Raw genomic sequence first — 69,927 nt, forward strand, 5'->3', positions numbered from 1 at the left:
CAGGTGTGGATGGATTTGCATTTTGGTCGGGAAATTACTGGACCAGGCCAGCTTTAGTCAGCTCCACTTCCCCCTGGGTGGGGCAGCAAGCCCCAATAAAAAGGTCCTCTGCGCCACAGCTGCCATCCTCCTGGTGCTCCAGTCCCCGTCGACCTTGGAGAAACTGGTGAGTCTGACTCTTAAGTTCAGCTGTGTTCTTGTGCTCCTAAATGTTGAGTTCGATCTGAAGACAGCAAATTTGGTGGGTCCAAGGTCATGATCATGGGTTTGCTGCTACTTGGTTGATGGAAAACTGGAATCTGGGCACAGTGCTATGACTGGGATTCTGGTACAGAGTTCAACTTCCTTTATGGAAAAAAGAAGTTAGTAGGAAATCTTTGACATGATGAAGAGGTGAGAAAAAAACCCAAAGTATTTTTCTTCTATTTAATACCCCTCTGCTGTGATTTCAAAGGCTTATGCTGTAGAAGGTGTGAGGCCCGTGTATTCGTCCTGCTGGCCCTTTGCTCTGTGTGTGAGTCAGTCTGGTGGGACCTCAGGAGAGACAAGGATGACAGGAACTGCCTGTGGCTTGCCCAGGATTTCAGAACTTGTGATGGCCTTTCTTGAAGATTTTGTTTCATACAAATAATATTGCTTAACATTCTTTCACACAGAGGTATTTTCTTTGGAAAAATTGTGTGAGAAAAGAGAATGTTTTCTCTGGGCAGGTGAAACAATTTGCTAAAGAGGGAAAAGCCAGAAATTCACTAAAAGGGATTGAAGAGATTCAAGGAGAGTCTTAGAGAGTCGAGAGGAACTACCTCGGGGTGCTGATGAGCCTTAGCTTTGCTCTCCGTAGCAGTTCCTTCTGGTGAACACTGTCGTATAATTTCTTTCAGATTGGAAGACTCCAGAAAGATGTCTTACCAACAGCAGCAGTGCAAGCAGCCCTGCCAGCCACCTCCTGTGTGCCCGCCACCTAAGTGCCCAGAGCCCTGCCCGCCACCTAAGTGCCCAGAGCCCTGCCCGCCACCTAAGTGCCCTGAGCCCCGCCCGCCCCAGCCCTGCCAGCAGAAGTGCCCCCCGGTGCCGCCGCCCCAGCCCTGCCAGCAGAAGTGCCCACCCAAGAGCAAGTAGCGGCTTCAGCACTCACGGGATCAGGAAAGGAGAAGGCCGACCGGCCCATCCGGGTCCTTCCGCAGCTCCACCTTCGTCTTCCCTTCAAGGCCCATCGTGGATACAGAAGCAGCTTCTCCACCCTTCCCCTGGAATATGCCCGTGGTGATGCCTGACGGACGGAGGCGTCCCTCCGGGGCCTGCTGTCCTGCCGCCCCCCGGGAGGCAGCCGAGAGGGCGTCACAGCGCTGCAGGAGCAAGAGCGGCGGCTCCCTCCCGGGCGCCGGCAGAGGGTCCCGGCTGCCTCCTGTGTCCCTGCGTCCCCTGGGCCGTTGTTCCTTATCCTCCACTTCCTGAATAAAGCACAGCTCTTTTCTGCGGTGGAATGAATGGTTCCTTCTTTTAAGACCTGCATTGAGCAATGTCATATCGTCATTTTGCTTTATTTCTATTTTTCTTTGATCCCAAGTTTCAGGCTCTCACGATCAGTGTTATCTGAATTTTGAATCATGTCAAAGATTATTTCTATGTAATTTTAAATCCATGTTGTTTTCCTTCATTACTGTCTGATTGATTAGAGGAAGAAATAATTTACCTCCTCAGGATTTCAGCCCTTCATGGCAATGGCGAAAACTGTATTACATTGAAAAATTGTCCTAGGAAAAAAAAATTAAATGAATGTGTGTAAGGTAGTTGGCACGATGCCGCACACAAAATTGGCACTTGGTGAGACAGCAGACCATCACTGTCTCCACCCTCACCCCCGTCACCGCTACCACCATGGCTGCTCCGGCAGGAACCTGGCTCACACATAACCGTATAGGAAAGAAGACGATTCTTAAACTCTATGACCTTTTCATATCTCTTTCTTCTTTTTCTTTTCTAATTAACCTAGTTCTTAATGTGACGTTTTAGATGAAGAGCTTTTGGGAATTAGTGGAATACGCTGCATAAAATTGCAGTTGTTCTTAAAACGTGGATAGTAAGAAGGGAAATAAAATGGGTCCTTACAAGGCAAAGTGCTGCCTCCTCTCCATGTGAACCACCTGCTCTTCTTAAATCAGTCTTATTTTATTTTTCCACCTCTGAAGTTACTCTCTCGTTTGTTTTGGCCTCCTATGAAGAGCACTGGGGTTTACAGTGTTTATGCAGATTCGCAAACTTACTGTTGCTCTGCGGCTTGTTTTCTAAGTGCTTAACCTGCCAGTCAAGTAAGCTGCTTAAAGAGGGATGTGTCCTTTAGGTCTATCTTGTGGTCCCAGGTGTCCACAAACAAAATAGTTAATTCAGATTCTGCACATACACGCACATACATACATAGATAAATATAACATTATTTTTAAAAGCAAGAAAGTCTTCATGCTAAATTGTGCTACACCAGAACACACAGAAGATTAAGATCTTTCTCTCAACAGTCTTCGCTCACAAAGCTAGAAGTCAGGCTCTCCAAGATGATACAACTGCAGATGGAAAAATATTCCTTGATTACTGCTCAGCTTCTATCAGACTGTAACTCAAGTGAAAAATCATCTCTGATACTTGGGAGTTGCTTCTTAGTGTTATTCGAACTGATACAGAAATTAGTTCCTTGGGGCGGGGTGCTACTGTAACAAATCTTAAATACACAGGATTGGCTTAGGTGTCTGGAGGTGGTTGTCAAAAAAAAAAAAAAAAAAAAAACCAAAACCTGAAATTGGAAATTTTAAATGTGGAAATTCAATGGCAAAATTTTGCTATAACAGTAATTTGGGAGGCAGACCAAATGTTGGTTATTTGTTGTATTCAACAGGGTATTTCAATAGACATATGTTCAAGAAGTAACTGGTTTGCAGGCCAGAAGTGAAACAAAATTGAGAAAGAAAAATATAGCCCAGAAATTCAAAACCTCCCCAATTAGAAAACTCCCCACTTGTAAACCCCAAAGAGCAAGGCATGAGATTTGACATGGTTTTGAACGATATTGGCAGTGGAGCCATCCATGCCTTGGCCTTTCTCTGAGGGAAATTTTTGTATTATTAATGCTATCTCTTTATTTATGAGAGGTATGCAAATTTCCTACTTATTCATGAACCCATTCCCATAATTTCCGAATGGGGATTTATACATTTCATCTGTGTTATCTAATTCGTTACTGTACAGAGTTGATGTTCACAGTATTCACTTATAATCCTTTTCAGTTTCTGTAAAGAGAGCAGTGATATCTCCTCTTCTTTGCTGATTTCAATGATTCGAGTCTTCTTTCTTTTTGTCTCGGTCAGTCTAGCTATAGGGTTGTCAGTTTTGCTGAGCTTTTCCAAGAACCAACTCTTGTTATTTGTATTCCTTCATTTGTTTTTCTATTTTTCAATTTGTTTATTTCTGCTCTAATGTATAATATATCCATTTTTCTCCTTGCTTTTCTTTGTCTTAAACGTCAATAAGTTTACTGATTTTAAATCTTTGATTTTGGGTGGGGTGGAGCAAGGAATCATGTCTTTATTAGGAAAGTCAGCAGATTGAGAAGATGGGAGACTAATGTCCTGAAGACCCATCCTCTCATCTCTTTTGATATAGATGTTTCCAGCCATGACTTTCTTTCTATGCTCTGCATTGCCTGTATCTCATAAGTTTTTGTATGTTGTGTTTTCATTTTCATTCCTCCCACAGTGTTTTCTAATTTTACTCATTATTGCTTCTTTGAGCGACTGGTTATTTAGGAATGTGCTGTCAAACTCACAGAAACAGAGAGTAGAATGGTGGTTAGTAGGGGCTGAGGGCTGGGGCAAAGATGGAGATGCTGGTCAAAAGGGTACAAGCCTTCGGTTACAAGATGAATAAGCCCTGGGGGCCTAACGTACAGCGCAGTGACTCTGGTGAATAACACTGTGTTGTGCGCTTGAAACACACTAAGAGAGCAAAACACAAGCATCATCACCACACACTACATGGTAACGATGTGAGGTGACTGATGCATTAATTAACCCGATTGTGGTCATCATTTCAAAAAGTATCCATATGTCAAACCATCACATTATACACCTTAAATATGCACAATTTTATTTGTCAGTTATACCTCAATAAAGCTGGAGGGGAAGAGATGAAAGAGAATAACCATCATACAAAAGAGTGACAGGGTTTGAGAATCTCTGTATGTCTTCTCCTCCTTGCATTTACTAGCTTCTGGTACTATAACTCTGAGAGAGTCGCTTACCCGTTATTCTCTGTGTCCTTTGTATCCATCCCACAGAGGTTATTTCTTTTTAGTTACCTAGACTGACCACACTAAACTGATTAATGTGGAAAAGTGGGGAAATAAATCAGGAAAATTGTTTCTATTCTTGAAAACTCAGTAAGTCTTTTTAGTGTTGGTACATAGTTTATTGAGTCATCAACTTCCCCCAAACTTATGAGGTACCTGATATATTTCATTTATGTGCTAGTAACCACAGGTCCTTTCCCAGAAGTAATTTTCAGGACTGATTTATTTTGATGTCTTTCCCTCTTAACAAAATAGTGATACCTTCAGGACTCGGGCACCATAGGTGGAATGACTACAACTTCTGTCTCTTTTCTATGTTATTACAGTCAACTGAAAGTGGACTTAAAGTTCAAAACCACTCAAAATAACATCCCTTGCTCTTTGGGGTTTGCAAGTGGTGAGTTTTCTAACCCAGTAAGGTTTTGAATTTCTAGGCTATATATTTTCTTTTTTTTTTTTTTTTTAACATTTTTTATTGGTTTATAATCATTTTACAATGTTGTGTCAAATTCCAGTGTTCAGCACAATTTTTCAGTTATTCATGGACATATACACACTCATTGTCACATTTTTTCTCTGTGAGTTATCATAACATTTTGTGTATATTTCCCTGTGCTATACAGTGTAGTCTATTCTACAATTTTGAAATCCCAGTCTATCCCTTCCCACCCTCCACCCCCCTGGTAACCACAAGTCTGTATTCTCTGTCTGTGAGTCTATTTCTGTCCTGTATTTACGCTTTGTTTTTGTTTGTTTGTTTGTTTTTGTTTTTGTTTTTTAGATTCCACATATGAGTGATCTCATATGGTATTTTTCTTTCTCTTTCTGGCTTACTTCACTTAGAATGACATTCTCCAGGAGCATCCATGTTGCTGCAAATGGCATTATGTTGTTGGTTTTTATGGCTGAGTAGTATTCCATTGTATAAATATACCACATCTTCTTTATCCAGTCACCTGTTGATGGACATTTAGGCTGTTTCCATGTTTTGGCTATTATAAATAGTGCTGCTATGAACATTGGGGTGCAGGTGTCATCCTGAAGTAGATTTCCTTCTGGATACAAGCCCAGGAGTGGGATTCCTGGGTCATATGGTTAAGTCTATTCCTAGTCTTTTGAGGAATCTCCACACTGTTTTCCATAGTGGCTGCACCAAACTGCATTCCCACCAGCAGTGTAGGTGGGTTCCCCTTTCTCCACAGCCTCTCCAGCATTTGTCATTTGTGGATTTTTGAATGACGGCCATTCTGACTGTTGTGAGGTGATACCTCATTGTAGTTTTGATTTGCATTTCTCTGATAATTAGTGATATGGAGCATTTTTTCATGTGCTTTTTGATCATTTGTATGTCTTCCTTGGAGAATTGCTTGTTTAGGTCTTCTGCCCATTTTTGGATTGGGTTGTTTATTTTTTTCTTATTGAGTCGTATGTGCTGCTTATATATTCTGGAGATCAAGCCTTTGTCGGTTTCACTTGCAAAAATTTTCTCCCATTCCGTAGGTTTTCTTCTTGTTTTATTTCTGGTTTCCTTTGCTGTGCAGAAGCTTGTAAGTTTCATTAGGTCCCATTTGTTTATTCTTGCTTTTATTTCTTCTAGGAGAAAAATTTTTAAATGTATGCCAGATAATGTTTTGCCTATGTTTTCCTCTAGGAGGTTTATTGTATCTTGTCTTATGTTTAAGTCTTTAATCCATTTTGAGTTGATTTTTGTATATGGTGTAAGGGAGTGTTCTAGCTTCATTGTTTTACATGCTGCTGTCCAGTTTTCCCAACACCATTTGCTGAAGAGACTGTCTTTATTCCAATGTATATTCTTGCCTCCTTTGTCAAAGATAAGTTGACCAAAAGTTTGTGGGTTCATTTCTGGGCTCTCTATTCTGTTCCATTGGTCTATATGTCTGTTTTGGTACCAATACCATGCTGTCTTGATGACTGTAGCTCTATAGTATTGTCTGAAGTCTGGGAGAGTTATTCCTCCAGCCTCTTTCTTTCTCTTCAGTAATGCTTTGGCAATTCTAGGTCTTTGATGGTTCCATATGAATTTTATTATGATTTTTTCTAGTTCTGTGAAATATGTCCTGGGTAATTGGATAGGGATTGCATTAAATCTGTAGATTGCCTTGGGCAGTGTGACCATTTTAACAATATTGATTCTTCCAATCCAAGAGCATGGAATATCTTTCCATTTTTTAAATTCTTCTTTAATTTCCTTCATCAATGGTTTATAGTTTTCTGTGTATAATTCTTTCACCTCCTTGGTTAGATTTATTCCCAGATATTTTATTACTTTGGGTGCTATTTTAAAGGGGATTGTTTCTTTACTTTCTTCTTCTGTTGATTTATCGTTAGTGTAAAGAAATGCAACTGATTTTTGAACGTTAATTTTGTAACGTGCTACCTTGCTGAATTCTTCAATCAGCTCTAGTAGCTTTTGTGTGGACCTTTTAAGGTTTTCTATATATAGTAACATGTCATCAGCATATAATGACACTTTTACCTCTTCTTTCCCAATTTGGATCCCTTTTATTTCTTTCTCTTGCCTGACTGCTGTGGCTAGAACTTCCAGGACTATGTTGAATAGGAGTGGTGATAGTGGGCATCCTTGTTTTGTCCCAGATTTTAGTGGGAAGCTTTTGAGTTTTTCACCATTGAGTACTATGCTGGCTGTAGGTTTGTCATATATAGCTTTTATTATGTTGAGATATGTTCCCTCTATACCCACTTTGGCGAGAGTTTTTATCATAAATGGGTGTTGAATAGGCTATATATTTTCTCCTCATTTTTTTTTCATTTATGGCCTGCAAATCAGAAAATTATTTCCAGAATATATGTCTATTGAAATACTCTGTTGAACACAACAAACAGCCAACATTTGGTCTTCCTCCCAAATTTCCATTAGAGCAAATGTTTTGTCATTGAAAAACATGTATTACCATGCTTACGATTTCCAGTATCAGTTTTTTCCAACCACTTCAAGACTCCTAAGCCAATGCTGCATATTTAAGATTTGTTCAGTAGCACCTCCCCTCGAGGAACTAATTTCTATATCCGGGCAAATAGCTCCAGCCACAGTAAAAGGCTCCCGAATACCAGTGCTTGTTTCCACACATGTCACAGTCTGATAAAAGCTGAGCAGTAATGGAGGAGTCATTTTCCACCTGCAGTTCTATCACTTTGGAATCCTTTACTCCTAGCTTTGTGAGTGAAGTATGCGGAAAGAAAAAGATCCTCTTAATTTTAAGTGGGTTAAGTGTAGTATGATTTAACATGAAGACTTTGTTGTTTTTTAAAATAATCTTATATTTTTGGGTGTGTGCGTTTGTGTGCTTGTGTGTGTGTATGTGTGTGTCTGTGCGGGATCTGAATTAACTATTTTGTTTGTGGACACCTGGGACCACAAGATAGACCTAAAGGACACATCCCTCTTTAAGCAGCTTACTTGACTGGCAGGTTAAGCACTTAGAAAACAAGCCGCAGAGCAACAGTAAGTTTGCGAATCTGCATAAACACTGTAAACCCCAGTGCTCTTCATAGGAGGCCAAAACAAACGAGAGAGTAACTTCAGAGGTGGAAAAATAAAATAAGACTGATTTAAGAAGAGCAGGTGGTTCACATGGAGAGGAGGCAGCACTTTGCCTTGTAAGGACCCATTTTATTTCCCTTCTTACTATCCACGTTTTAAGAACAACTGCAATTTTATGCAGCGTATTCCACTAATTCCCAAAAGCTCTTCATCTAAAACGTCACATTAAGAACTAGGTTAATTAGAAAAGAAAAAGAAGAAAGAGATATGAAAAGGTCATAGAGTTTAAGAATCGTCTTCTTTCCTATACGGTTATGTGTGAGCCAGGTTCCTGCCGGAGCAGCCATGGTGGTAGCGGTGACGGGGGTGAGGGTGGAGACAGTGATGGTCTGCTGTCTCACCAAGTGCCAATTTTGTGTGCGGCATCGTGCCAACTACCTTACACACATTCATTTAATTTTTTTTTCCTAGGACAATTTTTCAATGTAATACAGTTTTCGCCATTGCCATGAAGGGCTGAAATCCTGAGGAGGTAAATTATTTCTTCCTCTAATCAATCAGACAGTAATGAAGGAAAACAACATGGATTTAAAATTACATAGAAATAATCTTTGACATGATTCAAAATTCAGATAACACTGATCGTGAGAGCCTGAAACTTGGGATCAAAGAAAAATAGAAATAAAGCAAAATGACGATATGACATTGCTCAATGCAGGTCTTAAAAGAAGGAACCATTCATTCCACCGCAGAAAAGAGCTGTGCTTTATTCAGGAAGTGGAGGATAAGGAACAACGGCCCAGGGGACGCAGGGACACAGGAGGCAGCCGGGACCCTCTGCCGGCGCCCGGGAGGGAGCCGCCGCTCTTGCTCCTGCAGCGCTGTGACGCCCTCTCGGCTGCCTCCCGGGGGGCGGCAGGACAGCAGGCCCCGGAGGGACGCCTCCGTCCGTCAGGCATCACCACGGGCATATTCCAGGGGAAGGGTGGAGAAGCTGCTTCTGTATCCACGATGGGCCTTGAAGGGAAGACGAAGGTGGAGCTGCGGAAGGACCCGGATGGGCCGGTCGGCCTTCTCCTTTCCTGATCCCGTGAGTGCTGAAGCCGCTACTTGCTCTTGGGTGGGCACTTCTGCTGGCAGGGCTGGGGCGGCGGCACCGGGGGGCACTTCTGCTGGCAGGGCTGGGGCGGGCGGGGCTCAGGGCACTTAGGTGGCGGGCAGGGCTCTGGGCACTTAGGTGGCGGGCAGGGCTCTGGGCACTTAGGTGGCGGGCACACAGGAGGTGGCTGGCAGGGCTGCTTGCACTGCTGCTGTTGGTAAGACATCTTTCTGGAGTCTTCCAATCTGAAAGAAATTATACGACAGTGTTCACCAGAAGGAACTGCTACGGAGAGCAAAGCTAAGGCTCATCAGCACCCCGAGGTAGTTCCTCTCGACTCTCTAAGACTCTCCTTGAATCTCTTCAATCCCTTTTAGTGAATTTCTGGCTTTTCCCTCTTTAGCAAATTGTTTCACCTGCCCAGAGAAAACATTCTCTTTTCTCACACAATTTTTCCAAAGAAAATACCTCTGTGTGAAAGAATGTTAAGCAATATTATTTGTATGAAACAAAATCTTCAAGAAAGGCCATCACAAGTTCTGAAATCCTGGGCAAGCCACAGGCAGTTCCTGTCATCCTTGTCTCTCCTGAGGTCCCACCAGACTGACTCACACACAGAGCAAAGGGCCAGCAGGACGAATACACGGGCCTCACACCTTCTACAGCATAAGCCTTTGAAATCACAGCAGAGGGGTATTAAATAGAAGAAAAATACTTTGGGTTTTTTTCTCACCTCTTCATCATGTCAAAGATTTCCTACTAACTTCTTTTTTCCATAAAGGAAGTTGAACTCTGTACCAGAATCCCAGTCATAGCACTGTGCCCAGATTCCAGTTTTCCATCAACCAAGTAGCAGCAAACCCATGATCATGACCTTGGACCCACCAAATTTGCTGTCTTCAGATCGAACTCAACATTTAGGAGCACAAGAACACAGCTGAACTTAAGAGTCAGACTCACCAGTTTCTCCAAAGTCGACGGGGACTGGAGCACCAGGAGGATGGCAGCTGTGGCGCAGAGGACCTTTTTATTGGGGCTTGCTGCCCCACCCAGGGGGAAGTGGAGCTGACTAAAGCTGGCCTGGTCCAGTAATTTCCCAACCAAAATGCAAATCCATCCACACCTGGCTTGACTGGGATTCTGAAAACAGGAAATGCCCTGCTCCAGGATCTCCCCACTGGATTAAGTTCTCCTGACTCACAGAGTCCTACCTTAGCCCTCAGTTTCAGTGACTTACGGCAGTGGGAGAATTGGGGTGGTGGGGGCTGTTATAAGTGGTGGTCAAAGTCTCTCTTTCTTGATTAAGGACAATGACTGCTTTTCTCACCTTCCTTGAATTGCCTACCTGCCCTGGTCCACGTGAGCTGATTGCCATTTTGTTGTACAGAATGGGTTGAAAAGAGCCTGGCTACCTGGTGACACCTTTCTCTTTATCGCGGATCCTTCTTATAATGCATTTCCCCTTGATCGGTGGCTTGCTAACCCAAGTCTGCTTTCTTCTTCTAAAATGGACTGAGGGAAAGTTTCAGGTCTTCTCACCTGCCTTTCCATCATGATACTTAGAAACATTCTGTAAAACAGTGACCTCTAGGGCCGTCCTTTCACTGCTTTGCTCCTTCAAGTAAAGTAGATCCTTGTGGCCTTTATAAATCTGCTCCACCTCAGGCCAAGGGGCTCCATAGGAGCACAGCCTCACCTAGTGTAATTCCAGCGTTCTGGGAGCTCAAACATAGACCTGTAACGGAAAGTAAGCTTCTTGTTCATAACTCCCCAACATGACAAACTCCCTGCTCCTGCATAATTTCTCCCAACTGACTTCTTTCTATTCCTTCACCTTTTAAGAAATGTCAAGTTAAGATTGTTCAAATTTTCTGTCTTCCTGCACTTTTCAAATTATTGAGAAATCCAGTCTAAATAGCAATACCATTCAAACAATTTTCTAGGTATTTAATATTCATAAATTACTTAAAAACATTTTGACATAGAATCTAATGGTAAATTCAAGAGAAAGCTAAAAGTACTTAATTATTAATTCAGTCTTTGGAGTTAATTACCATTCATTTACAACATCTTAAACATTAAGAATAATTTTTAATAATTTTAATTTATATTCAGGATTTTCCGTAATGGTCACAGAGGAATATAAGTCAAATAAACCTCTTTCTTATTTCACTTTCTTCATAAAATTTGTGGGTGTGCTGGCAGGAAGTTTTGATGGTTAACATGTGGGTCAACTTGACCGGCACATGTTGCCCAGATATTTGGTCAAACATTATTCTCGGGATTTATCTAAGGATGTTTTGGATGAGGTTAATATTGAAATCAGTAGACTGAGTAAAGGAGGTTGCTTTCTGTAAGGTGGATACACATCATCCTATCAGTTGAAGGCCTGGGTAGAACAAAAGGCTGGCTTTCCCCTTGGAAGAAATAATTGCCCTGCATGATGGCTTCCCAGCAGGATTTTAGCTCTGCAGATTTTGGACTTGCCAGCATTCACATTCTCTCTGTCTCTGTCTCTCTCTGTCTCTGTTTCTGTCTCTCTCTATGTATATATAATTTAAACATTTCACCTACCATTTCATGCCCATGATTGCTTATGGGCAATTAAATTAAAAATGGCAAAAGTTAGTATCAAGTGAATTTAAAGTAAAAAATATTAAGATTACATGATACAGGTGATGAGCAATTATGACAAATATAATGGGCCTTTTTGCAATAACTAAAGTTCAGGAAACAATGCCCTAGTATGTTCTCCAACCCTGGAGAAAGATTTTATTTCTGCCTTTTCAGAGATTCACCTTGCAAAATTTCTTCTACAGTTCCTCCATTCAGCCCTTGACCTGACCTATCCTCTTTTCTCTACTGTCCCCTTGGGCACTGAAGCTTTTCTTCATGGGCCCTGTCTGGTTTAGGAATAAAGCTAAAATGCTGGCTTTATGTGACTGTGGAACGTGGGGACACACTTTTAATGGAATCTGGATGTTGCATCTCATCTGACCCCAACACTCCCCTAAACTGCAGTTATGTGCTTGAAATTCCTTTATCAGGAAGTAAATCCTTTTTATTCATAAGTAAAAACCAGGTTTAAATTGCATGAAACCAAAAATAAATGTAAGATATCATTTAAGACTCACAGCATCACACATAAGTGATTGTGAGTAGTTTGGGGGAGGGGAGAGAGGATCAGAGCACTGAAGTTTTGGAATCTCGGTGAAAGATGAAGTTAGGGCTGATCTTATATATTTACTATCTTCTACTCTTTCCAAACATGCTTCGGTCTTTAAAAGACAGTAATTTTTAAAATTTATTTTCATGTTTATTCTCCATCTTCTCCTTCAGCTCCCACAATCTGCCATGTCGTCCTCTCACTCCCCAGTCTATATCTCTTAACTGTGCAGTTTGATTCATTGACATGATGCCAATACATTGAGTGACTAAGCCTTTCATATCTTGTCAAAGTCTTCGTGCAGCCAGTAGGGCTGATTAACTGTTATAAATTAAACCTTTAAAGTGATGTTATTAAAGCCTCCTCCCTTGTCTTGGCCCAATAATCAGGAAGCTTTCAAGATTGTGGTTTCATAAATGGGAAAGGAAGAGGAAGAGGAAAATGAGACGAGGAAGAGGAAGAGGGGACACTCAAAACCTCTGGAACAGTCACCAGCTCTGCTCCAGAGATGGAAGGATTACAGTGTCAACCTAGCATCACATTCTGCCAGTTAGACAAGCGGGGTTCCCAGCACTGTCATTGCCGCTGTCAGTAAGGAAGGGCTTTAGACCAGGATTACCACTTGCCTTGACCATCCCGGAACAGCCATCACTACAGCACCTCAGACCAGGTGTCTAAAGCAGTGTCATCACAAATGGCCCCTATAGACTATTTCAGTTGCCATTGTGTACTAATTATTTGAGTACGGTTAGAACACGTGTTTTGTACCCAGTACGTGAGGACCCATATGGTAGTTATGGGGTTAGACAAGTAGCAGTCACACCTAGACGTGGTATCTCCTGAGTATTCCATGAGGACTTGCATAGGCGCTCTCCTCTCAAGGCGGGACCACTCCTCAGCGTAATTTAGATCCACCATGATATGCCTATGTCTTTAATCCCATCAAACCCATCATCTTTTCCTATTCTGTTTATTTGCTTTGCATCCATAACAAAAAAGATGATATTTATACTGCTACATGTTGTCCATTACAACTGAACATAATAGTCCAACATAACTGAAATCTCTAAGCATTCAGTCATCAAGATTTATAGTTATGTAGTGATCAGTCTGCAGGGAATTATATGCTACATTGTTAGATGGCCCCATAGGAGTAGTTCCTGGTAATTCCACCCCCAATAATATCTTTGGCAGTACGTGTATCCTGGAAAACAAGCGTCAGAAAACACTGGCACATTACTACAGTTCTGCTCGGTCGTTAATAATTGGTACAGCTCACCATCATACTGTGTAGTCAAAATATCTTCCAGATGATGCCACTCAGGTTTTAAAAATTCTGTTTAATTTTATAAAGTTCCAAAAGCAGGGGTAGTCTCAGCTAACACATGGTCGTACCCTCTCGAGCATCTGGTATACTTGCTAAGAGAAAATCACCTGTTTTTTTTTTTTTTTTTGGTCTGAGCCTCTCTCAAGGAAGCAAGGTAATGTTGGATTTTCCTCTTTGCATAATATATTTATTCAGTCTTCTGTCCTCTGCTACTATTTCTCCTTCTGTCCTTCTGCCACTGATTTGAACCTAAACTTTTTCGCCTTTGGAAAGGGATATTAAGTTCAGCTGCTGTGCTGGTCCAGATTGCCAAGAGCAATACCAGTCTGGCAAGTGCCTTCCCCTCAGCCCATTCTCATTCACTCAGGGCAAGGTTACCTAGGTACAGGACGAGAGAACTAGTTCAAACAGCAGACAATGCAGCTGCACTCACTGTCAACCCCAGTTTTGCCAGATGGGTAGAGGCACAATCCATCTAAGACACTGGACAAAATATCTCTCCTGCGACAAACAATAGCTGTGAGTAGTCAGGCCAGAAGGATGCTGCTGCTTCCGGCAACTGTTACAGAACCCTGTACAACTCTGAATTTGGCCTTGGATAACATTACAAATGAAATGTCCCTTAATTCCTGGAACTCATTTGTGAAGCTTCAGCCCTAATGGAAAGTGAACATCCAAATGGCCAGTGTTCGGGTAGAATGCCCAAGGAGGAACTTTATGAAAGGCTGGAGAAATGGCTCAGCAGACAAGGTAGCATGCCACAATCAGCACCCTTCCTAAAGCTTTGGAAGCACCAGGAGAAAGAAACACAAAGGAGACAACTGGGCCCTAACTTATAGCCTCGGGCGTGTGTATGTATCAAGAACGCGGGTCAGGGAGCCTTGACTAAGTGCGTCAAAATAGAAGCGTCACTTCAGGACACTAGGACCCCTCTGATGATCACTGCTCTTTGTGGTTAGAAGTGGGAAGGCTAGGAAGGACTTGAGTAGAAGTGTTAATTATATGAGGCCCATGGGTCAAATCATGAGTGTGTGCCTGTTTACAATGGATATGTCTCCTTGTGTGCGGGTGTCTCTATGTGTTGGGTATCTGTAAGGTAAAAATGAGAGAATAAAACCAGAATAACGGGTTCAAGTATGTAGGAGTGATGTTTTCGCGTTTTTTTTTTTTTTTTTTTTTTTTGATGTTGTTGTTGAATAACAGGAGCCTTGGGGACAGGGTTCTCAGGATGAGAGGTGGCTTGGAGCAGGCATAACTGAGTCCAGGGCCAGAGAAGAGCCCTGCTCCAGGCATGGCTGCCCAAAGTGACAGGCTCTGGCCTCTACTGCACAACAGCTGCTGGCGTTCCAGGGGAGGCCCTAGATGCAATCACACGCTGATGGAAGCACAGGGTACCAGCAGGAGACAGAGGACATCTATACCAACTCCTCTCTGTCTCCAGGTCCCACTCATGAAGGGATAGCAGGGGATGGGGCACAGTCACCCAATGACACAAACAGCCAGGAGTGTGCTTAACAGTGTTTTAATAGTGGCAGAAAAGGAGACATACATTTCTTTCCATCCAGGTTCCCCCTTCAGATGAACCCTGAGCAACTGAGGACCAGCAAAGCTGCTAAGGTCTTCTGCATAATTCAGAGCTCAGAGGTCTCTTCAGAGTGTGTAAGGAAAACCTTATAGCACATATCTTTAGGATGCAGGTAAGAGAGAGGCTGTGACTGAGGGTGAGAAAATACTGAAGACAAGGTCTACACAATGAAGACACAGAATCAGAAGGGAAGAAGGTATTCGGCATCTGGCGGGGGCTCCTGAAGAGCAAGGATGTGGACCACGTTACTTCTGGCCGGTCTTCTTCTGGGTTGTGTCTGGAATGACTGGTGGGGGGCATGGCTCTGCTACATCGGGTTTTCCAGGCTGAGGAACCGTGGGGTAGACTGGCTTAGGATTTTTGGTGTCATATGGCTCAACTATGGTGAGATGGCTTGGCTCTGGAACCTTGGTGCTGCCCGGCTGTGGAGCTTTGGGGCGGCATGGCTCCTCGGTTATGGGGACAAATGGTTCTTGAGGAGGAGGCGGCTGGCAGGGCTGCTTCACCTGCTGCTCCTGAGGCTGAGGGGGTGGGTTGCAGGGCTGCTTCTGCTGGTAGGAACTCATGCTTCCAAGGAGGCTGGACCTGGAGACAGAAAAGCTGACTCAGTGTTTTGGTAAAACAAGGAGGAAGCCAAGTCTAATGACAAATGTCTTGTTTCATGCACCTTCAGAAATAAGAGCTTCTCTTCTCTTTATTTTTGTTTCCCTGAATTTGAGATCAAAGGAAACTTGGGGGGTTCCTGTCCACTTTCAAGAGGAGGAGCGGCACGCTGCCTTATTCTGCTCCAGGGGCGGGGAGCCTCTCTCCCTGTGCTTCCTCTCCTCCTGGTGACTCTGAAGACCTACATTAGCAACATCACACCAGGCTGCTAGGATTGGTCCAAGTCCCAGGTTTTCAATCATTTGAAAGGGGGATCAGGTTCAAATCCTGGAGTCTACCCTCTGATGTCCACCATGCAGAGTGCCTCAGCTCCCGCAGGAAAACCCCTGAGCCCATGTGCTTCCACCTAAGAGCCTCTGTTCACATCGTCTTCTCTGTGCACACTTTCTGGAAGGCTTTCCATTTTGTTACTGCTTGTCCACACATGCTCACCCCTCATGGCTCTCCTCCCAGAGGCTCTCTGCCAGATTCTAAGTCATTTTCTCATCTTGTCACAGCACAGTACCTGCCTCGCCCTCTCCACTAATTACTTTACATGTAGCATGTTTGCACATTTCACCTATGTATCATGTTCTCTGATGGATTGTAGGTTCCTGGAGTAAAGAAAAACATATCTTTTGAATCTGCATTGCCAATGCAGTGCCTTCAACATTGCATATTCTCAATATTAATTAGAGAGGGTATTAAAGTGTCACCGAAAGTGCCCTGGACATGGGCTGTAGTCTGTATCCTCCTGCTAACTGAAAAGATGATCAACAGAAACCACTCCCCTTTTCTGACCCCAAGTCCCACAGCTGTAATCTAAAGTGAGAAGTCAGAAAGAGCTGTCGTCACCTTAAACACAAATTACTTCGCATTTGAAATAAATATACCGCAGCATGGCAAAGAGATCCCAACCAAAATAAAACGCCCTTGGGCAAATATTAAGAAAATCCCAGTGGGGAGTCTCACCTGGTATGCAGAGCAGTTCGAGCTGTCTGGCCTCTCGGGTCTGGTTAGGCGTCTCTGGCCAGCTGGCGTTTTATGCAGAATAAGAGGAAGCGGGATTTGGGGGCGGCTAATCTATCTTCATTCCAGCTTTTGTAATGAAAACCTCTGGCTTAACTGGTTTTTGTTTTTTTTTTTTGCTATTTATTGTTTGACAATGATGTCATTTGGGTCTGTCCTCACTGTCTACCCTTTGTGGTGTGGTTGCTACGGGCAACAGGATTCTTGGGTGGCAATGAGTTAACTCAGGGAGAAGTTCCAGGCTTCTGGGACCAGAAATAACCATGCTTCTTGGACAGGACCCTAATGTTTAGCTCCAAGTAAGTGTGTTGAGCATTTTTGTTTCCTCAGTGGGTGAGGAGATGAACACTAGGTATTACTGGTCCTACTGGAGGCCCCGGGGATGGAGGCAATATGTGAGTCGCTGATACCCCATCTCTCAGTGGACTCAGGCCTGGAAGAGGAAAGGAGAGGACCAGCTGCCTCCTTTGGAAGCGCATCACTCTGGAGAGACCCTTGATGTGCGATGTTCGCCACAGCGAGCAGATGCTACTGGGGAGGACAGGCAGGATTGGCTGCATCTGTCCAACATGATGGCACAGCCCTGAATGATCCTGCTTCTCATGGAATCTCTCTTCTCTGTGAGTGACAAAGAACAAGAAAGCTCTCCTTCTCTGAGTTCACACTCCAGTCACATCCTCTGATTAGGATAAGATGAAACAGAGGTCACCAACCCAAAACTGACCTCAATGCACAGTCTCTTATTAGGTGTGGCCCCTGGGAAATCCTAAACACCCTTAGAACTCAGGAATGTGAACAGCTCCTCCCTTCCCACTGCTCTACCTCTGTTTCCTCCCATGAACCCGAATCCCAGGCACAGTCACCACCAGGATCCCCTTGCACCAGTTCTCCAAAGCCCTGGTTGCCCTGTAACCTCACGCAATGTCTATTAGATGCTCAGGTAATGAGCAATGATCATTTTCCCTGCTAGATGTATAGATGCAGACAGGGGAGGGCGAAAGGAAAGGATGAAGGAAGGAGGGAAAGAGGAAGGGAGGGAAAGAAGGAAGAAATGAAGGAAGGAAATAAGGAAGGAAGGAAGTGGGGAGAGAGAGAGAAGAATAGCATTATTTTAGAAAGATGTCCATAAACGGCTTTGACAACCATAAAGTGACTTCTTGGAAATGATTCACTATCTCATGACAGGCTTCACAGTCTGAGCTGAGAAGGTGAAGGTTCGTCATGCTCTTCCCCTGCTCCCTTCCCCACCCATCTTCTTCCCTCCCTGCTACTGTTTGACCAGCCACATCCCTCTGGGGTGGGGCCAGTGCCACTGTCACACCTAAGCTCTAGCTTCCAGCATCACATTGGCTGTCCTCTCAGGTTGGTCAGGGTCCCTCCCTTTCTTGAAACTACCTCTCAAGGCCCCTGACACAGGGATGTTCGACCCCCGGTCCTGCTGCTCCTCCGGGGATTCTAATCTCCAGAGAAACCTGCTTCCTGCTCCTCTGTATGAATCCGTGTCTTTCTTGTGTCCTAAACTGACTATGGACCTGTGTTCCAGAAGAAATCTCTTTCTCACTGCCTGTCTCCCTTCTTTGGTGGGCTCTCCTTTGCTCTGTCTTAACCTTTGTTTATTCACCCTAACAAAATACTCTCTTCAGCCACCAGAACTTCTGGTTTACCCCAGCGCCGCTGCTCCAGTCTGGACGAGCACACGCACTGGCTGGGTGCTGAGCCTCTTTCTGTCCTTCGGAGAAGCTTGGTTTCTTCACCAGCGCTGCGTGCACTGCAGAAACTGACTCTTAGGACGCGAGTCACATCGCTTCTGATGGAGACGCCCACCTCCAGAGGTATCTTGATCTTTTCTGCTGGACCCCTTTCCAGGTGGCAGGAGGCTGCTACTCTTCCCACATCAATGGCCTGGACCTTGCTTGGGGCCTGTCTATGGGTGGTTGTTGGTGCTCTAAACCCTCTCCAAGTCTCCTGGTCTTGCTCTTTTGCCAGCCACGATTATATGGAATTCCCACACAATCCCTTGGACTCTGCCTTTCCTTCCTTGATCCTCGGTTCCAGGATGCAACAGCATGAGGGTGTCTGTGGAAATTTTGAGTTTATTTGTAGATATGCAGACTCGGATAGTTAATGCTTGACAGCCACGCCTCACCACTGGAGTATGTGAGTTGACAGATAATGCTTCCCTCATTCATCTGCAGAGGAAATCTTTCTGAAATCCATTTTTTTCATATTTAATATGTATAATTAGGTGAGCTTGGACATATGCAAACACCCATGACATCATCTCCATAATAAAAAGATAAACATACCCAATAGCTCCCAGCATCTCCTTCTCTCTCTCTCTCCCTCTCGTGGTGAGAACACTTACCTGTTCTCCTAAATTTTAAATACACTAACCATATTGTTAACTATAGGCATAATGTTGCACAGCTAATTTGTAGAATTTATTGCTCTAGCATAACTGTAACTTTATATCCATTGACTAACGACTTTCCATTTCCCCCACCCACACCCATGAAAACCACCATTGCGTTGTCTGCTTCTATGAGTTTGACTCTTTTATATGCCTTCTATAAATGGAGTCATACAGTATTTGTCCTCATGTGACTGGCTTATTTCACTTAGCATAATGTTCTCCAGTTTCACCCATATTGTTGCAAATGGCAAGATTTCCTTCATTTTAAAGGCCAAATAGTATGCCATTTTGTTTAGATTCTGTATTTTCTTTGTCCATTAATCTGCTAACGGACACTTGTGTTGTTTCCATATCTTGCTACTATGAATAGTGCTGCAATGGACATGGGAGTGCCACTGTCTCCTAGAGATGCGGATCTAAAGTCTTTGGGATAAATACCCACAAACGGGAAGGCTGGATCATATGGTAGTTGTATTTATTTTTTTGAGGAATCTCCATACTTTTAAACAGCTGCTCATTTCCCCCCCAACAGTGTACGAGGGTTCCAATTTCTCCATAACCTTATCAATATATATCCTTTGTTCTTTTAATAATAAGCATATAGAACCACAAAGGAGCCAGGATTGCCAAAATGATCTTGAGAAAGAAGAACAAAGGTGAAGGCATCACACCTCCTGATTCCAAACTATGTTACAAAGCAACAATAATGAAAACAGTATGGCACTGGCATAAAGACAGATGTACAAACCAATGGAACAAAATAGAGAGTCCAGAAATAAATCCATACATATACAGTCAACTGATCTTTGACCAGCATGCTAAGAACACATACGTAGAAAAAATAGTCTCATCAACAAACAGCTTTGGGAAAACTGGTTATCCACATGCAAAAAAAATTAAAATAAAATTGGACATCTACCTTTTACCATTTATAAAAATCAACTCAAAATTGATTAAAGACTTACATGAGACCTGAAACTATAAAACTCCTATAAAAAACATAGAAGGAAACATTTGTGACACTGGTATTGACAATGATTTCATGGATATGAAACCAAAAGCACAGGCAACAAAAGCAAAAGTCATCATGCAAGGCTACACCAAACTAAAAAGCTTCTGCACAGCAAAGAAAGCAATCAACAGAGTGAAAAGGCAGCCTACAGAATAGAAACCATATATCTGATAATGGGTTAATTTCCTAAACATATAAGGAGCTCCTACAATTCAACAGCCAAAAAATAACCCAATTAAAAAGTAAGCAAAGGGCTTGAACAGACATTTCTCTGAAGAAGACATACAAATGGCCAACAGGTCTGTGAAAAGACACTCAACATCATTAATTATCAGGCAAATGCAAATCAAAAAATTACTATTCACAAAAATGCCCTTGGTGGTTGTCTACTCTGTAACATATTCATTGTAACAGATTGTCGTTCCTTTTGCCTGCTTTCATCCCTCCTTGATCCTTTCTTCTTTCTCCCTAGGATTACATTTGCAAAGAAGGAATTAGTTGCATGTGACTTTGCTGTAGACTCTGTTCTAGGGGGATCCAGGCTGGGACGTGCCATGAAACATATACTCTATCTGAGTTGCAGAAAGAGAAACACAACTGCCCAGTGATGGAAACCAGTGCTTAGGTCAGAGAAATCATGTGATAGGTCAGCATAGGAAACTCAGAATTGATCTAAGGCCCATTTTTGAAGGCTCTGGAAGTAACTCTGAAACTAGGCTGCTCAGTAGAGGAGCCACTAACCAGATGTGGCTGTTTAAATTTATATGTAGGCATTTGGGCTCCGGACTGTGGAACAGCAAATGTCGATTGAATGCAATAAATAACCCCAGGATTCAAATTCTAAGTTGTGTTCAGAAGGATGTATCACTATGGCACACAGTGAAACTAAAGTGCTTTAGAAAGTGATCCGATACTGTGCTGGGAGAACATAACCTGACATCTGTCGTGGGTTTTCTTGGTGGAAAAGAAAAAGACTTGAATATCAAGAATTCCAACTCACCCGATCATCCAACACAGATTGAGTTTAAAATTTCAAAAGGGTGGCAGTTATGAAGAATAGCCTTTTATAGGGTCGGGCAGCCCCAGTCATAGGGAAGTGGGACGGCTGGGCTGTTATTTCCCAACTAACACACAAGCCGTCTGAAATTCCCAAAAGGACTGGGCAGCCACGCTGCTACGTGGGGCAGAGGCTCAGAACTGGGGGCCCTGCTGCACCTGGCAGTTAGAATGACAGTGGCAACTGAGTGTCCACAGAGTGAGGTTCAGAATATTCCCTTCAAATCCACAGCATCATCCCCTGATGAGGGTAGAGCCCGCTCAGCATCTCAGCAGACATCAAATAAGCTCCTCCCATTTGGCAGGCACTTGTCTCTGCAGAGGTATGGGCGTGACCAGAACGGAAGAGTGTTGAACATACAGCAGAAAAGAGACGAAAGGTGAAACGAGACTGGGAAGGGCAACAATGCAGAGAATCCAGTGCATTATGTAGGGAGCCGCTGGGAGCTGCTGGCAAAGTGGCTGCCATAGACTTTCAGGAAAGAGGCTCTTCTGAGTCAAAAATGGGAGGAAACAGCCGGCACTCCAGTGGGAACTCCCTTATCACACAGCCCTCATCTAAACCAGCCCTCTTTTTCCTTCAGCACTCGTGGAGCTGCTAGTACAGGGGAACGTCAGGAAACCAAGATACACCCAGGAAGAGAGCCAGATGTGCATTTCTTTATCTGCACAGGTGAGAGCTGCACCCGGGCTGTGAACCTGCAATTAACCGACCTGGGTCTAGTCTGTGCCCCAAGTTCCTCACGCAAAAGCACAGCCTGCCTTCTAGTGCCGTCTGGCGTCCTTGGGCTGGGTGGGTGGCGTCGTGCCTACAAAGAGGAAAGGGGCAGGAGGAAGAGGAGGCACTGAGACTGGGAGAACTCCTTCTCCGCCAGGTAACCTATTTAACCCTCAGTGGTCGTAGGTTCAAAGTCAGTGGACAAGACTGGAATCGTTGGTTGTCAGCGGCGTGGATGGAGTGGTGCTCTGGGGGGCGGGGGTTCCCCCAAAGATTTCGAATTCTGTGGGGGTTTATGTGTGAGATCATTAAAGAAAAAAGATGTTTAACTACACCTTCTTTCCCCTGTTTTTGGGCTGCTGGCCCAGAAACTGCTGCAGGGTTTTAGGAAGTTTCTGGCGAAAAATGTTTCCTCTAGCTCATCAATATCTTCGTGTGCTTCAGTTTTTCTAAACATGTAAAATAAGTGTTAAAAATAAATATAACTTCAATTTATGGTTTAGAAAATGTTTAAAAATTTTCGGGGGACTCGGTTGACTTTTTTTGATTGAAGTACAGTTGACATGCAGTGTTAGCTTCAGGTGTACAGCGATTCAGCTTTTGTGTGTATGTTACAAATTGATCACTACAGTAAGTCTAGTCACCACCGTCACCATGAGGAGTTGTTGCAATATTACCGGCTAGATTCGCCCTGCTGTTCATTCCATCCCTGTGATTTATTTATTTTATACCTGGCAGTTTGTATCTTTTAATTCCCTTCACCTATTTTGCCCATCCCCCAAACCCTCCCCTCTGGTGACCACCAGCTTGTTCTCTGTATTTAGGAATCTGGTTCTGTTTTCTTCTGTTTGTTTTGTTTCTGCTTTTTTTTTTCTTTCAGATTCCACATATAAGTGAAACCACATGGTATTTGTGCTTTCTCTGTCTGACGTATCTCACTTTGCATAATGCCCTCTATGTCCATCCATGTTGTTGCAAATGGCAAGATTTCATTCTTAGTATGGCTGAGTAACATTCCATCGTATACATACATCTTCTCTATCTTTTCATCTGTCGATGGACATTTAGGTTGCATTTTATATCTTAATGACCTGCTCTCCCTCAGCTTCATGCTGATTTTTTTTGGTCTCATCAATATTAATCTCTTTTCCTTCTGTTATCTACCTAAAGTTTTCTTTTTTGTTTGTTACATTTGCTTTTATGTTCTGCTCCAAGAGGTACCCCGTATGTGTGTGCGGAGAGAAACGGAGGGAGAGAGAGAGAATAAGTGCGTGTGTGCTTTTGTGTCTGTGTATTTGCTGTGAATGTATGTTTATATGGGAAAGAGGGTGAAGATCGCTTCTCTCAGGCTCCTTCTAGGGCAGACACTGTAGATGCTATTCCATTCCTGCTACCGCGTTGGAGTCTTCACATTGGGGATTCAGTGAAAGAAAGAAAGAAAGAAAGAGAGAGAGGAAAAAAAAAAAAAAGACTTGGTTGATTAAGACAGTGTGTGTGTGTCTATGTGTTGTGTGATTTGGAGATCTGTGTGTGTGTGTGTGTAGGAGGGGGTAGGTGGGTATGTGTAGACGTGGATGTGTGTGTGTGAGTGTTTAAGTCCTTGGCTGGGGCATCAGGAAGGATGAGAGAAGAACAGATAATCATATTGGAACATGTTCAAGCTCTATTTCTTTGTAATAATAATAAAGAAATAAACTGAACAGAATAAAGGTGATTTGGGGGCAAAGGCTCAGAGTCAGAGGTGGCATGAAGCAGACACCATCTATACCCAGATAAGAATAATTTACTCAAGGGCAAAAAGAAAGCCCCGCTCTGGCTCAGGCTGCCCGAGGTAACAGGCTCTGATGGCCTTGCCTGCTGTCCCATTGCCAGCCCAGCGATGCCCTGTGAGCACAGCTTGCACACACACACACGCACACACACACGTTCCCAGTTCCCAGGTCAGGCGCTTTCTGACTACAGCCCTCGCTGTGCGCAGTTCCTGCTTCACGTGAAAGAACCACAAAGAAAGCTGAGTTGGCCAATGACACACACAGCCAGGTATGAGTTAAAAGTGATTTAATGAGGGCGGAGCAGGGAAGATTCACTTGACTCCCCCAACCCCAACATCCCTCCTTAGATGAGCCCTGAGCAGCCACAACGCTAGCTCAGCCAGTGAGACTTGCAGCCTTATCCAGAGGCTCAGGAGCCCTCCAGACTGAGTTAAAGGGCACAAAGAGGGAAAGGTTATGACTCAGGGTGACAGCAGGCTAATTGCGAATGGGACGCATAAGCAGGATGGGAGGAGGGACGATGTGTCAGGTGGTCGGCTCCTCAAGGGCTTGGCTGTGGACCACGTTACTTCTGCTTGGTCTTCTGCTGAGCTGGCCCCGGAATGACCGTTGGGGGACATGGCTCTGGAGTTATGGGGTGGCAGGGCCCCGGAGCTATGGGTTGGCAGGGCTCCGGAACCTTGGGATGGCAGGGCTCCGGAACCGTGGGGTGGCATGGCTCCTTGGTTTTGGGGACACATGGTTCCTGGGGTGGAGGCTGGCAGGGCTGCTTCACCTGCTGCTGCTGAAGCTGGGGGGGTGGGATGCAGGGCTGCTTCTGCTGGTGGGAACTCATGCTTCCAAGGAGGCTGGACCTGGAGACAGAAAAGCTGACTCAGTGATTTGATCCAACAGAGAAGAAACCAAGTTAAATGCCAGATAGATTTCATTTCAGGCCCATTTAGATAAGATGGTCTCTCCTCTCCCCTAGCTGTTTCCCACTACATGAGAGTAAAATATGCCTTGATATTTCTGGGTCTTTCAAGAGGAGGAACTTAAAGGCAATTCGTTCTGCTCCATTTCAGTGGGGTTGGTTCCTTGGCTCTCTCCTATCCCCAGACCTGTCACATCCCTCACTGACAAGGACCCAAGAACACATATTAAGTCTTTTGGAAAGTGATATTGTAGAGACAACTGCCTTGTACACACCCTTACAGGATGCCTCTGTTTGAATCTAAGCTCCTACGACTTCACTCTGGCCTTTGTTCACACAGTCCTCTCCAAAATGCTTTCCTTCCCACCTCTGCTTGTCCGAATAGCCTTCCACCATAGCTCGCAATGTGCGCGGTCCCTGGGAGCTCCCCAAACTGCCCCCGCCCTTCCCTGCCCCCCTCTCTCTCACCAGTCACTGTCCACCTTGCATTTCATCTGTGTGTGTTCATGCATTAGCTTGCCCTGCTAGGTTGTAAGTTTATTCAGTAAGTTCTGTAACCATCTAAGGTGCCTACCATGCCTAGCAGAGAGCTTTAAATATAATAAATATTCAGAAAAGTCCATCTTATGAATTAAAAATTTTATAAGCATCATAAGCCGAGAGAACAGTGGTGTTGCTGAGTGTGCCCTGGGCCCGGGGTCTAGTTGCAACTCTGCTACTCACTTACTGTGGGAACTCGCACAGGTCTGTCCCCTTCCCCGACCCCCAGTTCCACAGCTGTCCACTGAGGTCACCAACTTCACCAGCTCTAAGCTCCTTTCAAACCCAAACCATGTTAAATTTAAAATAAGGCTACCCCTGTATCCTCTCCCTCCAATTAATACCCTGCTTCAGCCCTCTTACGCGTATTTGTCCATTTTCCCAAAACTGAAAACACGAAGAATTTCAAATTGATTCCAATCAGAGACTCACCTGGTACACAGAGAACGGGTTGTCTAGCTGCTCCGGTCTGATGTGAAGTCCACGGCCAGCTGGCTTTTTATACAATGAATGAGCCCTGCCTCAAGGAAATGCAATCACCCTGGGCCCCTCTGTTTTCATTCCTTACCTGTCAGACATGATTCACCCCACTCCCCTCAATTACCCGTTGGCTCAGCTTTTGTGATGAAAACCACCCACTTGATATTTTTTGGCACCGGCTGTCTGACAATGATGTCATCTGGGCCCAGTTCCCACTGCCACCCTTCCCCTTAGACGCAGGTGTAGAGCTTGCTTTGGGGGAGGGGTGAGCCACAGGCTTGTTTCCTGGGGGGTTTAAAGGGTTCACCCCGGAGGGAGAGCTGAGTCCTTCGGTGGTCTTGCTACCTTTCTGCTCTTTTTCCTTGAGATGGTCATTCTTTGTGTCCTGTGGGATAGAATACGTTTGGGCATGTGAGCTAGTGGGAAGGGAAGGGATGCAGAGGAGCCGAGCTGGGCATGAGTTGTCAGGTAGATGCTATGGGATAACAGAACTGACTGATTATAGACTCCTGGTGTGCGACATCCTAGCCCCTTACACCCAAGTCCCCCATCTTTCTCCTAACTCCGCGGAACGACGTACATTCGGAATTACTTAATTATCACCCCCCAACCCCACCCTTCCCCGACTGCTTGTTAATCTGGGTAAACCTGCTTTGCTTTCACCAACCACACCTTCACCCCTCTCCTACTTCAGAGACTTTTCAAAAGCTAATTCCATTTCTGGGATAACCTTTTCCCTCCACTCCACCCAGCCTCCTGGCTGTGGCCCTTCCTCCTTTCCTAACCCGACTGTGTACCACCCGCACCTGAAAACCTGGGAGCTTTTCTAACCACCATCACCCCAGGCCCACCCCGTGGGGCCCTCAGGGATGAATCGTCCCCAACCTCTTGCCCACTTCCAACTCCAGACCCAGCTCCTGAGGGTTTTCTTCCTCTCTCTGGCTCCCTGTCTTTTGGGGGCTTTCTGAGCATCAGAGCTGCACCTGTTCAAAACAACACTTACTGTGGGGACTTACTGTGCTCCTGTGGTAATATTTGTATCCTCATTCATTCAACAAACATTCATGACGTCCTTAATACATGCCAGTCATGTCTCATGCTAGGAGCCATCCCAATATGAAGACCACTTCCACTCAACAGAGCCGGAACTCCCCAGGGTGAGGAACACAGCCGAACTCAGAGACACTAGTTTAATGGCTCAGAAACCCTCACTCATTCCAGGGTCTTCAAGAGACAACTGAGGAGTTTGAGGCCACGAGAGGTGAAATAACGCACCCAGGATCCAACAGCAACGCACCCACCAGCGTGAAGAGGAATTCCACACAGAAATCCTCCGTTCACCTTTGTCTGAACCTCCCCCTCCTCCTGACGCCTACAGAGGAAATTGAGCCCCGGCAGGAGAGAGATTAAAGGTGGAGAGCGGAGCTCAGCCTCCCTGGGTGAGGGCTCGGGGCACTCACAGTCTTGGGGAAGCTTTCCGTGAGTGGTGATGTGAGAAGCCAGAGAAAGCCTTGCCTTTTGGGTAAAACCTTAATATTTGCTAAGATAACTCCTCTTAAGTAGGAATAAAGCTGCTGAATGTTTCAGATGGCTCTGGGGGTAGACAGAAGGTATCTCCAGCACCCCTAAAAATAGGAAGGGGCTTGGGTTAGTGTAGGTGAAGTAAGGGACTCATTCAGTTTAGGGTCACTCCCTGGACCAGGCTCTGAGAGAGGAAGGGAAAGGCTGATGTGCTAAGATGCCTGTTTTGAACCAGAGTTGCTTTCTCTTTGGAGGAGGTCCCAGGGTGGCATGGTGACAAGCCTGGGTCCCCTGAGCCGTGATGGCAGTTATGGATGGCAGAAGGTGAGCATCCTCTGAGCATCTGCCCAGGTACGCCTTTCCTCCATCATGGTCGGAACCGTGAGAGTCTCCTTGCCATGGGCTTCCCTTTCCTGGGGACAGAAGAACAGGGATTCCCTGAGTCCTTAACACCAGCAATTTCCTCTAATCAACATAACATGAACCTGAAGTCACTGTTTCAGAGCTGCCCTTCAAACACAATGTGCTACTAGGTGTGGCCTTTGGAAGATCTCAATCACCCTTGAGCCCAGGTGTGTGGAGAATTCCTCTTTCCCTGGCCCCTCAGCACACACCTAAATGTTTGCAGAGCACTTGCTGGTGCCACAGGTGGTCACCTCGTATGACCTTGAGTCCTGGATGAACCTCCCACCGTGTCACCAGAGCCATTGGTCCACATCCATCCTTACACAGTGCCTGATATGTAATAGCTGCTCGTTGAGTTGCTAATTATAGAATGAATGAATGAATGCATGGGTGAATGAATGAATGAATGGCATTATTTGTAAAGAGAAGCCCAGGGATTTCTGGGAAGTGTTGTCTTTCGGGATAAGTTGAGAGGAGGAGTGAGGGTTCAGCAAAGGACAGATGTCTTCCCCATCCCTCTGCTTCACGGTCGGCCAGTTTAATGACCTGCCTCCCTCTGGGCTGCTGGCCGCGCCATCACCACAGCCGAGCTCCAAGCTTCCCGCCTCACGTTAGCTCCCCTCTAGGCTTGGGACCAGGACCCTTTCTTCACCCAAACTCACTCCTGAGAGCCCCGGACAGAGGGAGCTCCAGGCAGAACCTGAGGCTGCATCTGGCAGGATTCTCAGCCCCGAGGAAACTGCTTCCTGCTCCCTGCCGTGGGGTGTCACCCAGCCTGTCCCTAGCCCTGGAGAATCTGAGCCCAGCTCTGAAGCTGGGGTACTTGTGCCATCCATGGGCCTTGGCCCTGCATGTAAAGGAATTTTATGTCCTGGCACCCAGTACCCCACCCTGGCTGGACTCACCTGCCTGCCTTCACCTGTACCTCCTGACTCCACCCAACCCCGCTCTGGTTCCTGACTCCAGAACTTTCCCTCGATCCCTGACATCCACATCCTTCTCCTGGTTTGTTTCTCTGAAGCTCACTCAGCGGTTGGTGTTAAGTCTGTTCTTTGCTTCAGAGAAGCTCTGTTTCTTCACCTATCAGGGTTGGGTTAGCCCGTGAGTCTGGCCCCACAAACTCCCCACACAAAGAAAGGGGAAGCCAGGTGGCTTCTGACGGTAGGTACATTTCCCAGAATTTCTCAGTCTGTCATAGTAGCCCCTCCTTAAAACACAAGCGGCTGCTGCTTTTCCCAAGTCAAGGCCTGGCTCCCTCTGGACCGACTGTGGATCCTCCACTCGCTCTGAGCGGGCCTCTGTGCATCCCTCACGTGCAGAACGGGGAAGAGGGCAGCGCTGAGCCTACTTCCTGACTGAGGTCACTCCCTCCCCCTTTACTTCCCCAAGGCCCAGAGCTTGCAGAGACTGTCATGCCGAATTCAAATTCCAGTCATTTTGCCATAGGAACCAATATATAAAATATGGTAACATGTGAAAACAAGCAGTATTAAGTTTTGCTGTCGCCATCCCCCAATCACCACGAGGATCCTCAGAGACCAGAATTTTGGCTGCTGCCCATTTCAGGTCACAATGGTTAAAGAAAAACAAAATCTCTATAACACAGTGTCCCCTATCTGAAAAAGAAGACGAGAAGGACCAGATCCCAGGGTTTAGAAGCCTCCCGAACATTTTGGTCCAGTAGGCAGGAGAAGAGATGGTTACACGCAGGGATGCAGAGGTGGAGAGAGCACAAACGTCCTAGCGCTGGAGAACCTCTACCCAACCCTGTCCCGCTGAAGGCAAAAGACAGATGGGGTTGTTGCAGCAAAGTGTGTTACAGCTCAGTTGTGACAGCTCAGTTGTGACAGCAACCTGGATCCAGGCGAGAGACCAAGCAGCACTTGCAGGGTTAGAAAACTCAAGTTTATTACGCCAGCAAGCCCAGAGGAGTTAACACTCCAAGCTCTGGACCCTGTCTGTAGGTTTACACAGGCTTTTATAGGCTGCCAGTCTAGACTTTGCAACATTTTGTAACATCATATGCAAATAAGATATAACAAAGATGACTAATTAGGAACAAGCTTGCTAGAAATGGACCAATCAGGAGTGAGCTCCATGCAAATGAAGCACTACAAATGGATCAATGAGGAATTAGCTCAGGGAACAAATAGAATCTTAGGGGTAAGTTTCGCTTTCCTAGAAGTAAGCCATTTCAGAATTTAAAAAGTGAAATAATGCTGCAGGGCCAGGGAACCAAATGGTGCTGGCAGGAGGGTAGTGGCCCTGCCTGGGGGTCCTGCCGTCTTTTTTCATGGGGCTTCCCACCTCAGGATGGAGAAGGGACTCAGTCCAGTCTTCACAGCCTCGTTAGCAGCAGAATCAGACAGAAGCCTTTCTTCCTAAGAAGAAAGCATATCCCTTGGCCTCCCTCTTTTCTTTTCCCAGTCCCTGATGGGATGGACGAAAATTTAAATCTGGCTTCTCTTACTTGGATCATGTAGAAAAGAAAGGACCTAGGCTTAGAGTCCCGCACAGTTGTAAAGCCTTTTCACCCATATTAGTTGGATGACCTTGAGCGAGTTACCTAAACTTTCTGCACTTTAATGTCCTATTTTTTTTAAATTTAAGTATAGTTGATTTACAATGTTGTGTTAGTTTCTGGTGTACAGCATAGTGACTCAGTTATATATATGTATATATACATTCTTTTTCATTATATGTTATTGCAAGTTATTGAATATAGCTCCCTGTGCTGTACAGTAGGACCTTGTAGTTTATCTACTTTATATGTAGCAGTGTGTATCTGCTAATCACAAACTCCTAATTTATCCTTCCCCTGCTTTCCCCTTTGGTATCCATAAATTTGTTTCCTATGTCTGAGTTACTTTCTGTTTTGTAAGTAAGTTCATTTGTGTCATTTTTTTTAGATTCCACATATAAGTGATGTCATATGATATTTGTCTTTCTCTGTCTGACTTACTTCACTTAGTATGACCGTCTAGGTCCATCCATGTTGTTATAAATGGCATAATTTCATTAAATGTCCTATTCTTTAAAATAGGAACTTTAAGTTGTATGTCACAAGATTGTTGTAAAGATGAGATGAAAATATTCTTCAAACACTTTTAGAATGAATGGGCTAAAAATATTATTCATAATCAGTCTTACTAATTTGTCTCATTCTTTCCTCCCCCTTTGAGTCTGATGAATCTTTTTTGTATTGTCTGTGTGTTTCCCTTTTGCTGCTCACAGCGTGTGTGTGTGCATGTGTGTGCGTGTGTGTGTGTCTGTTTGCCTGCGTGTGTGTGGACCCAAGGGCAGGGTGCCCTTCTCGAGGGAGCAATGTGCTTGGGTTTTACGATTGCTTTATCCCTCCTCATTTTTTCCTCTACACTGTCAGATGTTCATGTTTGTCAGATAATACCTCGAGTTACTGGGCATTAGCAATGACTTCATGGTCCATGCTTTATATGAGTCGGATGGCAGCGGGTGACTAAAGTTGCTGGTGATCAGGCAATGACCAGGGCATGCCCTAGATAAGGAAACTGAAGCAGAAAAATGTTAAGTAACTCTCTCAAGAGGTCATAAAGTTAGGATGTGCTGGGATACAGTCCCTTAACAACTTTGCCATATTGCTTGTCAATACTAGTGGGGGGTTCCATATGCTGGTCTACTCTTAGAAGGAGGAGAGGGAGGAGGAGGAAGAGAAGGAAGAGGAGGAGGGGAGAGAGGAGGAGGAGAGGAGAAGGAAGAGGAGGAGGAGAGGGAGGTGAAGGAGTCCCAGCTGGGTCCTGACATTCTCACACAGCTGAACTGATCAATTGGAGATAGAGTTCTTCTGGGTATGGATGATCAAAGACACACACACACACACACACACACACACACATATAGTTTTTAATTGAGGGTATTGAATTTCAAAATGGAATCTCGGATGGTTCAGACTACTGTCCTAGATAAATGCTCCCTCACTGATCGCTCATTGCCCCTCGGGCTGTTGAAGGGGCAGAGCGATAACCACATGACTAAACATACTTGGACAGAGAGTCCAAAACCCCATCGCGGGTGGCTGCTATTTGTAGTTGTTGGTCCCCTCTTGTTTATTCAGCTGTGCCTGCTTCATCACTGACCCACTTCTTAAAGCAAGTGCCTCCAGAGTGCAGGGTGACCTTTATAGATTTTGGAAACATGAAGTCCCAGGTTCACATTCTAGCTCTGCTCCTTACCGGCTGTGTGTGTGTGTGTGTGTGTGTGTGTGTGTGTGTGTGTGATATTGAGAAAGTTTCTTAATAATAATTGCTTCCATTTGATTAGCACCACAAAGTGTTAGACTTTGTTCTATGCACTTGACGCTAATCTGCACACTATCACTGCAAGGAACGGGTCCTTAAATCCATTCTACAGACATGGAAGCTGAAGCACAAAGACTGTCATCTGACCAAGTTTATGTGGCAAATAGGTGGTGGGGCAAAGAGGCAAATCCAGCATTTGACTCTGAGACCTTAAGAATCTGTTTATCTTACCTGTGAGTTAGGAATGATAAGATGGGCTGCCAGGGCTGCTATTAAACGTGATTACCTATGCAAAACAACTACTGTAGTGACGAGGGCACGGCAGATGGATGCGAGATATCCAGGACCGTGCTTCTCCTGAGGGTCTGAAGCACATCTATTATTAGACTCATCTCCAGTGACTCAGAACATTCCATAATTTTCTTGATTTGTGAAGTAGTCAGTCAGTCATTTATTTAACACATATTTGCTGAATGACAACCACATGTCAAGCATGAAGTCCTAGCCTTGCCAAAGTCTGGTGGAGAAACAGGCATTGTTCTGTGAGCTTCTGGGACTCAATACCCATCAATGAGGAGTGCTCCCCTGATGGAGGCTGACTTGAGCATAAGACACGGAAGAAACCTAAACGTTCATTGACAGATGACTGGGTAAAGAAGTTGTGGTATATATATACAATGGAATATTTCTCTGCCATAAAAAAGAATAAAATAATGCCATTTGCAGCAACATGGATGGACCTAGAGATCATCATTCTAAGTGAAGTAAGCCAGAAAGAGAAAGAAAAGTACCATAGGATATCACTCATATGTGGAATTTAAAAAAAGAAAAAAGAAGACACTAATGAACTCATCTGCAAAACAGAAACAGACTTTCAGACATAGTAAACAGTCTTATGGTTACCGGGGGAAAGAGGGTGGGAAGGGATAAATTTGGGAGTCTGAGATTTGCAAGTGTTAACCACTATATATAAAAATAGATAAAAAACAAATTTCTCCTGTAGAGCACAGGGAACTATATTCAATGTCTTGTGATAACTTTTAATGAAAAAGAATATGAATATATGTATGTATATGAAATGAAATACATGTATGAATAGGAAAACGAATATATGTATGTGTGTGCGTGACTGGGAAATTGTGCTGTACACCAGCAATTGACACATTGTAACTGACTATACTTCAATTAAAAATAAATAAGTAAATTAAGACAGTGGGTAAAAAAGAATCACTTGGGATGCTTGTTAAAGATACAGTGACAACTTCTTCATCCTACTATAATAGAAACAGATAGGGGAGGCCTGAGGCTCTGTGTCTCTAAAGTGTTCACCAAGTGCTTTTTATGATCAGGTAAGTTGGGAAACACTAGATTGTAAACCCAGTGGCTTTTCTACCTTGATTGCAACTTACAGACAGAATCTGGTATCTTAAAAAAAAAAATCCCCAAGTGGGCTCCACTCGAGATTTATTTAATCAGTTGATTTTTGATTTTTTAAAAAGTCCTCAGATACCACCAGGTTTGAAAGTCACTGCTCCAGCAGGTTATCTCAACTAGAACCTGAATCCAGACAAGGAGCCTCAGTCCCATGACCCCTCCGGGTGGAAGGAGGTTCAGGTGGGCGCTGATTTGCCTGGGCACGTGTTCATGTTGATGCAGCTGGATGCCCATGGAGGTGAGTGTTTGGCCTGAGGATACTGGGAACCTTGGGAAGCAATTAAGTCCCATCCCAGGAAGGCTAACTACTTCCACATACCCTTGAATTCCCACCCTACCTCCAGGGAATCATCAGAAGACAGACCCAGGCGGGCTTATCTGGGCTGATCCTGGAGCCAGCGGCCTCAAGCCAGGAGCTGGTCCTGTGTCACCTGCCTGGACACCGCCACCTGCATGGTATAGAGACTTTTTGGTGGTGTAAGAAAAGCAAAACTCTGCCACCACTCATGTTTTTAGCTGGGACTCAAAAAAAAAAAAAAAAAAAAAAAGACAGATGAACAAAAGGAAATCAAACCTTTATTAATGCCCGTAGCACACATCAGAGGAGAGAAACCTAAAAAAAGAGCTCAAAGCAGGACTGCGGTTTACACAGCATCTTCCACAAGGAACAAGACATTTGTAGAGAAATGACAGGACAGAGGAAAGCAGCTTTAGGCTTCCAAGGGCAGCAAACTGTGGGAAGGTAAATATGTGGGTGGGAACTGATGGAGGAAGCTTGGTTTGCAGATGCCTCTGGTGCCATCCCAGTCTGATAAGATTCTAGCTCTAGCAGAGGAATTTATATCCTGCTTTTAGGCAGAAAGGGGGGATTTTTTTTTCCTGTTTGCTGTTTCTTAATCGCCTTCAGCTCAAAATAATTTTTATGTCAAAGAAGCATATTTTGGGGTGACATATTCTGATTTCCTTCAGTGGATTAGAGGTCCATGCTTGCTACCTCCAAGGAGCCTCTGGCAGGGCCAAATTATGACCTTTGGAGTCCCAAAGTGCTAAAGATGATGGGTTTCTGTCCTCCCTCTCCTGCTCACTAGAAATAAACCTTTATTTTTCAAAATCACCTAAAATGCACAGTTGTCACTTCTTTTTACATTCTCTGATTACCACAGTCTGAAATGGTTTATGAAATCTGACCTTTCATTTGTTTGTTCTTTCATTTATCCATTCTGTCATTTTCTGGGCATCTCTGCCGCCCGGATCACATGTACTCCGCTTACTAATGTTGTGGGACAGTGTGTGTGTGTGGGGGCTGTGACATGGTGACATGCAGGTTGGTAAAAGAATTTACCAGAGATAAAGTATGGGAGTAGAAAGGAGTTTATTAGGGGTGCACTGCCATGGACCACAGAGGGCCACACAGACGAGAGGTGCCTGCTGAGCCCAGAGGGCCGGTTCCTAGGCGTTTGTAAAGTCAGGTGGCAGGGCGCCTGACCGGCTTGTGTACAAGGCTCTGACTGGCTGTAGGTGAGGTAAGAGGTTTAGGGTCTGTGAGGGGTGGTGGGGTTTATGACTCTGGTAAGGTGGGCTGAAGCAAGCCAGCCTGAGCTGTTGTGAGATTTGGCATTACCTAGGGCTGTTTGTTTGTTGGGGAAACATGCCCAGTAGAAAAAGTACTTTGTGTTTTAAGGATCAGAGGCAGACGTCTGAGAGCCCAGGAATGGGGTCGCTGGACTGTGAAGGACGTCGGCTGGCCCCACACTCCCCACTCCACTTGCCCAGAACACTCTCTCCGCCCCAGAGGCAGAACAGTGTGGTCACAAACTGGGGCAGCTCTTTCCCCTGCCACCTCCTCTTCAGGCCAGGAGCCCCTTGGAAGCGAAGTGCCCAGTCCTGGGTGTCTGCATGGGAGCTGTTCTGACACTCAGTTCCTTTGGAGAAAGGCACAGGGCTTCTGTAGTCAGACTGGACCACACTGAACCTCAGCATCTCCATGTCCTGGCTGTATGACTGCATCCAGTCAATTAGGTCCCAAGCCTTGGTTTTCTCATATGTGAAATGCTGTGATGGCTTAATAACAATCATCTGCAGAATTTCTTTGAGAATTGGTGACAATGTCCACAAGTGTCTGTGTATATTATATGCTCAATAAATGCTTGGTCTTGTCATCATCGTTTACCACTGGGGGGTTAACTGCCAAAACATTCGTCTCAGGACCCTCCTCTGCCTAGAGAGGGGCCAGATGGAAGTCTTTTTACTGCCTCAGAAATCTATGCTAATTGTAAACTGCCTCTTTCCCAGCCTGGTGAGCTCTCTGGACTGGGAAAGCAGAGACGTGGGTTCCACTTCTGGCTCCACAGCAAAATAAACCTGTGACTTCGAGCAAGTCCCTTCACCTCAGTCCTTTGTCCATAAAATGAGAAGTTGGGTTGGATTCCTTCTTCCTTCACCCTGTGACCCGACCTTATAAAAGCCCCCAACAGCTGGCCCTTGGGGCTCATGCGGGCACCTCTCGTCTGTGTGGCCCGCTGTGGGCTATGGCAGTGCACCCCTAATAAACTCCTTTTCTACTGTCATACTTTGTCTCTGGGGAATTCTTTTACCAATCCGCATGTCACCATGCCACCGACCCGCCCCCCTTCTGTCCCACAACAGTGAGGAGGGACAGAGATGAGAGATGGCGGTGAGCCCTCCCTCCCCTCCTGCAGCATTTAGAGTCCTTGTAAGTATACTTTCTTGTCCTCAGAAGAACAGAAATATGATTTGGATCTTAGTGACTTGCTGTGAAAGGTGTACATAGCAAACTGTCTTCCCTGATGCGAAACTACTCGCTGATTCATTCTTTACTGAGAATAACTTTAACACAGAGGCTGTGCTCCAGGAAGGAGGTAATAGGCTGATAATCTCAGAAGAGTGGACAGACCTCCGAGTTCCTCCTTAAGATTCATGGAGGTTAAGAGGACGTAGCCCCTGTAAAATGCCCTGATTATCACCTTTTCTGTTCCATCCAATTTTTTTTTATAAAACCTTAAGATACCAAACCCCAAGACAGGCTCACAGTCTTTAAGGCATGAGCTGGCTGGGACTCCCTTTGCCGGGCAAAGCAGTAAGGCTGCTTTGTCCTTTGTTCCCAAGACTCTGCCTCCGAGTTTGAATTTGCTTTTCGGGGTGCAGAGGCCGATTTCTCGGTAACATTGTGGACAGAGTTTGAAGACATGATAGGGTAGGAAATCTGTGAAGTCTAGGAAGGAACAGAAAAATCATTTGTCAAGTCGATTAGGGAGGAAACATAACTTAAAGAATTTGGAAGTGTATTTTACTGGAAAGTTCAGGCAGCTCAATGAATTTTCACAAAGTGGCAGCATCCGTTTCCATAGGACCCAGACAAAGACACAGAACCCGACAAGCCCCCTGCTGCAGCCTTCATCTCACGTCCAGGCACTCTGACTCTGTATAAATGGTACCATTCAGTACATGCTTTTAACGTCTCCTTTCTTCCCCTTAAGACTGTGTGTATGAGATTTGCCCAAGCCATGTAATGCAGCGTGTCTAATCTCATGGTTGTGGGGTATCTCATTGTATGAATGTACCACAGTTAATTTCTCCGTTCTGCTGTTAATGGGATTTAGGATATTGTCGACACGGACTTAATACAAATCCTGCTGCCATGAACCTTTTCGTATGTGTGTCTCAGCAGCACATGCACACGTTTCTGTTGTGCACACGCCAAAGGGTGAGCCTGCTGGGATGGCGATGCGAATGCTCAGCTTTAGAAAATACCGTCCGGCAGTTTCCCAAAGTGGCTGCCCAGTTTATTCTCCCGTCAGCAGGGAAGGAGGGTTCCTGCTTATCCACGTCCTCACCAGAACCTGGTATTGTCCGTGTCTTTGATTTTAGCCAGTGTGTTGCACTGTGTAGTGGCATCACATTTTCATTCTAATTTGAATTTCCCTGATAACTAGTGTTCAGTGCCTTTTTAAATGTTTATTGGTCATTTGAACATTCTCGTTCATGAAGTACCTGCTTGAGTCTTTGCCCATTTTTCTAGTAGGTTGTCTGTAGTTTTTACTGGTTTGAGGAGTCCTTTATATATTCTGAATATAATGCTTTATCTATTAAATATATGTGTATGTATGTGTATATATGTGTATAAAATTTTCCCAGTCTGTGTCTTTTAATAGTCTCCTTGGGTGAATTGAAGTCCTTAGTTTTAATGTAACCCAATTTATTAACTTTTTTTATAGGTGACACTTTTGTGCTGTTTAGGAAATCTTTGCTTACTCCAAGGTTTGGTGTTTTCTTCTAAAATCATGTATTTTCTAACTTTCAAATTCAGATCTACAATTTATCAGGGACTATTTTTGTGAATGCATAACGTGGGTTAACATGTACTGGTTCTGTGAGAATGTCCGTTTGACCCATCACCATTTATTTGCTAAATATTATGGGTGAGTGATAAGTGAGTGAGTGAGTGTGAGTTAATGAATAAATAATAAATACATGAAAATTCCATTTGTACATGTTTGCAGAAGTGCTTTGTAGCACTCGCACGTCATTTATGTATGTTTTGTCTGCTTTTTCAGTATGACAACTTCCAATAGGCAAAATCGCATCCAGCAAGTAGGCTGGGGATTTCTAGTGGTAGGAGCTCAACTTTTCCACACTTCATCCTTCCTTAGACACAGTTAGCTGGCAGGAGGCTTCCACACTCTTGTCAGCTAGTCAGGCTTTCTCTCCCCTCCTTTACCCAAGATGTCAGGGTCTGACAACCCCCATCATTAATTGCTGGAGACCAGTGAAGTCCCTGGGGATGACTCCTGGGCATGTGTGTACTCGCAAACTCGCTCCCCCAAACATCCCCTCAGAACCAATGAATGCATCCCAGACTGGGGCCAGGACACAGACAATGATGCGAAGCACAGATTCATTAGGGGAGGACACAGGAAAGAAGCTCGGGGAGGGAATCCTAGCTGTGACCAAAGGGGAGGCTGGCGAGGATGAGGCCTCGCTCATGTCCACCCAGGAGAGCATCAGAGTGGGATAGAGAAGAAGACAGGGCACAAGGGGGTGCATGTGATGAGGGGCTCAGTGGGAGGAAATCCTGACAGTGCTTCGTTGGGCAGGAGGAGGCAGGAGAGGAGGGCAAATCCTGGGGCTGGGGGAGGAGAAGCAGGAGGAGGAGGAGCTACATCTGGTAGCCCGGATGGTGGGCCTGTGGTATCTCAGTCCATCCTTACTTCTGTTTACTCTTGGGGGCCTGCTGGGCTGAGGGACACTTCGGCTGGGCTGGGATGGCTGCGCCCTTGGGTGGGCATTGCTTCTTGGCCTTGGGAGCACACGGGTTCTTGGTTTGGGGTGCACATGTCTCCTGACATTTGACAGGGGGTGGCTGACAGGGCTGCTTCACCTGCTGCTGCTGGGCCGTCCAGGGCGGGCGCCGGCGCTGCTCTTGCCACTGGGAAGACGTGGCGGCAGGACAGCTGAGCCTAGAAGAAGCCTGGGCACAGGGTTTTCTCCGTCTCCTCTCCCTCCTGACTCCTAAAGAGTGTTTTCTCCAGCAGCCAAGGATGTGCTAAGTGGTTAGCAGCCCTGAGCTGATTAATGGGTGGATTCACATGCACTTACTGGGATCTTTCTTTCTCTTTCCTCCTTTACCTCGGCTGCTCTGATTTCCTAGCTTCCTTCACCCTCGCACGGACTCCTGACCCAACTGAATGCATCATTTTTTTTTATCTTAGTCTTAACAGGAAATAAGATGAGGTTCTGAGTCAAGGTGACCCAGATATTTTACCAGATCAAGGCATGAGATCTTGGCTGATGGGTTGGCAATGCCAACTGTCTACCTTGGGAAGGGCACACAATGGGCGTGGGAAAAGGTGGAAAGGCACGAGGAAGGGGGAAGGAGCAGTCTGTATTAGAGAGAAGCATCGTGGTGTAGAAGTGATGGGGCTGGGGAGAGCTGGTCCTGGGACCCCAGAGGCCTGAGTTCTAATCCTGGTGCTATCCCTGACTTAACCTTGGGGTGCTAGGGCAACTCCTTTTTTTCCTTTTTTTAAATGGTAAGGCAGGTTATTTACTGTAGCTGTGGGATAGTGGTTCTAACCCTCCAAGGAGAACTGGGGAACTGAAGGCCAACTAGATCACTGGAGGCCAGGGATGGCAGGAGGATGGTTTACCAAGAGGCAGCTTGGTTCAGAGGAAAGAGCACTGGCCAGGGAGGCACAGGTGTGGGTTCCAGAGCCAAACCTGCCGCCCACCTGCCAGGCACACCCCTGGGCCACCTGACGTCTCTGGACCTCCATGCCTTTATTTGGAGGATGTTGATCTGGAAAGTCTCTGAGGCCTTCCCGGCTCTGACGTGTGTCTCTGGTTTTCTTTGTAGGCATCATTCCTGGTCTTCTAAGCTTGTACTTATAAATGGCAAGTACAGGCCCCAGCTGGCAGTTCTGACAGTGAGGCTGCACAGTGTAAAACACAATATTCATTGTACCCGTTTCTGTAAAGCTAAAAGCAGAGGTTGAGAAAGCTCGCTGGCAGGGCTGACAAGGCAGGAAGGGTGCAAAAGGCTTCGGAGGAGGCACAGGATTGCTATAAAATGCTACAGCTCTAAATGTCTCCCCTCAGTGAGAAAACCCCTCAAACCCAGAGTGAGGAAATTAGTCACACGTAGCATTGGTGCGGAATGGAGACTGAGTTTCCTGAGTAACAATTAGTGTGACATTTCCTTAATTGTCACGAGGCTTATGTCGTTTCTCTGATCACCCAGAGAGGATCTTGGCCTAGCTGCTCAAGGCAGATCAAAGAGCAGGAAAGGGCCCAGCAGATCCCAGGAGGACAAATGAATTACCACTTACCGGAGGCGCAAACCAGACCCTAGAAGAGGAGGCTGAACATAGGTCCATGTCAGCTACTCCTGGCCACCTTATCAGGGCTCCTAACCTGCCCCAGGCGCTTGGCACAGCCCTGATCACCACCTCCCAGGGGACTCCTCACCCACGTCTCCCACCTGCTCTTCCTCCGGAGACTCGCCTCACTGGCCTGTTTTGAAGAAAACCACCCACCAGCTATCCCAGCATTGCAGGTCCCAGTCTTCTGGAGCTGACTCCATCCACCTAAGGCGTTTGCTCAAGAGCTTGAAAGCTTTTCAAAACAGAACAAATCTGAAGCTCTGTTTGCAGACTTGGAGTTATCAGAGACATTGAGGAAGGAAGAAGAGGAGGGGGAATGTGGGCTTGGGGCACTTCCAACAAAAGCAGGAACATCACCTTTTCTGCTACTGCTGCGGTTTCCTGAGCGATCACGGTGCCCTGAGGTCAGCCTCGAGCCCATTGTTTCAGTTTCCCATTGTAGCTCCTATAAGGTGATGCCATGGTTACAAGTAGAAGGATGGGAATGGCGCCCCCAGGCTCAATCTCCGCGGCGGTGTTGTGTCCCACCTGCCCACCGGGAGTCAGACTGCCGTGGGTATTAGTGGTGGTGAAAGAGGGTTGGGTAGAATTTGGCCTCTGGGGTAGAGTTTCCAGATAATAAAAGACACCCAGTTAAATTTGAATTTAAGATAAACAGAATTTTTTCAGTATTAAGTATGTCCCCAGTATCGCATGAGACATACTACAAAATTCCTTGTTGCTTATCTGAAATTTAAATATAACTAGGTAGGCTGAATTTATTTGCTAAATCTGGCAACTTGACTCCAGGACTTATTCAGTTGGGAGGGAGGAGCCCTGGTCCTGCACTCGGCCTCCTAGCCCCTGGGATGGGGAAACACAGGATTTGGGGGCCACTGCCTCAAACCTCAGGATCCTGTCAACTAAAGTCCATTGATGTGTTTATTTCTGTCATTACCAGAGCAAAGCATAAGGCTGCCTGAAAAGTGATGGAAATATCTAAAAGTCCCTTCAAAAGCATTTTTCAAACCCCTTGCCTTATTTAAGCGTCATGGCAATTCTGTTGGGTAGGGCAAATCTGATTTTATAGTTTAAACAAGTAGATCTAAAGAAGTTAACTGACTTGCTCAACAGCACGCAGCGAGTAGGGGTGGAGCTGGGTGGGGGCCCTGGCCCAGGGCTCGTTTCTCCTGCATTACAGTGGCTGGCGTCTCCGCTGTGGACAAGTGACTGTCGCTGGGTGGGGGCCATGACTAATGATCTTTTCTGAGTTTCCTGTCATATATAGGCCGAACATTGATTATTTTAGGGGGTCAGCCTTGCTTAAAAATTAACTCTTTCTTGAATTTCCTGTCCAGGCCAGACCTCCTTCTCCACCCTCTCCCAAGCTTAACAACTTTAAGAATGAAACATTCTGGGTTCCAGATTCCAGGATTTGCATTCCACCTTCGAGATGAACACCACCGCTGCCTACACCCACCTCTTCCCTGTTTCCACACCATTATCTCCATTCTGATGCAAACCTTCTAAAAGGGAAACCTGCAGCAGGACGGACTGGATGTGGACACAGGTCAAGATGTTCTCACAATCACCTAGAAGGCGTCAGTGTATGTGTGACTGCTCAGGAAGGGGTGGATTGAGCCCGCCCTACTGTCTCGATCACCCATGTATCTTCTCTACAATAAACCTTACTTCTTATTTTCCTGGTCTGCTCATTGGCCTCTTACTTTGTTTGTCAACAACTCCTGCTCAGTTCTGAGGATTCTATCTAGTGATAAACCTCAGCTTATAACACAACTATCACCTCACAGGATGCTTCGAGGTGGGGTGTGGGTTATGGATACCTAAACAAGACTGGCCTCGAGATGGCCGTATCCTCTGGGTCATTAATATCCAAGAGTCAATCAAACTTAGATGCATCTAACATGTTAGACTTTTCTAAACCCTGGCACTCAACTTCCCTGGTGGCCGCATTATCCCTGCTTTATAGAGGGAGAAGCTGAGACTTGGAATGAAGACATGCTTGACCCAAGGTCACACAAGATTAATGTCAAAGCTGGGGTTGGATCACAGGTTTCCTGACTTCACAGCAATTTTTAGTCTGTTGTAGTGCTCACAGCACTGGGCCACTTCCTGGCAAAGTTAGGAAGCTTGTTCTGGTGGTCTCCACCTCTTGCACCAGTCCCCCATTCTCTTTCCTCTCTGGCATGCAGGCACTATCTTTCCCACCAAGCCTGTCACCCTCCTTTCTCTTAAAGACCCTAACTGATCCCTCTCCCCTATGGTCCAGGCAAGGTGCATTTTTATTAGTCATTAAACCTTAGAAAGCACCTCTATATAACATTTTCACAACCCTCTATGACAAAAGCTAATTGTATTATAAATTTTATAGATGGAAAAATTGTGGCTTTGATGGCGGCTGGATCTGGAATCCAGAAATGAGAGCCCACCCAAGCCTCTTAAATCTGTAATGGCTCCTTTCCAGACAACCTGACTGGCTAGGGGAGTGGATTCTTTCAAAGGAGGAGAGGAGACTTCCTGGCGCCCCTCAAACCACCCCATGTAGACAACTCCTCCAGGCGAGGTGGGTCCAAGAAGCTATGCAGAATGATGGCTCTGTAGTGCCCGCTCGCACCCCCACTGCCCCAGCCTGGCCGGACACCAGACTGTCATCTGGCCCTTTGTGAGTCCTGCAACTGCTCTCCCATCCTCAGAGGACCATACTTTATTGAAATCAGGAAGCCAGGCTGTGCATCTTGCCTCTCTAGGGAGAAGACACCTGAGAGCAGGTGTGTGCCCATGACTCCATCAGGGAGGGGAGGGCACAGGCAAGACTCATTTCCAAAGGTGAGTCAAAGCTTGAGAAATCCCAGCCCCACCCTGCAGACAAACAATGGGGTGACCAGGCAGCAGAGACCTGACACTGGGAGGGGACTCTGCCAGGGACAATGCTAATCACCTAATTCTCCCTTTGGATTCATATTCACCCAGGCACCTTTGTCTCTAGGCTTTGGGGGAAAAGAAGGGTTGTTGATGGCGCCATCTGGAGATGCATAGAACCTATTTATCATGCTATTTCCAAGACTGAAACAAAGTAAGACACAAAGGAGAGCTGTGGATTACTCATGAGAGGCTTTTAGGAGGGGAGGACTGTGCTTGGTAGAGAGAACAGTGGAGGTTTGGGGCTGCCAGCATTCCTATGTTTAAGCTGTTTATCCAGCAAAATAGATATGGAGACAACCTAAATGTTCACCAACAGATGACTGGATAAAGAAGATGTGATACACACACACACACCCTCACACACACAATGGAATATCATTCAGCCATAAAAAAGAATGAAATACTGCCATTTGTAGCAACATGGATGGACCTGGAGATAATCATATTAAGCGAAGAAAGTCAGAGAGAGAAAGACAAACATCATATGATGTTGCTTATATGTGGAATCTAACTGAGCAAACTGCAAATATCATCTCACTTGAAAAATTATAATCATGTGACATTTGCTTTATCTTAATTTCTGGTTGATACTTAACCAGCGGTCATGGCTTAGAACATTTTGGTTTCGACTTAACCTCCACTGATTACTTAACAATCTGTCAACAAATGTTCTAGAAGATGCCACTTAAAGAGAACTTTTTTTCATCTGGGAAATCCATTTTAAACATGACTCATTTCACCCTCTGATTTATCTATTTGCAAATTAGATGCTCCGATACTAATATTAGGTATTCTGCATCGTAGTATTAAAAGAAGTCCCATGGAGAGGAAACAGTGAGGGGGTGAGTCTCCAGAAATGTGTGATTAATTTATCTATCTCCTCCCTCCACCCTTCATCCCCCTAGGATACCTTTCTGGAAGACCCTCCACAGCCCTAGGAGTTACATAAAGAGGGAAATAAAGTCCTGGACCTGGTGAGAGGTTCATTCCAACAGAACACCCATAGACTCACGTGTGGAAGTCAAAGACTGGCGGTGGAAGGGGAGAGGGTGAGCAAAGCATCCATCTCTGGGTAGAGTGCCAAGGTCAGCCTCTTGGAAGTCAGGTGGTGCTGACACACTAATCACCCTCTCCTTGGACATGACACTGTCCTTAGAGACAGAGGGAAGGAGCCAAGGGAGCAGAGAAATAGCCCTACTGACACTCACCCCTCACTGCCTGTGAGATCTCGGGCACACCCTTTAACTTTTCTGGGCCTCAATTTTTCTGTTCTCCAAGATGAGGAGATGGGATAAAATTTCCTCTGAGATCCCACTGAGGGCTAACATTCTGTAAACGTATGGTTAAGTCTGGGAGGGCAACTGTGTTTCATCCCAGTGAAATCGGTAGTGAATTGAGAGGACTGAGTTCAGGCTCCACCGGCAAGAGTGCTGATATCGATTAGAGATGTCTGCCCTGAGAGGCAGACGGAGGCATCCCTGGCTTAGCCTAAAGCAGGGAGTGATCTGCTAGGATTTATGAGTGAGAATTATTGAGGGACTTGAAGGAGGAGAGAAGATACACATTGTTTAAAAATCCTGCACAAGCTGATCCCACCTAGAATTCCCATCTGAGCTCCCACCTTTCCTTAACACAGCTGTTAGCGTGATTGCTGTTTCCAAAACTCTCCTCATGCTTTCTTGCCTCAAACCATTTGCTCTGTGACGGCACTCTACTACCAAATTTCCCAGTGAGATTCAAGGTCACCTTTAATTACCATTTAAAATATTGCTGAAACCGAGCAGGACCCTATGGGGTCCTCTGAGGGACCAAAGCCCTTCAATGTCGACCATTTCTTGTTTGCAGAAAAAGGCTTTATTCTCCCAGAGGCCTCCCGTGAGTCACAAATGCCTGGCTTAAGAATTAATGATTGAAAGGATGTAGACATGCAGTGACACAAAAAGTAGTTAGGCCTGGAGAACTGGTAGCAGTTGAAACAGTAAATCAGCCGTATTGTAGTCACAGAATCCCTAGTTCCTTCCTGAAGGACATAACTGTCTGAGACACATTCCTGATTTGTTGTGCAGCTACTAAAATCACCACCAGAGGGAGAAGGCTCACCGCATGGCAACCAGACTGTAGCCAGGACACAAGCTGCTCCATCTTGAGCAGCACTGAATCCATGACCTGGACAATAACTCCAGGAGCTGGCCTCAAGAAAATGGGAACAAACTGACTCTGGAGTTGAAGATTAGCTGTGCTTAAAAAGATCAAGATGACGCTGACCAGACTAGTTTCAAGAAGACTGTTGGAGCTGACTGCGCTGTTCTGCACATCGCGTCCCTGTGCATCCGTGAAGCTTTCCTTTAAAACCTCTTGCGCTCTGATCAACAACTCAGAGATGGGCTTTGGGATGCTGCTCCATCACCTTCTCAGGTTTCGGGCTCCCTGAAGAAAGCATCTTTCTCTTTTCACCAACTCTTGTCTCTCAAACATTGTCTCTCAATGAAAAAGCTCATTGCTTTCGAGCGATCAACAGCTGATCTTGAGTTCGGCTCTGGCTCTGGCCGGCAACATCGCTTTCTCCGTGACCTCTTTCCTTATTCTCTCCCAAAAGAAGTGTTTTCCTCTTCTGCTCAACTCCCACAGCTTTTTAAAAAATTGAAGTGTAGTTGATTTACAATGTTGCGTTCGTTTCTGGTATACAGCATGGTGATTCAGTTATACATACATATATATGGATATATGTTCTTTTTCATTATATGTTATTACAAGATATTGAATATAGTTCCCTGTGCTATACAGCAGGACCTTATTGCTTATCTATTTTATATACAGTAATGTGTATCTGCTAATCCCAAACTCCTAATTTTTCCCTCCCCACCCTTTCCCCTTTGGTAATCATAAGTTTATTTTCTATGTCTGTGAGTCTCTTTTTGTTTTGTAAATAAGTTCATTTGTATCATTTTTAAAAAATGTATACCTATTTAAAGCTCTTTTCATCTAATTTTTGACTTGATATACATATAAATTATAACACTGTGTATTTACCTTGGCATCAAATACAAGTTCCTTGATGGTAGGAGCTGTCCCATCCTTACCGTATATTCATGTGTTTATCTTCTACCCCTCTTACTAGCTAAACACCTATTATATTCACTCCACAAATATAAACAAAACTATGAATTCATAAATGAAGAGGTGAATGATTTATAAGTAAATGAACTGAATGGCAAACACAACATTAGACATACTCGTTGGCAGAACCAGTGAAGTGCCAAGATGCTCTGTGGACTAATCCAGCTTTTCAGGTTCGGGTTGATGCTTGCCCTCTCTAAGTTGCTCTCCCTGTTTATCTCAGCCACGCACATTGTCTTTATATCCCCCAGACTTGAAGATCGATGTTCAAATCATCCATCACCATAAGAGGCCAGGATGTTTATGTTTGTGTGTGTGTTTCTTTATATCCAACCAAATTGCAAGCTTCCTAAAAGCAGGAAAGATGTTTAGGACAGAACTTACACTCGGTAAAAATTGGTACCTGGATAGACTAGCTAGTTGGTGAGTGGGTGGCCCGATGACTAAAGGATGCTGTTGAGTGAGTGAGTCAGTGAGTGAGTGAAAGACGGAGGGAGGAAGTGAGTAAGTAAGTGTATAAACAAGAAATGAGCTGACAAACTAGCTGACTGCCTAGCTCACTGAACAACTGATCAGCTGACTGATTGAGTGGTCAACCAAATGATTTGCTGACTGGCTGGCTGGTTTGTAAGTTGATGGCTAAATTTGAAAAACAAATCCTGTTAGAGCAGAGCAAAGGAAGCCCCTTTGGGAACATGGGACTAATAGCACAAAACAAAAGAGGATGCTTTTACAGGAGCCCCCACCTAAGGAGTGTATCTTGTGAGCTGGACAACTATTTCTTAATTTTATTTCTTTTTCTTGTTGGTACTATGTGATTTCCGTTCCTGGTCAACTGAGCTAGTGGATGTAACTTTAAGCAAAGACCAGCCAGAGGCAGCCATGGTGGGTCAGTGGCTCTCTTCCTGTAAGAAGATGTTTGGGGCAAGAGGACATTTGCCCACTGGGGAGCCTGACTGTTCCTGAGCCTTGGGCCCTGGGGCTGAGATTGTCCCTCAGGTCAGAGAGAGGGGCCTGTGTGATGGTGGTTGAGATAAGGGACCCAATCAAACAGATAAAATAGCAGATACCACAAGATGGGCCAGTCTGTCCGGTCAGTGCCCTGCTCTCTGACCACGGAGACTTTCCTTGGGAAGTGACTGCAGAAGGCAGTGAGCAAAGGGGCGGCCAGACTCAGCCTCAGACAGCGCCGGTGATGCCTGAAAGCCCCAGGTCTGCTCAGGGCTCTCAGTGCTGGGCTGTGATCGGCCCTGCAGGCATTCAGCTGACTGACATGCAGATACACCAGCCTTCCACAGCCACCCCTCCTGACCTGGATGAGAAGGGAAGGGGCAGGACAATACCTTGTATCTATAGTAACCACGCCCCTCGGTGCCCAAACCCTCCATCATTGCCTGCAGGTCTCGGGATAAAGTCTACGGTTGCCAACACGGGTTAGAAGTCCCTTCATGCTCTGACCCCTCTCTGAGAAGGCTTCTAATCTCTCTCCCCAGTCATCCCGCCTTCCTCTTTCTCTCTGCACAAATACTCTACTGTTTTATTTACAGATGTTTTTAAAAAATAAATTTCTGTCTTTTTCATTCTCCTTCTGCCAGGAAGCCAGTCCATTTGCCTGGAGTACCTGTCCCTCGTCTGTGCCAGACTCACCTTAGAACTCCAGGGACTTGTCCATCTCTTCCCTCACTCCCCTCATTCCGTGCTGCTCTGGCAACATTTGATTCCTGTGTTCGCTCAGGAAGCACCCGTCCTAGTGCCCAGTCTGCTGTTTTGGGAGAGACTGTGTTCCGGTCTGTCCCTTTGTTATCTGTGAGCTCCTGGAGGACAGAAACATCCCCTGCTCTCCTTTGACTCCTATGTGGTACTTCATCCAGAATAGACACACAATGAACATGTGTCCAAACAAACCAGATGTGCGGTCATTCCAGAGTGTGTGGCTGCAAGAGGACACGTATGTCCACTGCCTGATGCAGCGGGGCCCCGTGTCCTCCCCATCCCTGGGGCTCTCCCTTCCTGGTGCTTTTTGTCTTTCTAGGCTGGCCCATGTCAAGCATGCTATCCACGTCCTTCGTGTTCAGCCCGTGCTTTCCTTCCTGGCTGGATATTTTGAGCCTGTGAAGAGCAGGGACCTATCTTTCTTGAGCTTGGCCCTGCTTCCTATTCAGGGCCTTAGCAGACTTTTACATCCAGGAGAATGTAATAAATGTTTTTTTTAACAGTATTATTTTATTTTATTTAAAAAAATTTTTTTGGGGGGAGGAGGTAATTAGGCTTGCTTATTTATTTATTTATTTATTTATTTATTTATTTATTTATTTATCTTAATGGCACTATTGGGGTTTGAACCCAGGACCCTGTGCAGGCTAAGCATGCACTCTGCCTCCCCCTACCCTTAATAAATGTTGGGTGGGTTTTCTAGGACAATACTCACTGTTCAAAAGAAGATAACAATGGTATCAATAATTCCAAAGGGCAGATATCCCGGAATCTCTTGACATGGGCGAGGTAGACTGTGCTGTGTTTATAAGTGTTTTGCTCCTTGTATCCCTCCTCCGGGGGAGTATCCTTCCCTGCCCCGCGGAAGGTGGCAGCCCTGGCCACGGGATCTGCGCTGGCCGTAAAATGTAAACCTTAAGAGCCATGGTTCAGAAAGAGCCTCTTTTCTCTCTGCCATGAGGACTGACCATGTTCCAGACTGAGGCTGCCCTGTAAGCCTGCATCCCAAAGTCAAGTCACTGTGTAGAAAGCCCGCAGCTGACCCTCAGCGGATGCGTAAGGTGAGCAAGAAATAAGCCTTTGTTGTTTTAAGGCGCTGAATGCGGGGCTCACTGGTTACCGCAGCTTGCCTTAGCCGATCCTGACTGATACACTGAGACACGCCGGAGTTAACTCCTTCCTTCCGAGGAGATTGCTCTCCTAGTTCTGCTGGACTCTGCCTGAAGGGAAAGTGCATGCTTAAGTACAGCGCATACTCAGGTGTGTGTGCACGTGCCATGTGTGTGGTGTGTGTGGATATGTGTGCACACGCGTGTGAATATGTGACTGCACGCAGAGGTGGGATGTAGGGGTGGGGGAAGGGGAATGGAGGAGCTGGCCTGGGCTTACACGGTACACGGCGAGGACAACCAGCTTGCGGGAAACAGATATCTTCCTACAAATGACTTTCTGTCTGCAGTTGCGAAGCTAAATAAATCTGTTTCTTCCTACTCTGGCCACAGGACCTTGTGCCAAGCTACAGCCTCTGTCAGCCCTGGGCCGTTAGGGCAGAGTGCCACCTGCTGGGCCTGCTAAGCCAGTGCAACTGTTTCGCAATTTCAGCAGAGCGCCTCCTCCCTCAGGGGGCTGGTTCAGACCCACAGGGTAGAGGCCTCGGATGGGAGGAGACTCTGGTGATCACTTCACCTCACTTTACAGGCAGAGAAACTGAGGACCTCAGCCGGTGCTCTCCTCTCCAATGGCCTCTCAAGCTGGGCCACTCTGCCCTGACACGGAGGGCTAGCTACTTCTCCACTGGAGCCAGTGCCTCCCAAGTTCCCCTTGCTGGTTAAAGACGGCATGTGGGGTTCCAAGCAGGGAGGCTGGCTTGGGTCAGGGCAAGGGTGGGGAATGAGGAGGGACTTGGTGGAATTCAGGAAAGCCGACGTGGACGGAAGGTGAGAGCAGCTTCCTTGCAATGGCTTCCACTTACCGAGCAGTGACTTCTAGTCTCTCTACACAGTTGCTCTCGGTCCCTGCAGGAGAAGCACTACCTCCTTTTAGCAAACGAGGCAATTGAAACCTGGAGAGGTTAAGTAACTTGTCCAGAGTCATGCAGTTGGTAAACGGTTGGACCAGAATTCAAGCCCATGTCAGTTTGGTTCTAAGACTGAACCCTGCCCTGCATGACGCTGCTTCACCCCCAGACTACACTCTCTCTGCCTCTTGACGGCAGCCTTCCCCCACAGGGCGTGTGGACAGGCAGGGCTCAGGATGCCCAGGTCACTTGGTGTGGTTCTTTCAGGGAGTCAGTCGACTGCAAGGTGAGGGCTTGCTGAGCAGACACGTGGTGTGTGCGGGGAGCAAGCCTCGACTAGAGGGGGCCCAGCAGAGCATGAAAGCACTGCCTCATATCCCCCAGCAGGACCTTCCGCGATCCAGCCATGGGTTTACCGTTTACCGAGGAGGAGCTGTCTGTGCCAAGTCTTGTGTTTGGTGAACGGACAGGCAGTGAGAGGACTAGGAAGACAAGTGACCGAGTGATTACAAGACAGCGTGATCATCTCCAGGCCAGCGAAGGGCACACATGAGGGAAGCCGTGGGACATTGAAACCTCCCCTGGGGGGTCACGGAAGGCTTCTGGACAAGGTGATATCGGAGCGTAGATATCACCCTGCCATCTTTCCCCTTTAAGAATCACTGTTCTCACAAACCACTGCTGCCGAGAGAGCAGGAAAGGCGTTATGAAGCCCAGGTCCAGCTCCAAGCGCTGGGCGTGCCCCTGGACCGGGAGGACGTGGGGCCTCTGCGTATGACGGCAGGACGGGAGCGGGCTGGGAAGGACCCTGGCCTCGGAGCCGCGCTGGGATGAGTGAGGCAGCTTTATTCGACCAGATGGTCTGGTTACTTGTGTCCGCTCCCTCTTGGTTGTCACTGGGCCTTTAGCACACTGTTGTTTAAAGGCTGCTCTGGCTTCATTTTAATTCTGATTCAAGGGCTTAAAAAGAGGAAGCCATATTTAGCAAGAGATCTCCAATTAGGAGGTGAATCTTGAGGAGGGAGAATTGGGCTGAAGGTCCAGACATCCCGTCTCAGGGGTTGTCCCCATGGGTGGTCTCAGAGGGACCGGCTCTAATTTCAGGTGATGAGATTTCTCACAGTGGCTGCTTTAATTACTGCTCAGCTCCCACTCTTCTTCCCGCAAAAAAACTTCTTCTGGCTCCCAGCTCTGGGGCAGACAGCCCCTCTTGGCCAAGTCTAGAGCAGAAGGAGCTTGTGATCAGCCCCAGCTTGAGCTGTGTGTGGTCCTTTGTTGGCACCTGCGGGCAGCCGGAGCCCACGCCTGGCCTCGCTCACCTCTTTCCCGGGTTGCCAGTCCCCGCTGTCTATCCTGGCTCTGCTGCTTTCCCTCTTTTCACAGCATCCACCCTGCAGCCCCAGGTCACCTGCTGCCTGGGGTAGCGCAGCCAACATCATTTTATTAACTTCCCCAAGTCTGTTCTAAGAAGCAGCAAAGTGAGCCTCTTTAGAACTGGGATTCGGAATTTACAACTGTCCCCACAGGGGCCCAGTTGTAATACCAGGTATGATGGGAAACCGGCTGAAAATTTTACTAAAGTTATGGCACTATGGTAGCTAGTGGCACTTTCCTGAGCATCCATAAAGAGAATAGCACGCATGCATGTACACACACGTGCACACACGCACTCACACACTTTGTCTGCAGGGAGCCAAGGCACAGGCCACCACGCTGACCCACTCGCGCGCAGAGAATGCAGTAGGGACAGTCAGTGAAGACCTGAACAGAAACCACAAGGTAATCTGTCACCTGTTCCAACAGCAATGCCGGGTGCTTATTTGTCTTCCCATTCACTCTGTTTCCCTAAGGCCTTTATGAACAAGAAACAGGGCTCCTGGCCAGGTCCATGGAGGCCAGAAAGGAAGGTCCTAAGCCATCAACCAGAGCGTTCTCTCTCCCAAGAACTGTATGAAATGAAAATGGGGACAGCTCAGCCCACACTTCCACTGGGAAAGTTCAGCCTGCCCGTCAGGAGAGAGTAGAATTAGTCTAAAGGATGAGCTTGCGTGAAAGAAAGACTTAGATTTTTAAAAAAATACCTTCATTGTGGTGTGATCCCTGCACAGTAAACTGCACATATTTCAGAGGTACAATTTGATGACTTTTGATAGATGTGTCCACCCATGGAACCACCACCACGATCAGGGTAGCTAACATTTCCATCACTCCCCAACAGGTGCAGGGTTCAGATTCCCAGTTTATCCCCTCCCAGCCCCTTTACCTCCTGGTAACCACATGTTTGTTCTCTATGGACAGACTTAGGTCTGAATCTCAGTTCTTCAGCTGCTAGCTGTGTGGTCCTGGGCAAAGTTTGTTACCTCCTTGGGTCTGATTTTCCTCATTTGCAAAATAAGAAATTTTATCCTTTATGGTAGTAATGAATATTATATAGGATAAGAGTGTTCAAACCCTAGTATAGTGCCCTGCTTATAGCAGTAACTTGGTGCTTTTATGTATGTGTGTATAAATCGGGAACTGGCCCCAGACTGTGTGTGCGCTGGTTCTCTGAAGGGAGGCAAGTTAGTCCCAAGGCTGAGGAATCTTCCAAGATGGATGCAGGTTTTAGCTAAGCCTGTTCTGGGCCTCTGGGAGGAAGCCATACAGAATGCCGTGTCACTTGGGTGGCCCCACCCCATCTTTACTTCTTTAAGGGTTTTCTGTGACTGTGACTACTTAGGAGAAGAAGAGATTAAATAAAGATTAGAGGGAGTCACCGTCCATTTAGTCAGCTTGGGAAGGGAGCTGAGAAAGACTCCGGTGAGCCTGCCGTCGTCATGTGCAGGCAAGGAAACCAGGCGGGGAAAGGAGATGATGAGCCGTCAGGATCACACAGGCTGCCGGGGCAGGGCCACGGCGACAGCTCAGGTCTCCTGACTCTCTGTCCAGTGCTCTTTATTGGGAGCTGTATTTAGTGCCTCCTCAGCTCCCGTGGAAGTGAACCTCTGTCCCATCAGACCCTGGGGACAGAGGAGACTCAAGCCTGAGGGCTGACCATCTGGAGAGCTGAGGACAGAGAGGGGGAATGGCTTCCTTTTGATGTTGTTGGAGAGTGAGCTGGAAGCAGCAGTCATCTGAAATCTGATAACTGGCGTACAAATTCCAGAAGGCAGAGGACTGAATCCTAGGAGCCAACAATGGCTATTCTCTGCCCCTGGACCACCCCGACAACAAGAGACAACAACTCACACACACACACACACACACACACACACACACACACACACACAGAATTCAAAAGGCACCACAGAGACCCAGGAGGTCTCAGCAGACCTGGGGACAGGCCAAGCCCGCTACATCTTCAGTGCCGGGAGTCTGCAATTCCTAGGGGCACCAGGCAGCCGGGGACCATGCAGGGGAAGGCAGGGCGGACCCCATCTGGCTGCACCCACAGACAGGGCTCCCGACAAAGGATGCCCGGTGGCTAGAGCTGCAGCCTCTCTGCTGAAATCCAGTGCCAGCCAGGGATCCCCTGGGGCCCCACAGGGTGTGTGCCCAGCAGCTGGTAACTGAGATGCCCTCACTTTCCCAGGGGCCATGTAGAGGAGGGCAGAGGGAAGGACAGGCCACTACCACCTGTGAGCAACTCCCTTTGAGTTTCTAGTGCAGGCCTGGAAGTCTGAGTTAGTCTCATTTTACAGCTTAGAAAGGTGAGGCTGGCCAAGGTTACTCAATAAAAAAGAAGGGAAGAGAGGGTTCGAGTCCAGGTCTGTCAGGCCCCAGGGTGAGTGTGTCCTTTTCTGCACCGTACCACTTCCCAGGGAATTTACTGGAATATATACCCGTACTCCTCCCGGAGGGAGGCACAGGTGGCTGTGTAACCTGACAGGGAAAAGTCACTGTGGGCCAGAGCAGGATCCGTCAGACTACGACGAGGTATCCCCTCACACTGGGCAGAAAGGCCATCACTAAAAAGTCCATGAACAATAAATGCTGGAGAGGCTGTGGAGAAAAGGGAGCCCTCCTGCAGTGTTGGTGGCAATGTAGTTTGGTGCAGCCGTTATGGAAAACAGTATGGAGATGCCTCAAAAGACTGAAAATAGACTTACCATATGATCCATCAATCCCACTCCTGAGTATAAATCCGAAGGGAACTCCAATTCAAAAAGATTTATATCTTTTGTAATGTTCACAGCAGCACTATTTACAACAGCCAAGACATAGAAACAACCTAAATGTCTATCGACAGATGACTGGATAAAGAAGCTGTGGTATATTTACACAATAGAATACTACTCAATTATAAAAAATAATAAAATGATGCTATTTGCAGCAACATGGATGGACCTAGAGATCATCATTCTAAGTGAAGTAAGTCAGAAAGAGAAAGAAAAATACTGTATGCTATCACTCATATGTTGAATCTAAAAAAAAAAAAATACAAATGAGCTTATTTATAAAACAGAAACAGACTCACAGACAGAAATAACCTTAGGTGGGGAAGGAGGTGGGAAGGGCTAAATTGGGAGCTGGAGATATGCAGATACTGACTACTGTACATAAAATAGATAAACAACAATTTTCTACTGTGCAGCACAGGGAACCTTATTTAATGTCTTGTACTATAACCTATAATGAAAAAGAATATGAAAAGGAATATGTGTGTGTATATGTAAGACTGAAATACGATGCTGTGCACCAGAAATTGACACAACATTGTAAACTACTTCAGTTTAAAAAAAGGGAAGATTCTGGAAGAAAAGGGCAACCACCAAATGGGGTGATTATGCCCTAGACAAGATCTCGTTTCCCCCGTGAACCCCTCTCAGACCCTTCACTCTACGCAGTCGGTCTTTGCTCTTGTCCCCAAGGTGTGTCCTGTCCTTCACGCCCTTGTCTCACTAAAGGCCTAAAGCTCAGGTCCTCTAGTTGGCAGGAATAAGCGGTGGGTCCTGCCTCTAAGCTTGCTGCTCTGGCAGAAAGTGGAGAATCGGAGTAAAAGCAGCAGCTAGCATTCAGCGCTTACTACGGGTGACGCGATGCCTTCTATTTATTTACAGTCTCGTTGAGCACCCCTCTCCTTCAGCCCCAGCAGCCAGCTATTACTCTCCCCACTCCACAGATGAGAAAAGTGAGACCTGGGGAAGTTTTGTGATTCGCCGCAGCATCAGGGTGGTTCCAGGATCCAAACCCAGTGCGACGGGAATAAAAGAAAAATCAGCAAGCTGGTCTGCACACAAGCATATGTGCATACGTGCTAATTATGATAATCAGTGGAGGAGAAAATTAAATGAAGCCCAGAGAGGTAGGATTAAACCTCATGTCAAGCGGTTAAGTGAGGGAGGGTAAGAACCCAAATGAGAGATCTGAGGGGAGAGAGCGTATGGGAGTCAAGAGAGGAGACATTCAGAGACTTGGCTGAAGGAGACCTCTGAGTGTGCGGGAAGCTCGGCGTGGTCTCTTCGTTTTCAGGGGGTTCAGTTAAGGTTGATACAGCTTCTCAACGCTTCTTGTATGTCATACCTGAGCTTCTGTTGAATGCAACACTCCAGGGGAGGTGTTTATGAGACACAGATCACAAGACTGGAGCCACCCTCCAGCTTTCTGCGGTTTTCAGTGGGTGAGGGTGGCTGCAGAGGCCTCACTGTCCCCACTACAGACCGGGGCTGGGACGCGGGAGGGCTGGCCCTCCTGGGTCCGCCGGGCATGAACAGCCCTGGCTCAGGCTGCACCCAGTCCTGGAACGTCGTCATCCCTGCCTACCCGAATCCCACTGTCCTTCTATTTGGAATCCATCTTCTCCAGGTGTTCCTCATGGAGCAGACATTTTTGGGGAGCCCCAGAGCAGCTGCCGTGATGACAAAGGTGGCCAAGTTCTCCTCCAGCACCTCAGCAGCCCTCATGGTTCTCTCTCTGTCTGTCTCCTCTGAATTCTGAGAGCATGAAGGAGGTACCCATGGTTCCCAAGTCATCCTTTAATTAGACGCCATCTCACTAATTGTTCTTTGTTATCTTGGGGGCTCTCAGCTCGGTCTTCTTGTGGGGATTGTTCAACCAAGAGGCCCAGAGCCCCATGTGTGCGTCTGTGTTTTCACAGCATCCAACGCATTCTAAGCAAATGGGCGGGGGAGGTGCTAACAAACGATGCCCTGATGGACTGATGGATGCAATAGATGGATTGGTGACGGATAAACAGATGGATGGAGCATAGCTGAAAGGCATGAAAGAGGTAGGATGGAGGAAGAAGAGATGAGCCAAGCGGGGAAGCTCTGCTAAAGCTTCAGTCTGGAACGGATTCTGCATTCGGCGGGGGCTGTGGCACAGGCTGGGGGTAATCCAGATGTTTAGCTTATGTTTTCCTATGGCTTCTTTTAGGTACTTCTGCTGGTTCTCAGTGGCTCCTCTGTAGCCCAGAGGCACGAAAGGGGGGGCAGGTGTAGGAGAGGAGGTTCTGATACCTCAGTCTGTGGACTATTTTGTAAGGGAAGTGTTCGGTAGAAAGGGCTGGGGTAGTGGAAGCAATAGTAACAAGAAGTCTGGATTCGTTATGGGTCTGACTTATCTGGTTACCTTGACATCCCAGGGATTTAGGGAACTGGAAGCAGGAGGGCAGTGAGAGGAAAAATAGCCCAGGAGAATCACAAGCTGGAGAAATAACAGGGGCTGTGATTTGATAAAATATTGGCAGTGGATGTGTGTGTTGGATATATGATGCTCAGCAGAGACTGTCCCCTAATTACACATTTAGTTAGCTTGAAGAAACTTTGGCCTTTTCTTTCACTTATGGGAGAGTTTTTAAGGCCCTATCCTGAATTCCTTTTGACCCGTAAACGCTTGGAGTGTGTTCTCTGAATTATAATTTATTTGCCTCAGTCCTCTTCTTTGTATGTAGCTCTTGTAGCTCTTGGCTGGGGCAGTCCCTTACTCTTTCTGGGCCTATGAGGATAAGGATGACTTTTGGGGGGGGCGGTTTGGGCATGTGTTTCTAGATGGGCATCCTCTCCCCTGGTCCCATGTGGCGTTCTCATTTTCCATGGATGTAGGCTGTGTCTCCAGGCCGCAGAGATGCCCATCTCTCCTCCCTGCCCCAGCAGGACCCGTGTAAATGTCCTTCAGCTCCAGAGTGCCACTGCCCCACGTCTCCTCCTCAGCCTGCCCACACGCCCAGCTCTCCCAGGGCTCTGGGCTGGGGAGTGGGGTACAAGACCTGCAGGAATTTTAAATTGCCAGACAACAAAATAATCAAACTGAGACATGAATGCCAGAGGGATTGTGTTTAATTGTTTGGAAAACAGGAGCAGAATTGAAGGTTGACAGGAAAGGGTGTCCAGGCACAGGGCCAAGTTTCCAAGAAGTCGACAGGGTAATGTAGATACACGTCAGCAAAGATAATTAGGTAGCTTAGAATGAGATCTTTGTCTGAGATGGGAATTGCAGCTGCTGATGAACAAGAGGGAGCAATCCAGGAAGCTGCCGTCTGGGTGCTGCCTTTCCCCGGAGTGCGGCCGCACGCGGAAGCCGGTGGTGAGTGGGGCCCACGGCTGCATAGAGAGGGGAGTGGGCTCTACGCGTTGTGACCCCCCGGGGGCTTGGCCTCTGGTCACAGGCCCGGGGCTTACTTCTGCTTGGACTTCTGGCACTGCTGAGGGGGTGGGCACTTCGGCTGGCACTTGGGGGCACAGGGCTCCTTGCACTTGGGTGGAGGCTGGCAAGCCTGCTTGGTCTGCTGAGGCGGGGGGCAGCACTGCTGGGGCGGGGGGCAGCACTGCTGGGGGGGAGCACACTGCTTCTGCTTCTGCTGAGACATTCTGGGCTGGGTGTGCACTGGAAGCAGAAAGACACGGGAGTGAGGCACGCTAGAGCCTTAGGGAGACCTGAGCTGGGAGAACCCCCTGCCTCATTCACACCTGCGCCACTTTTCCTTTGTCCTGGTGGCTTCACCGATGTGAAGTGTGTGTGTGTAAATGTGTGTGCATGTGTGCTTGAGTATAAGTTGTAGCTACAAGGCTATAAGCTATTCCAAAATTTTTGAGACAAAGAAACATGAAAGGAAGGAGAGAAAGAAGGGAGGAAGAAGGGAGAAGAGAAGGGGAGAGAGGCAGAAGAAAACAAAGAAAAATGTAAAAAGAGAGAGGAGAGAAAGAGAGAAAGAAGGAAAGATGGAGAGAAAGAGAACAAAAAGTAAGGTACTGTTATGGCGAAAACTATGGAATCTGAAACAGGATTTCCTGGGATCTGAGTCCTGGCTAAACCATTAACCAGCTGTGTGACCGAGCAAGTTACAGAAATCCTCTGTACTTATTTTTCTTAAAGTTGTCGTAAGAATTAAATGAATACGTAAAAATCCGTCCATACAAACACACACACATAAATATGTACACCCGCCAATATGTGTGTGTATGTGCGCACACACACTCGCACACCCACCCACCCACGAGTACCAGTGCATGATGAGCACCGTGTAAGGGTTTCGACTTAGTAAATCAATTCCTAGCAATTTTAAAAGGGTAGCAAGGAGCATCTTAACCACTCTCTAAGAAAATTCACAGAAAAGAGGAATCTGGAGACAAAATGGACCTTTTAGCTCACCTCTTAATTACAGTTGAGGAAAGCAAAACTCAGAGAGGGAAGTAGTCATTCCCCAGGCACTCAGCACAGGGCGGTGGGAACAGTGGTCCCCAACTCCCGGAGCAGGACCTTGCCCCTGCGCCAGTCGTCTTGCTGCTGCTGCTCTGAGCTCCCTGGGGCCTCTGCACTCCCGCTCCCTGGGGAGCTCCCCTCTCTCCCTGTGCTCGTCTTTCCCTTAAAGGCAGCTCTGCCTGTTCCGCCCCTGAGCCGGTGCCTCCCTATCCTCCTCCCGAGCCCCTCTCAGCACCGGGAGACACACAACACCGGCACCACACATGCCAGCAGGAGCCTCAGACGTGGCCTCTTGGCAGACCTTCCCGTCCCATCTCAGCCTGCCTTCCCACACCTTTCAGCGGTTGACTTGCCCCTCACGATCGGGTGGTCCCAGATGATGAGGAAGAGAGAGATGCCCAAACGAGGACTTTCTTTCTGACCAACCACCCAGAGCTTCAGCCCAGCTCCCAGTCAGAGTTTGGGACCATGTGGAGCAAGGCTGCAAGGAGGGGGGCTCCTTTGCCAGACTTACCCAAGTTCACCAGCGGCTGGAGTGTGGAGATGCCGAGGGGTTTGGAACGCTCTGAGCCTGCCCACCTTTTATACATCTTGTATCCTTGCCTGAGGCCATGAGCTGGCCTAGGATTGGGGCATCCTAATTAGGCCCTAGTCACAAGAGGATGCACCTGTCCTTCCTCAAATTTCAGGCTTTACTCACCCCCTGGGCTGACAGCCTCCCTCTTTGCTTGGGGATGATGGTGCCTTAACTCTGGCCCCAGCCCCACCTCCCCATCACTTTACGAGACCTGGCTGCCTTGGATTTCCAAACCCACTCATGACTTTTGACTTAGAACTTTGGCATCTGGGATCGTCCCAAGCAAGCATTCAGGCCAGTGCAGGGTGTGGGGGGTGTGAGGGCAGTGTTCCGGGATGTTCCGGTTGGTGGGGGAAGGGGGAGGCTGGGCGGGGTACCCAGAGAGCATTGTTTTAAGGGAAACTTAACAAATGATGGGTGAGTGGCTTTCTGGGAAGCCCATTAAACTCAGCACAGGTTTAACTTTAACCTAGACCTGGAGCCACATTCAGCCTGAACTGGTGAGAAGCAGGGCAAGCAGCTTTGGTTTTACATCTCTTGCCGTTTAAACAATAAATGGGGGCTGCCGCCTTCTGTCCTGCCTGTTACTGAGAAAACCATTAGGCTTCATGAAGAGATACTGGGTGGTTACAGTAGACAGTACCTATCTCTCTATCTCTCTACATGTGTGTAAGTCACCCGGACTCCAGGCTTCCCAGGGAAATGATTATCATAAAGTGGAGGTGGAAGGGCTGAGAAACGCTGAACTGGAATGAGCTCCCGGAGGAGTCAGCTGGGCCGGGTCCTAGGTTCTGAGCTCCCAGAGCCTCAGTCCTAATTCCTCCTCCCCATTCTGGTTAGAGATTCCAGGACAAAGAGGGACGGCCCAGGGCACGGACTTGGATGCTCCCCGTGTCTGACGATGACTGGAACGTGCCTCTTAAAAAACCCCCAAGTAATGTAGAGACTGGGGCTCTGACCTTCACCGTTTGGGTGGCCTGGGGCACGTGGTGTCTTTGAGCCTCACGTTCCTCATCTGCTGAAGAGGGTAACACCGCTCTGCAGGTGGGTGGTAAGGGCTACAGTGGACAGCGTATGTGAAGTATGTGCATAGTGTTTGGCACAGAAGAAGAGCTTAACAACCGTTGGGTGTTCCACTGAGCAGGGCTCAGAAGACCAGAGCAAAGCGCTCTCGGAGTCCAGAGCTGATCGTTGCAACACTTGAAGGCAAGTAGCAGCACTCGCTGTGGGTATTATAAGCCCTTGACTGAAAGAGATGCAAATAGATAAGCTAGACCTGAGGGTGGCCGGCTTTACAGCTCAGACCCGGAATTTAGCCACAGTTCTACTGAAAGCCTCACAGCTTCCCTAGATCGCGGGGAGTCACACCGCGGCTCTAGGGGACACAGGCTTGGAAGTCAGTCGTCTCTCCCTCTGGAACTATTAGGATCGCAGGCCATGCACGGGCAAGTAACCGAGAGAGACCCAGAGGAATCCAGGCCTTCCTGGGAGAGGATTTCTTGGACCTGGAATCACTGTGACAACAGCAACCCCAGGAAGAGTTGGAAAGGGATTTCAATGCAGGTCCCTAGCAGGAGCGAGGACAGGCGGTGCGGTGCAGTTACCCTAGGACAACCGTGAGTTCATCAAGAAGTCGTGCACTCAGACCACGCTCGGGGCAAGACGACTGAGCAGAGCGGGGTTCGGGGCGTCAGGGCTGCCTCTGCGACCTGGGCCTGTGTAAGGGGGACGGGGGATAAAACGCTTCACTGTCTCCTCCTCCTTCAAGACGCTTTAGATATTTTTCAGTGATTGGACTCGGATTCGCTGAAGAACTCAAAAGCCCAAGTGTCCTGGTAGCGAGGCCGTCACACTCGAGAAAGTGTGACCTCAGCTGATCCATGAGCTTTGGATGTTAGATTCCGTGCATCTTTTCTCACAGGGGCCCCCACGACCCAGAACAGACTTGTGGTGGAGTCAGAGACCTCAAGACAAATTTGGGAGTCTGAGATTTACAAATGTTAGCCACTATGTATAAAAGTAAAAATTTTAAAAATTTCTTCTGTATAGCACAGGGAACTATGTTCAATATCTTATAATAATCTTTAATGAAAAAGAACATGAATATATGTATGCATACAAAAGCAAGTACATGTATGCGTATGCATGACTGGGACATTGTGTTGTACACCAGAAACTGACACATTGTAACCGACTGTACTTTAACTTAAAAAAAAAAGAAAAAGAATGATTGGTCAGTATGGCTTCTACTGCAGAGGACAGAAGGCACGGGTGATTTAGATGTTACCAATAAAACCAAATGCTTATCCTGGACATTTCGAATGGTATTATTCACTGACTTTCATTAGCTTCACTCTGTCTTTCTCTTTCTCCAAACCTCTGCCTCTCTGATGCTCACACACACACATGCGCGCGCGCGCACACACACGCATACTCACATACGCACGTGTGAGTCTCTCCTGTCCTCCAGCACTCAGTGTTTGTGGGGCATAAAGCCAGTTCTCAGTGCAGCTGATGGAATGGGAGATGGTATTTTCTCCCAGTTTCCAAAACCTCCGCACATCTCACTACTGACCACTGGTCCGTGTCCAGCAGGCACAGGACCCCGCTTCTTCCGCGTGGTTCCTGTACCCTAAGGCTCCATATGGCTCTTGAGGACGTTTCTGTGCCTTCAGGTTTTCTTAGTATCCGTCTCATCCTCGTTTCCCTCACATGAGTGTGAACATGACGGTGAGGCCGTGGGGACGGGAGGTGCACACTGAGCTTTGTAAAAGTGATCCAGTCAGACGCCAGGCCCAGTACTCTGGAGACTGGGGAACCGAGTGACACACAGGCCCAGCCCTCGAGGAGTGGATGACCTTCTTGGGGAGATAAAGCCAGTCTAGTGTGACAGAGGAACTGGATCTGGGAGGCAGACACCGTGAGTCAGGACCTGAGGGACGACATGGGACAAGGGAGGTACAGAACTCAGAGGAGTGGTCCCTCCTCTGGGCTGGGATGGGCTGGTGGGGACAGTGAAGCTTCAGGGCGGGCAGGAAAAGCTCCCGGACCGTGGGCTCCTTCAAGGCAGAAACCCTGACTTTATCTTTATATCCTGATACCCAGCAAGGGTTCTGGCTCAGATTCAGAGCTAAATACATTCCTGTGAAATGAATGAGGACATTCCAGGCAAGGGAATATGGACTGAGACTACATTTGAAGGTGGGAAGAACCTACGTGTGTTTGGGGGAAAAAAAGAGACCACACTCACTGGAGTGGATGGTCAGTGCTAGTGAGCAGTGGGCGGTGGAAGTGGGACCAGAACCCCGGGCCGGCAGAGCTGGAATGCAGGGCGGAAGACACACTAAGGGGGCCTCAGCTTTGACTCTTAAGTCCTGCAGAGATGCCCTGTGATTGTATGCCGGATATTTTGTAAAATTCTATTGATTAGCATAAAGAGGCAGATGGGCACTGGCTTCTATTTAGAAAGCCCAGGTGTATTTCTGGCTCTCACAACAATTAACTGTGCGCTTTTGGACAACGAGCTTCCCCTCTCTGGGGTTCCGATTTTCTACTCTGCAAAATGTGATAATCCCTAACGCTCTTTCCAGTTGTAAACACAGTGTGATTTTTCCATAGCGAGTAGGAGCCAAAGGAGGGACGTGACTGAAAGGGTGTTTTTGGAGGTGAGTCTGGCTGCGGTGCACATGGTGAGGTGGGATCAGGGGCGAGGTGGGTGAGATGCAGGCGGGGGACCTGACCTAAGAGGCAGCGGCAGAAGTGGAAAGGGGAAGACAGGTTTAAGAATGTTCTTGAATTGAGAACAGGACTGGAGGACGGAGAGGATGGAGGGAGCGGAAGAGGGGGAGTCAAGGGAACCCTTATGATTCTAAGTGACAAAACTGGGCTGAGATCGGGGCTGGGAGGACGGAAAATAAGGACCAGATGCCTGTTCATACACCTCGTGTCTGGTCCGGCGGGACACCCAGCGAGTCGCAGGTGCCACACGCCATGTACACACGCTGCGTGTTGTATGTGCACTGCATGTAACCAGCCAGTACACTGCGCTGGGCAGCAGTAGAGGAGGGTGTGAGGAGGCCACAGGAGGGGGAATTCACCTGCCGGGAGCCAGGTTTGTGCTGAGCACTAGAAAGAAACACAGGAAGCCAAGCAGGGAAGTGTTAGTTCCCAGAATTTCGGTCCTTCTTCCTGGTAGCAGCGCTTGGTCAGGGACAGGAAAGCATTCTAGACTAGCAGGTGCCAGAGCTGGGAGGAGCCCAGGAGTCACACAAAATGCTCCCAATTAATTCCTGGCCTGACGATTAGGTCAACACTTGATGATCTTCTCAGCAAGTCACTGAGAAATGAGAAATGTTATGGTTGTTTTGTAGAGGTTGGTATAAGGTTGCTGATTTTATTTCTTTGGAAGGTCTTCTTTTTTGTTTTCTTTTTGGGACTATGCTTTTTCCAGAGTTATTGGTTTTAGAATCACCTTTATTTACAGAAGTGATAGTAATTATAAAGGATTTTTGCCCAAACTTGGACAAATAAAGAGATGGCCCTCTTTCCTGAAAGCGTTGTTTTTAAAAATATAATTTTAAATTTTAGTGAAATCCAAAAGCTTGGGTATTGTTAATGTGGTCCATCCTATCTTTTCACTAGCAAATACGGAAAAGATGAGGTAGGCGAGGGAAGTGACTTATGCGGGGTCACAATTTTCAAATGCCAGAGAGGAGACTTGAACTTGGTATCTGACCCCAAACCAGACCAAAGCAAGGTAAAAACAACCAAAGAAACAAATGAAACAGGACTTTGGTTGACGTCAAACTCTTAGGAATTCTCCTCGCCTCCTGTCTGCCCCCACCCCCGCAAAGCCAGGCCTTTGCAGCCATGGCAGGACCAGGCTTGTGGGGCGCCCACACCCCACGCGTCTGCTGCCAGGCTCTCCAGGTCACAGCGCGGGGCTCCGGCTTGCCCCTCTCGGCCTGACTCTCTCCTCGGGGACACACTGTGGCCTGCACTCTGACCTCATTAAGCAAGAACCCATTCTCTCTTGCTTTTATCCAGCCTTTCAGAGCAAAGGGATTAACCCCTTCAAGTCACCTCTCCCCTTCCTGACTCTTAGGAAGCCCCCAACTGTGAGATGTGAGCTATTCACCTCCAAGCCCCCCGCAGCCGGCTCCCCAGCCACTGGCTTCTCCAGGCCCACAGCCAGCGGTTTCCCTGTCATGACAGCGATGTCCTGGGAGACTTGGCTGCCACAGGGAATGAAGCCTTGACTTTGTTCTGCACGGCCCCAAGATATGGAATGAGGTCCCTGAGAGGCTGAGTTTCCACAGGGATCTGCCTCCAGGCTCCCCGTTTCTCTTGGTGACCTCACTCACTCCTCAGCTGCTAATTACCACCTTTAAACTTGCGAATGACTCTCGAATCTCCGTTTCCAGCCCAGGCCTCTACCTGGTGCTTCAGCTCCAGTAGTACATCCAGCATCCTCCTCAGTATCTCCATCTGGATGTTTCAAAGGCACACTGGTCACAACACGCCCAGGACAGAACTTATCACCCCTCCCTTGCTCCCCATTTCAGTGAACTGCACCGCAACCTACCATCTACCCAGCAGACCCGACCAGAAACAAGGCAGCGCCTGGAACCTCATCTCACCGCCTACCAGTCCCATCGGTCTATCGCCTAGACACGTAAGGTGTACCACACAGAACGCGTGTGGTTTTAAGAAGCGCCTACCCTGGTCTGGCCTTCATCAGCTCTTGCCTTGACCGCCAACGAGATTTCTTTACCCATTTCCCTATCTGGGTCTCTCTAGAGGCAAACCATTTTCTACACAGGCACCAAAGTAATAATTTTGAAAGCAAGAGTAAGAGAGTTTCTTGTTTTTAAGAACTAGACACTGAAGTATTTAGGGGCAAAGGGGCATATCATCTGCATTTTACCCTCCAAATGTTCAGGAAAAAGAAAACAAAACAGATAAATACAGATACACAGACACAGACACACACAGACACACACAACACACACACACACACACACACACACACACACACACACAGAGATATGCCCCAGCTTAGTATCTGTTTATGCGTATATAGATATAAATATAGATACATACATCTCTCTCTCTCTCTCTCTCTCTCTATATATATATATATATATATATTTGTCTTGTTTCCTTTTTTCTGAATCTGTCTGTATATATCTATATGTCTATACCTGTACCTGTATAAGTAAATAAAGAGAGAGAGAGAAAGAGAGAGGGAGAGAGAGAAAGATCAACACTTGAAATCTAGGTGAATCTGCTTGAAGGTTATCTAGGGATTTTTTGTACTGTTCTTGACACTTTTCTATAAGTCTGAAGCCATGTTAAAATGAACACATTTTAAATAAACACATTTTAAATGTAAGTGGGCCCATGTCATTCTCCTACACAGAATCCCTCAAGGGCCCCTCATGCCCCGTCTCTACAGGATAAAGCCTAAATTCTGGGCTGGTATGGCCCTGCCTGCCCCCCCAGCTTTGTCTCACCACTCCCCGGTTGATGTTCTGCCCCATCAGTGAGGACCCGTTTGTAGTTCCTGGCAGATAACCTGCTGTCTCTCACTGCAAGGTCTTTGCTCACATAGTCTTTCTGTCGGGAATCCCTGACACCCACCTGGCACTGGATAAGAGAATAAGGTAGAGGAACAATTCACACACACAGCGAGGTGGATGGAGCTAGGCAAGCTTCCTGTCCCTGCATAATCTTTCCCTCCAGGTGGCTGTGGCTGCTTCCTCTCTTCCAGCAATATACACACACAGGTTTCTGAGCAACAGCCTATGATTCTGAGTGGGTTAGAGACAGATGCGGAGAACTTGGGCAGTGTCTTTAGTGAGATCAAAGTCTCCCAAAGGGTCCCTGGATCTTGGGTTTTATGTCTTGTCACTGAGGGAGAGGACACTTGTCACTTTGTCTGGCTCTGCTTCCTTCCTGATTCTCTTAAAAGAGACAACCAAACCCCCAGGACTCCAGGGAGTCCCGTCTAGAATGTATCAGGTAAGTTTAAGCTGGAGGCCAGGGCGTTTGTGTGCTCACACCTGTGTGCGTACACGGGTCGGGGGATGGAGGGGGAGAAGACAGACAAGGTGGCTCCTTTTCTCTTGGTAGAAGTATCCCACTCTGCACCCCAGCTTCAGGGCTGCCAAGCAGCGAGTGTGCCTAATCTTAAAAAGTAGTTATGAGACATTCCCTCCCCAACCAAGAGGATCTTCTGCTAAGCTCACACGACTGGGGAGGAAGGACATCAGCCGGCCTGAAAAGCCCAGATCTGTAGGATGCTGCGTCTGCTCGTGCATCCTCCAACCTGGGAGGGATGAGTTGCGCGGCAGACCTCTGCTCCCTCAGTAGCATTTGGAGAACCACGAATTCTCTTGCTAGATTTAGTTTTGATGCAGATTAAAAGGACAGTATGAAAAGTGGCTTCACACTAGCTTGTCCCTCCAAATGGAGAGCTCTTTTTTGTCTTTCTTTGTTGTTCAGAATCTGGGAAATGGGCAAGGAGGGTAAATTAACACTAAACTGAAGAAAATCAAAAGGCTAAGTTGATCTTCATATTAAAGAACTGAGACATAAAAGAGACAGGAAGAGATGCAAGAGAGAGTGTGTACACATGCTGAGTGTCTGCTGTCTGCACAGTTTCTTTGCAATTTTAGAAAGGAAGGGGAGAGAATTTTTTGAAGGGGGGTGATTTCTGTCAGTAGTATCTATATCAATCTGACTGTCTATATCCAGATAGGGTGGTAAGAAATGTAATTTTGAGAAATTTTGCTCTGAGTGTTATTGGAAACTTTCCTTGGCATTCCTCTAATGCCCTAAATTAAAATACATAATTGCTTTTGGAAGTACTTCTTTGAATGTGACAGCTCTCTTAAACCTGGCCACAAAACTGTCCAATTATATGTAAGTTTCAAAAAAAAAGATTATATTTCAAATGCGATGCAGAGTGTTCTAAAGTTGGCCTAACATGATTTAGCTACAGATACATGGACTTCTATAAATACATTACTGTTTATCTTATGTAAAATGCATCCTTACAATATTAAAATGTAGGCTCGCTCCTTCATTCTTAACAAAAGCCCTTAAAGAGAAATGCATTAAAAAATCAGTTTAAAATACAGTTCTATTTTAGGCAGCAAAGAATCAGGGAAAAGGGCTGGGACCTGGTATCTCAACACTTATGGGCATGAGACAAGGCAGCGCCACAGAGCGTGAAAGAGAATATCCCGAGTGCGGGTCCCGGGAGCCTCAGGTCCGACCACCCTGGCCTCTGTTCCCTGGCTGACTTCCTTCCGCTCTCAGCAGTGAGGCCGGGGTGGGGAGATGAAGGTAGTGGGGGAAGTCCCTCCTGCCTCCTCCTCCTTTTCCATGCACACCTTTCATCCGGGATGATACTGGCAAGTGGGTGTGTGGAACCCAGACAAGCAGGTCTTGTATTTGCTTCCAGGTAGAGAGATCAGGCGCTTTCTGTCTGAAGTTCTGAGTCATACCAAGGTTCCGTGGGGTTGGGTCTCTCTATACGCCGTGCTACATGCACGCACGCACACACTCACATCCTCAGCTGCCCCCACTGTGTGTGAGGTACTCTCTCTGTGTGCAGTGTCCTTTGCTGGGCACTGAGGGAAGTACATGTAAATGAGATGCATCTCCAGGTGTCTGGTGTGCACCTGCCATGCAGCTAAGCACAGGGCTGGGTAACCATCGAGAATGAAAGCAGTGGAAAATTTAGATCTTCAAGTTGCTTAGAGTCTAGCCGGAGAAAATAAAAGTGAACAAGAAAGGAGCTCAATTTTTATGTCAATATAGATTCCCAAGTTTCGACTGAGAATCAGGCTATGGACAGAGGAATAAGACTCTCTGAGGAGAGGACGAGACCTTAAGAATCTGCTCCAGAGAGAATAGTATTGTGGCGAGTGGGGGTGAATGGACTGGGGTGGCCAGGGCTGCAGCTATGCGTTTCCCATCACCACTGTGGGTCCAGAAAGACTAGCGGCAGGATCACGGTTGAGGGCTGACCTAGAGCTGTGGACCACCTGGGGGCCAATAAGAAGGTCACACTAGTGATGGGAACCTTGGGGGATGGGGTGGTTCAGACTGCGGTCCAGCCTGGGGAAGGAGGCAAGTGGTGGAAACACAGAAGTTACAACAGGGATGTGATTGGTGATTCTCAGAGACTGGATTCCAGAGCTGTCATGGCAGAGAAGGGAAGCACTGTTTGGCATGGAGGTCAAAGCAAACCAAGAAGCAAGTTAGTGTTCTTAAGAATGAAGCCAGACAACCCCAGAAGGAGGTGCAAAGATGTAGTGAGAAGTCAACTATCTCCACGTTAAATGAATAGAGCCTGATATTTTGAGTTCCCCATAGAGTATACAAAATACCCTTGTAATATAAAATTCAAATGGTAGCTTCTTCATGAAGTCTTTTGCATCCCCAAGAAATATATCTTCTCTAAGGAAACACTCTCTTACTTCCATAGTCTCTCCTACGTCTACTAGGAAATGTAGAATGTTCTTCTTGGGTCTTGAGATATTTGGGTATATGATTTGATAAAATGTTAAACTCTGGAGGACAAAGCAACACATGTCCTCCCCAAACACCAGCACAGAGCCAAGCACATAACGAGATCCCAGTAAATCAAATGTTCCAGGAATTGAAGTCATGCTGTGTCACAGAGGAGACCACTAGTTGAGGGAGCTTTTGCTTTTGGGGAGATTAAATATCAGTCTCAAGGAACAAAGGTTCCCACGGTCGCCTACTCGCAAGAACAAACGAATGTGGAGCTAAACAATAAGTATCTGTTGAATGACTGGTCCAAACAGAAGGTTATGGGAGGCTGAGCTGAGGGAGGTAGTCAAGTAGGCAGCTTCTTCACCCCCATCCCAAGAGATGCACGCGACACACATATGTCCCCACCCTCCAACACGCATGCTTAGGCGTGTTGAAATCTTTTATGTTTATAGAAATGTCTGTTTCCCTTGGGGAAGGTATAAATGGAATGGTGTCCTCATGACGCAAGTCCCAGATTTGCCTCTCGGCTCCTCCTTTTGTCGTGAGGCTGCTCAGGAATCTGTGCTCACCGCCCGTGGGCCTGAGCTGGGGTGCAGTGCTGGGTGCCGCGACAGTGAGCGGCTGTTTGCATGGAAAGTCTGCCTCAGGACTACAGGCAAGGAGTGGCACAGAAATAGAGAACTCACCCCGGCACGCCGCAGAAGCACACTCACTCCACGTTCAGTGCGCACCTACCACGTGCCAGGCCCAGAACTAGGCGCTGAGAATCCAGAGATAAGTAAGATGTTGTTTCCGCTCTGTAAGTCCTCACAGCCTCGAGCAGGCAGGTAGCCGACTATACGCATGGCTTCAGCAGTGGACGGTAAGTGCTCTGTTAGGGTTATTTGGAGGTTGCTGTAGCTGGTAGAGGAGGACTTAACCAGCCAGGAGGCTTTGCCGAAGGCTTCCCAGAGGACGGACACCACCCTCAGTATTGTCTCCTCAGTGCATGGGGGCAAGTTACGGTCAAGGACACTCTGTTTTCTCCTAGAGGTTTCCTGATCTGGGAGATAACTTTACCCATCCCTCTGGCTCAGAGAGTTCTTCCTTCCCTACCCCTTCCCCTCTACGCCTACCTACCTCTCTGCCAAACCATTCCATCACACCGCTATTACTCCAACAAAAGAGCAAAAAAGCCTGGGGACTGGGCGTCTGGAGGGAGAGTCCAGAAGTTGGACCAGTTTCTAGGCTCATGAGCCATAGGATAGGGTCCTGTTCTTGCTACACCTGAAGGTCTCTGTGAGGCCT

General features: G+C 46.8%; 6 protein-coding genes across 8 annotated transcripts; 1 reads left to right on the forward strand and 5 right to left on the reverse strand.

Annotated features, from left to right (window-relative positions):
* Positions 1-130: 130 nt before the first annotated feature.
* On the forward strand, positions 131-1,484 carry LOC116658727 (small proline-rich protein 2E). 2 transcript variants are annotated; one of them, XM_032464235.1, is made up of 2 exons: positions 131-166; positions 882-1,484. In XM_032464235.1, exon 2 carries the CDS (start codon positions 901-903, stop codon positions 1,117-1,119), a length of 219 nt encoding a protein of 72 aa, XP_032320126.1. In that variant the 5' UTR covers positions 131-166; positions 882-900; the 3' UTR covers positions 1,120-1,484. The 2 variants fall into 2 exon arrangements, with proteins under 2 accessions (XP_032320126.1, XP_032320125.1); XM_032464234.1 differs by lacking the exon at positions 131-166 and adding an exon at positions 371-393.
* A 7,116-nt stretch (positions 1,485-8,600) lies between these two features.
* On the reverse strand, positions 8,601-10,076 carry LOC116658728 (small proline-rich protein 2E). Of its 2 annotated transcripts, none has more exons than XM_032464237.1 (2): positions 9,919-10,076; positions 8,601-9,203 (listed from the first exon to the last, which is right to left on the reverse strand). In XM_032464237.1, exon 2 carries the CDS (start codon positions 9,182-9,184, stop codon positions 8,966-8,968), a length of 219 nt encoding a protein of 72 aa, XP_032320128.1. In that variant the 5' UTR covers positions 9,185-9,203; positions 9,919-10,076; the 3' UTR covers positions 8,601-8,965. The 2 variants fall into 2 exon arrangements, with proteins under 2 accessions (XP_032320128.1, XP_032320127.1); XM_032464236.1 differs by lacking the exon at positions 9,919-10,076 and adding an exon at positions 9,692-9,714.
* A 5,205-nt stretch (positions 10,077-15,281) lies between these two features.
* Positions 15,282-15,602, reverse strand: LOC102509874 (cornifin). Its single transcript, XM_032464770.1, has one exon. It carries the CDS (start codon positions 15,600-15,602, stop codon positions 15,282-15,284), a length of 321 nt encoding a protein of 106 aa, XP_032320661.1.
* An 8,345-nt stretch (positions 15,603-23,947) lies between these two features.
* LOC102509629 (cornifin-B) lies at positions 23,948-25,719 on the reverse strand. The gene is made up of 2 exons (XM_014552791.2): positions 25,564-25,719; positions 23,948-24,532 (listed from the first exon to the last, which is right to left on the reverse strand). Exon 2 carries the CDS (start codon positions 24,511-24,513, stop codon positions 24,244-24,246), a length of 270 nt encoding a protein of 89 aa, XP_014408277.1. The 5' UTR covers positions 24,514-24,532; positions 25,564-25,719; the 3' UTR covers positions 23,948-24,243.
* Positions 25,720-38,360: 12,641 nt separating this feature from the next.
* SPRR4 (small proline rich protein 4) lies at positions 38,361-39,538 on the reverse strand. The gene is made up of 2 exons (XM_032464771.1): positions 39,494-39,538; positions 38,361-38,691 (listed from the first exon to the last, which is right to left on the reverse strand). Exons 1-2 carry the CDS (start codon positions 39,536-39,538, stop codon positions 38,470-38,472), a joined length of 267 nt encoding a protein of 88 aa, XP_032320662.1. The 3' UTR covers positions 38,361-38,469.
* Positions 39,539-57,151: 17,613 nt separating this feature from the next.
* Positions 57,152-59,192, reverse strand: LOC116658729 (putative small proline-rich protein 5). The gene is made up of 2 exons (XM_032464238.1): positions 59,047-59,192; positions 57,152-57,716 (listed from the first exon to the last, which is right to left on the reverse strand). Exons 1-2 carry the CDS (start codon positions 59,120-59,122, stop codon positions 57,508-57,510), a joined length of 285 nt encoding a protein of 94 aa, XP_032320129.1. The 5' UTR covers positions 59,123-59,192; the 3' UTR covers positions 57,152-57,507.
* Positions 59,193-69,927: the final 10,735 nt, after the last annotated feature.

Source organism: Camelus ferus, chromosome 21 (genome assembly GCF_009834535.1).
Source record: "Camelus ferus isolate YT-003-E chromosome 21, BCGSAC_Cfer_1.0, whole genome shotgun sequence".
Lineage (NCBI taxonomy): Eukaryota > Metazoa > Chordata > Mammalia > Artiodactyla > Camelidae > Camelus > Camelus ferus.

Coding starts and splice junctions, on each gene's coding strand:
- LOC102509874 (XM_032464770.1), bottom strand. CDS start 15,602: ATGAGTTCCTACCAGCAGAAGCAGCCCTGCAACCCACCCCCTCAGCCT.
- LOC102509629 (XM_014552791.2), bottom strand. CDS start 24,513: ATGAGTTCCCACCAGCAGAAGCAGCCCTGCATCCCACCCCCCCAGCTT.
- SPRR4 (XM_032464771.1), bottom strand. CDS start 39,538: ATGGAGGTCCAGAGACGTCAGGTGGCCCAGGGGTGTGCCTGGCAG. Junction 38,692..39,493: donor CCCAGGGGTGTGCCTGGCAG/GTGGGCGGCAGG, acceptor ACGTCTTCCCAG/TGGCAAGAGCAGCGCCGGCG.
- LOC116658729 (XM_032464238.1), bottom strand. CDS start 59,122: ATGTATAAAAGGTGGGCAGGCTCAGAGCGTTCCAAACCCCTCGGCATC. Junction 57,717..59,046: donor CCAGCCGCTGGTGAACTTGG/GTAAGTCTGGCA, acceptor TTCTGCTTCCAG/TGCACACCCAGCCCAGAATG.